Source organism: Pristis pectinata, chromosome 14 (genome assembly GCF_009764475.1).
Source record: "Pristis pectinata isolate sPriPec2 chromosome 14, sPriPec2.1.pri, whole genome shotgun sequence".
Taxonomy (NCBI): domain Eukaryota; kingdom Metazoa; phylum Chordata; class Chondrichthyes; order Rhinopristiformes; family Pristidae; genus Pristis; species Pristis pectinata.
In genome coordinates, this window is record NC_067418.1 from 3,926,802 (window position 1) to 3,998,890 (window position 72,089).

A 72,089-nucleotide genomic window follows, 5' to 3' on the forward strand; every position below is an offset into this window, starting at 1 on the left:
TGCATTTGGCCCACATCCCTCTTCCAGCTGTGCCAGTGTTTCCACTCTCAGCCTAACACCTCAGAGCCTATGTTGTGGAGATCCAACTCTTTTTATCCTTTTCTGCAGCTTCCTGCTCCACGGCCCTCTCTCTGCCTTTAACCTTTGTACGAAGAGCACTCACAGTTCCTCACCTCTCAGCAGAACCATAGTCCCTTAACCTGCAATACATTGCGAGGAGCCCTTTCCAAACTCATAAATGGTTTTATAAAAGAGCCAGTAAGTGAGCGTGTAACACCAAACCCTGCTGGTAGATCAAAAGAAATGTTTGCATTTCTGTAGCACCTTTCACATCATTATGTTACAGAGGAGGCCATTCAGCCCACTGCTGGCTCTCTGTGGAGCAACCCCAGTCCAGTCCTCCCATTCTATCCCCATAGCCCGACAGTTTGGTCACCCTGGTATAGGAAAGATGCCATTAAACCGGAAAGAATGCAGAAAAGATTTATGAGGATGTTGCTGGGTTTCTAGGGACTGAGTTATAAGATACAATATCTTTATTAGTCACACGTACATCGAAACACACAGTGAAATGCATCTTTTGCGTAGAGTGTTCTGGGGGCAGCCCGCAAGTATTGCCACGCTTCCGACGCCAACATAACATGCCCACAGCTTCCTAACCCGTACGTCTTTGGAATGTGGGAGGAAACCGGAGCACCTGGAGGAAACCCACGCAGACACGGGGAGAACGTTCAAACTCCTCACAGACAGTGGCCGGAATTGAACCCAGGTTGCTGGCGCTGTAATAGCATTACGGTAACCAGAGGTTGAGCAGGTTTGGACTTTATTCAATGGAGCCTAAGAGAATGAGGGGTGATCTTATAGAATCTTATATAAAATCATGAGGGGCATAGATAGGGTGAACGTGCGCTGTCTTTTTTCCAGGGTTGGGGAACCAAGAACTAGAGGGAATAGGTTAGGGTGAGAGGGGAGAGACTTAATAGGAACTGGAGGGGCAACTTTTTCACCCAGAGAGTGGTCTATTTATGGAATGAGCTGCCAGAGGAAGTCGTAGAGGCAGGTACATTAACAACATTTAAAAGATATTTGGACAGGTACATGGATAGGAAAGGTTTAGAGCGATATGGGCCAAATGCAGGAAAATGGGACGTCCTTATATGGGAATCTTGGTCAGTATGGACGAGTTGGGCTGAAGGGCCCATTTCCGTGCTGTATGACTCTATGATTATGAAATTTTACACTCTGGCATAGGACTTGAACCCTCGACTTCCTGAGGGGAAATATATTCAAGGCTGAGGTCAAAAGATCCCCGGACACTATGGGAAGTGGGGTTTGGTTGGAAAAGTGATGGAGAGGACTCAAGGCATTAAGTGGCCTCCTTCTGGCTCTCTTTCTTACATTCCTTTGCTCTCTGAGGAAGGTGTGTGGGAGTACGAAAGAGATTTAAGGTATTGGTAGAATGCAGAGCTGGGCTGAGAAGTGGCAGATGGAGTTCAACCCGGATAAGTATGAAGTGATACACTTTGGGAGATCGAATTTGAAGGCAGAATACAAGGTTAATGGCAGGACTCTTATCAATGTGGAGGTACAGAGGGATCTTGGGGTCCATGTCCATAGATTCCTCAAGGTTGCCACGCAGGTCGATAGGGTTGTTAAGAAGGCGTATGGAGTGTTGGCCTTCGTGAGTCGGGGTATTGAGTTCAAGAGCCGTGTGGTGATGTTGCAGCTCTATAGAACTTGATCAGACTACACTTAGAGTATTGTGTTCAGTTCTGGTCGCCTCATTATAGATAAGATGTGGAAGCTTTAGAGAGGGTTCAGAGGAGATTTACCAGGATGCTGCCTGGATTGGAGAGCATGTCTTATGAGGATAGGTTGAGTGAGTTCGGGCTTTTCTCTTTGGAGAGGAGGATGAGAGGTGACTTGATAGAGGTGCACAAGATGATAAGAGGCATAGATCGAGTGGACAGTCAGAGACTTTTTTCCCAGGGCAACAATGGCTAACATGAGGGGACATAATTTTAAGGTGATTGGAGGAAGGTATAAAGGGGATGTCAGGGGTAAGTTTTTTACACAGAGAGTGGTGGGTCCATGGAATGCACTGCTGGCAGAGGTTGTGGGGCAGATACATTCGGGACATTTAAGAGACTCTTAGATAGACACATGAATGATAGAAAAATAGGGGGCTATATAGATCTTAGAGCAGGATAAAATGTCGGCACCACATTGTGGGCTGAAGGGCCTGTACTGTGCTGTAGTGTTCTACGTTCTACGTTAAGCCAGCATCCTCCCACCCAGCGTGTCTCCATACATACGTTAGCCCACCTGTCTAGGCAGCACTTTGACCTGCTGGAGGTTGCTTTGCGTTTGATTGTCTGAGAGCTATTAGACCAGTTGTACAACTACATTGTGGTGGTCTGAGTTGTTGTCATATGAAAGCAGCTGAAATAAGTGAGAAAGAAGAAGGGTCCTGACCCGAAACGTCCCGAAGAAGGGTCCTGACCGGAAACGTCCCGAAGAAGGGTCCTGACCCGAAACGTTGACCGCCTGCTTTTCTCCACGGATGCTGCCTGGCCTGCTGAGTTCCTCCAGCATCATCGTGTCTTTCATCTAGATTCCAGCATTGTGGTCCTTTGTTTCTCTAGTGAGAAAACTTTCCCTTGCAAAAGGCAAAAATGTAAAGCCAAATGTTACCAATAGTTTTAATGCTCTTAATTATTTTATTGACAGTGATGAAAGAAAGGTAAGAGGGTTTGCGTTTGCTAAAGCATGTTTCATGTCCTCGGAACATCCCCGAGCAGCAAGGACGCGCGGATGCTGTTGCTTTGCAGGTGAATGTTGAGCCAACTTCCGCACAACAAGGTGCCACAAGGACCGTTGTGATGAGTGGCTGGTTAATTTTTGACTTGGACAGTGTTGGTGAAGCGATGAAGCTCAGTTGGATCACTGAGATGGCTTCCTGCCCTTTGATTAATGCCACAGGACTGTCAAGAGTCAATCAAAGGGTGGCACCTCCTCAGATGCCAAACCCCCTCGATATTGCATCAAAAAGCCAGCATCAGCTACTGATAGGTAGGGCATAAACCCAGAATTATTTAAAGGTGAAAATGATGTTGAAGGTGACAGACGATGCTGTTTCCCTTGAACCTCTCTGTAGAGTGTTGCCTGGGTTGGAACATTTTACTGATCAGGAGAGAGTGGAGAGGCTGGGGCTGTGCTCCCTGGAGCGGAGGAGGTTTAGAGGGAACATAACTGCAGTATGTAAAATTATGAGGGGTAAAGCTAGGGTATACTGCAGGAAACCTTCCCCCTTATCAGAGCTGAATAAAACAAGAGGACATAGATTTAGGGTGAGAGGTTAAAGATTTAGAAGGATTCGAGGAGAGGCTGGTAAGGACCTGGATTACACCTGCCTGATAGACTGATGGAAGCACGGTCGTCGACAGCATTTAAGAAGCGTCTAGATGAACATTTGAATCATCCAGGACCAAGTGCTGGAAAATGGGATTAATATGGATGGGTCCCCATTGGTCTGCATGGATCAAGTGGGCCGAATGGCCTGTTTGCATGCTGTTCATCCCTATGACTCTTATGAAGCATGGAACTTATGAAGACTATTGAACAATTCCCTTATACGATAACATGGACTCGTGACCTCACAATCTACCTTGTTATGACCTTGCACCTTATTGTCTACCTGCACTGCACTTCCCTGTACCTGTGACATTTTACTCTGTATTCTGTTACTGTTTTTACCCTGTACTACCTCAATGCACTGTGTAATGAATTGATCTGTACGATCGGTTTGCAAGACAAGTTTTTCACTGTATCTCAGTACAAGTGACAATAATAAACCAATACCAATACCAATAAAGGTTATGGGGAAAAGGTGGGAGACTGGGGTTGAGAAAAAAAAATCAACCATGATTGAATGGCGGAACAGACCCAATGGGCTGAATGGCCTAATTCTGCTCCTATATCTTATGGTCTTATGGTCTATCCATGTATCTGATCGAATCCCTTTTAAATATTGTTGTACTTGCCTCAAACACTTCGTCTGGCACCTCGTTCCATATACCCACTACCCTCTGTGTGAAGGAGTTGCCCCTCAGGTCCTTTTTTAAATCTTTGCCCTCTCACCTTAAACCTGTGCCCTCTAGTTTTTGATTCCCTTTCCCTGGGAGAAAGACTGGGTGCATTCACCCTATCTATGTCCCTCATAATTTTATACACCTCCATTAGGTCACCCCCTCAAGTCTCCTACACTACAAGGAATAAAGTCCTAACCTGTCCAACTTCTTGAGTCAGCCCTCGGGCCCTCAGTACCTCAGTCCCTCTCTCATATCTCCTCACATCCTCCCATGTTCCCAAGAGAACAACCCTGGCTTCTCCCGTCTATCCACTGAACTAAAGAGCTGTCTCTGCTAAATCTCTTCTTCATCCTGCCTAAAGTATTTATATCTTTCCTGAAGTGTGGTGTTCAGAACTGGATGCAATTGCCAGAGGGAGTGGTAGATGCAGGTACCGTAACAACATTTAAAAGACACCTGGACAGGTACAAAGATGGGAAAGGTTTGGAGGGATATGGGCCAAACGCTGGCCAATGGGACTAGCTCAGATGGGAATCTTGGTCAGCATGGACCAGTTGGGCTGAAGGGCCTGCTTCTGTGCTGTGACTTGATGACTCTAATACTCCAAGACGTCTCCAAATTCCATTCTCAGTGCAATCTTAACGCCATGAATATTAATCAGGAGCCGGCCAATCAGAGAGTGTAGTTCTCACACAGTCGGTCTTATTAGTTCTGCACTCTACTCATTCCATCACCACATCCCTGTGAGTCTAAGGTCTTGGGGGGGGGGGGGGGGGGGTCAGTGGCCATTCAGCCCATTGAGCCGGATCTGCTGTCCAAAATTGTGGCTGATGGGTACTTTGATCTGCCAACAGACCCTCTACAAACCCGTTAATCCCTTGGACAGTGAGAATCTGGCAATGGTTATAGAAACCCAATGGTTGATCGATGTCCCTCAGAGATGAGACTCCCCCACTCCTGCCCAGTGAGAATCACACGTTCCTCCAGACCCACAATCCTGGTCAACTTCCAGTGCCTCAAGGTCACCAGGTGAAGGACGTCTCACTGGTGTCACACAAGAAGACAAAAAGCTACAGCACTGACACTTGTGGGAGCTATTTAAGACTGTTGGAATGGCGAGGTACATGTATCGCTGTGGCCCAGTATTCTAAGTTTGATCCCGACATCGGATGCTGTCTGTACAGAGTTTATACACTCTCTCCTGGCCTGGGATTTGCCTGGGTGTTCTGTATTCCTCACACATCTCAAAGATATCCTGGAAGGATAATTGGCATGTGTAGGAAAATAGCATAAGGAATCAAAGGGAAGTTGGTGGAAATGAACGTGTGTATACAGGGAAATAAGGAGGGGGGGGGAAATCAGACTGATGGGATAGCTCCCCTGGTTGACATGGACTTGACAGGCTGAATGAACTCCCTCTGTGTAAGTATCATACCGGGACAGAGACTTTTAAAACCACTTTAAAGAGGAAAAACAGTGAAGTGAATAAAAATTCTAAAAAAATGCGGAAAATCTGAAATAAAAACAGAAAGTGCTGAAAACACTCAGTAGGTCAGGCAGCATCTGTGGAGAGAGACACGGAGTTAAGGATTCAGGTTCATCAGAACATAATGAAGTAGAATGGGAGGTGGATTACAGGGAAAATGGTAACACCCATCACACTATATATGCCACAAGGCATTTCTTGGAAAATGAAATTAATATTAACGCAACTTGTGTTATGCAACATTAACAAAACGAGCCAAGCCTTTCATAGGAAAATGTATCTGATGTAAAGTAAATGGGGATATTAGAGCAAAGAACCTCAAGCTCAGACAGAGAAGCTGGTTACCTGTACTACACTTTCTCTGTAGTTGTGACACTTCACTCTGCATTGTTTTACCTTGTACTACTTCAATGCACTGTGTAATGAATTGATCTGTACGATCGGTATGCAAGACAAGTTTTTCACTGTACCTCTGTACAGGTGACAATAATAAATCAATTCCAATTCCAATTCTTCAAGGATGGGAAGGGAGGTGCAGTGGTGATGATGTTCAGGATTGGAGTTCCAGAGCTGAGGGCCCAGGCAGCAGAAGGAATGGCTGCCCATGGTCGGGCAATGAAATTCAGAAGTGGTCAAAAGGATTGGATAACTGCTGAGGACTTTTGAGGTGGAGGTGATTGTGGAGGTGAGGAGGGATGGGTCCATGGCAAGAGGTATGTTGAAAGCGGATCAGATAGTTTGGAGAGGCTGCTGGGTGTGGGGTTAGAGGCAGGATTGGGAGGGTCAGTGGGAGAGGATGCAAGCTGGAGAGAGTGAGCAAGAGAATGGAAGCAAGTGCTCCGAGGAGCTGGTGGAAGAGAGGGATCAAGAGCAGGATACACATGGGAGGGGAATCAGAAGACTGGGAAACTGGAAACAATGCTCAACTCGTTTTTGTGCAGGGAGGATTTTAGAACAGAGAACATGGAACATAGAACACAGGGAAGAACAGAGGGATCTTGGGGTCCACATCCATAGATCCCTCAAGTTTGCCACGCAGGTCGATAGGGTTGTTAAGAAGGTGTATGGAGTGTTGGCCTTCATTAGTCAGGGTATTGAGTTCAAGAGCCGTGAGGTGATGTTGCAGCTCCGTAGAACTCTGGTCAGACCGCACTTGGAGTATTGTGTTCAGTTCTGGTCGCCTCATTATAGGAAGGATGTGGCAGCTTTAGAGAGGATGCAGAGGAGATTCACCAGGATGCTGCCTGGATTGGAGAGCATGTCCTATGAGGTTAGGTTGAGCGAGCTGGGGCTTTTCTCTTTGGAGAGAAGGAGGATGAGAGGTGACTTGATAGAGGTGTACAAGATGATAAGAGGCATAGATTGAGTGGACAGTCAGAGACGTTTTCCCAGGGTGACAATGGCTAACATGAGGGGACATAATTTTAAGGTGATTGGAGGAAGGTATAAGGGGGATGTCAGGGGTAAGTTTTTTACACAGAGAGTGGTGAGTGCATGGAACACACTGCCGGCAGAGGTTGTGGGGAAAGATACATTAGGGACATTTAAGAGACTCTTAGATAGACACATGAATGATAGAAAAATAGGGGGCTGTGTGGGAGGGAAGGGTTAGATAGATCTTAGATAGAGCAGGATAAAATGTCAGCACAACATTGTGGGGAAAAGGGCCTGTACGGTGCTGTAGTGTTCTATGTTCTATAGGGCTTTTGAAAGGAAGTCGTTGCCATCAGGCAGGAGGTACAGGAGCCTGAAGACCCACACCTCAAGGTTCAACCACAACTTCTTCCCCACTGCCGTCAGGTTCTTGAACCCACCTGAAAAACCCTAATTCTACTTCCGACTACATGTCCCTCAACATATACTAGTGTCGTTAATTTAAGATAACGTTAATATATGTTTGTCATATCTGTAATGCTCCATGCTACTGCTGCAAAAAGCTGATTTTCAGGGCTTTTATACCCTGGGTATGTGTGCCCATGACAGTAAACTTGATCTTGAACGTGGATGGGATCTGGAGGGAGGCTGACATGAAGGCCTCTGTGGAGAAAGTAGACAATGGAGCAACACACACAAAATGCTGGAGGAACTCAGCGGGTCAGGCAGCATCTGTGGAGGGAAATAATCAGTCGATGATTTGGGCGAGGGATGGTAAAAAGAAATGTTGTGAGAAGCTTGGAGGTGATCGTAGGAAGAGGCAAAGGTCTGAAGAACAAGGAATCTGATAGGAGAGGACAGTAGGCCATGGAATAAAGGGAAGGAAGTGGGCAGGTCATGAGGGCGCAGGAGGGGAGAGGTAAGGGGTGAGGGGCCACAGGAATGAAGGAAAAGTAGAGAATGGGCCTGCTCTTCGGGAGCTGGCAGAGACTCGATGGGCTGATCGGCCTCCTTCTGCATTGTAAAAAAATCCATGATTCTATGAAAATGGAAGGCCTGGATACAGTGGATGTGGAAAGGATGCTTCCAGTAGTGGGAGAGTCTAGGACCCTAGGGTACAGAATAAAGGGACATCCCTTTAGAGCTGAGATGTGGAGGAATTTCTTTAGCCAGAGGGTGGTGAATCTGTGGAATTCATTGCCACAGACGGCTATGGAGGCCAACAAGTCATTGGGTATATTTAAAGCGGAGGTTGATAGGTTCTTGATTAGTGAGGGCATCAAAGGTTACAGGGAGAAAGCGGGAGAATGGGATTGAAGAGGGAAAAATAAATCAGCCATGATCGATTGATGGTCCGAATGGCCTAATTCTGCTCCGATGTCTTATGGTCTTGTCTACGGAAGTGAAATGTAGGATGGATATGGAAAAGTCAGGTCAAAATTTGAAGGGATTGAGCCGTAGTTGGAATGGGAAGTGGGAGGAGGAACATCTGGTGGAGGACAAGAACAGAACAGACTCAAGTGGAGCAGAATTCCTCCTCGGTCCGGTGTTTCATCCAGTCACATCCTTCAAACTCAGGAACAAACAGACTCAGCCCTCTCTCTGGTCAGTTTGGCATTAACAGCCACAATGCCAGAGGAACAAAGACCCCTGCCTCCAAACCTCTGACATTGGATAGCACTCATCAAATCGCGTTTAAAAGACAGTTGGACAGGTACGTGGATAGGAAAGGTTTTAGAAGGATATGGACCAAGTGCAGGAAAATGGGACTTGCTCAGTTAGGCAACTTGGTCAGAATGAACGCGTGGGCTGAAGGGCCTGTTTCCGTGCTGTATAACTAAATCACCAGCCCATAAAGGCCAGCGGAGGGCCATTGAGGAGATGGATATCCCCCATTGCTTGTGGAGGGATGGGGCTGGATCAATCTCCTGTAGTAATGTGAGGCTGCAATGACTGGCCTTTCACAGGAGATCCATCAACATCTGGAAAGAGCACAGTGCACCTTCCCTCACCCGGATCATCCCACATGACACCACCTCCATTTTCTTTTTACAAATGTCAACAAAACTTAAGAGTGCCATGAGCGTTCAATATCTTTTCTTTGCCTTTATTGTTTAATCAGAACCAAAGAACAATGTTCCTGAAATGTGGTCCACATTTATTGTCCAAGCTCCTTGAGGAGCAAGGATGAACCACCTTCTTGGACCGCTGCAGTCTGTGTGGCGATTGTGTGGTGTGCTGTAGGGGAGGGTGTTCCACGATTCAGACCCAGTGACGTCGAAGATATGGCGTTACGTTTCCAGGTTCTCATTGGTGTGTAACTGGCAGGAGGTGTCTTTGCTCTTCTCAGTGGTGGAGGTCACGGATTTGTCAGGTGTCGCCTGGATGAGTAACCACGGTGCGTTTTGCAGACATCACACACCGCGAGTCAGTGGCGGAGGGAGTGAATATACAAGGTGGTGGAAGGGGCGCCGATCGAGCGGGCTGCTTCATCCTGGACGGCGTCGAGCTCCTCGAGAGCCGTTGGGTACTGCACCCGTCCAGTGGAGGGCATTACATCAGACTCCTAACTAGTGCATCATAAACAAGGGATGGGTTGTGAATGAATTAAAGGTATAAAGCTGCACAACTAATGAATAATTTTGCAAGGATTGCAGGTCTGAGGAGTTATACGAAAGTGATTGTCAGAAGCATGATGGCCATTGGTCAGTAATTTGGGCCACTTCACGTAAGCGCGTGTAACGGTAAGTTGGAAGTTACTTGAAAGCCGGAGAGCTTTCGAGCTTCTTTTTTGTGATGAGCTTGTAGATCGTCTGATAGCCATCGTCCCAAGCATAGAGCTGTTGCTCCCGAGGGTTGTAGTGGATCATGGAATGCCTGCCATAGCGCTTAGGGAAGTAGAGGACCGGGAGCTCAGCGCTTGTCACCACATCAGTCACGTCGTAGAGGCACTGGATGTGGGACCGGCCCCCGTGGTGGGTGTTGTAGACCACGTAGAGGGTGCCGCAGAGCATGAAGGCTGCCTCGGCCCCCTTGCTGGAGCACGAGGTGTCCCAGGAGTGCTCCACCGCCAGGCTGCCCTGGTCGATCTTGGTGACCACGATGGTCCCGTCACCGTTGTCCTCGGGCTCAGCGTGGATAGCCCAGAGGCCCTGCTCATCCACTGCCAGGTCGATGAAGGTGTAGGGCGAGAGCTGATAGGCCGGAACCCGACCGGCGCCCTGAAGGAGCATGCGGTCGCTGACCGTCTCGTTCCGGATGTTGTACTTGATGATCTGGTTGAGCGTGCCGTTGGAATGGAAGTAGAGGAAGCCATTGTACGCCACATGTCCCGTCCCCTGCCAAGCCACAGGCAGGGTCAACCTCTTGGGTGCCTGCCTCCTGGAGCTTTCAGTAAAGGCCTTGATCCCGGTGAACTCCATGAGTGAGCTGCCGCTGGTCCCGCTGAAGAAATAAATCTTCTGGAAATCCCGGGCTGGGTCCTTTATCCAGGAACCCTGAACGTCACCCGCTTTCTTCACAATCTTCAGAGACTTGATGCCCGTGAGCAGACTATCGCAATCTGCAGAACAGAGACAAAGTAAAAGAGGAATCAGAAATAACTTTTCTGAAAGGAGCAGGAGCAAATATCTGCAGGGTTGAGATTGATGCCAAGGAGTTCTCTGACACTAAGACAGAAGATCTAAACACTGTGGATGCTGGAAATCTGAAATTAAGACAGAAATGTCTACACTCAGCACATCACAGAAACCAGTCTCTGCTCCATGGAGTCAGTCTACACTTCTCGCTGCCTTGGGAAAGTGGCCAACATGATCCAAGACCCAACCCACCCCGGGCATTCTCTCTTCTCCGCCCTCCCATCGGGCAGAAGATGCAAAAGCTTGAAATACGCACCACCAGGCTCAAGAACAGTTCTATCCCGCTGTTATAAGACTCTTGTATGATGAAGGTGAACTCTTGACCTCACAATCTACTTCGTTATTGCCCTTGCACCTTATTGTCTGCCTGCACTGCACTTTCTCTGTAACTGTAACACTTCTAAACCTCAATCTCACCCATTCCAGCACAACGTGGCTGGCTGTGGGTCCCCCTCTCCCCAACAATCTTGGCAACAGTTATGTCGTCCTATTAGGGATAAAGTCAGGCACATTCAGATTAAACAAAGGGTTAACTTTAACCCATACATTTTACAGAGGAGATTGCAGAGATTACATGTTATAGGGATTACATAGATGACAGAAGGTTGCAGAGACATTACAGAGGAGATTACAGAAGAGTTTACAGAGGATATTATAAACAATACCCAACAATCTCGTGCACGATTATGTTGTCCCATTAGGGATAAAAGTAGGTACATTCAGACTAAACAAAGAGTTAAATTTAACCCACATTTTTACATCCTGGTCTGATATTTGAGAGAGTTCTGTGATCTGATTGGTTGGTCGACCCACCTGCGGATCCTCTGTAGAACATTTAGGAGAGAAACGGGGGAAATTGGCGCCAAGAGGGCCACAAGATATTTGTGATCCCTTCAGAAGGAGCACTGGGGTACAGATGCAGAGGGCCTTGTGGATTGCATTGAGAACTTTGCCAAAGATCCATTGACTGTGAACAACATCACTTGAAGCTGCAGACACCACTCAGAATTTCTTCCTCTGCTTTTTGTCACTGAGGATTTAACCTTTTCACTTGAAATGAGTTAACATCAGCAGGGAAACAGCAACACGTGGTCCAGTTGGCTTGAAACCAGCAGTCAGTCTTGGCTTTGTCCAATGTCACACCATCAGAATAAAAAAGCTGCTCCATTAGTTTACCTTCTGATCAGCTCACACCCTTCCCTTCCCGAGTCCTGTCCACCCCGAACTGTGTGTGCAGAGCACAGACTGACACGGGAACGGTGTGAGATCGTTGTTCACTCCAAGGTTGACTGTGAACTGCCAGGAAACAGCAGTAAATTCAGGTCCACAGGAACCACCAGAGGTCATTTTGTCATGTGGTACAAGGACTAATTTTCAGTGGGATGGGCAGGCACGGTAGTGTAGCGGTTAGTGCAACGCTATTACAGCGCCAGTGACCTGGGTTCAATTCCAGCCGCTGTCTGTAAGGAGTTTGTACGTTCCCCCCGTGTCTCCATGGGTTTCCTCCGGGTGCTCCGATAGAAAGCATCCTATCTGGATGTATTACGGCTTGGTACAGCAACTGGTCTGCCTGTGACTGCAAGAAACTGCAGGGAGTTGAGGACACAGCTCAGCACATCATGGAAACCAACCTCCCCTCCATGGACTCTGTCTATACCTCTCGCTGCCTTGATGAAGCAGCCAGCATAATCAAAGACCCCACCCAGAACATTCTCTCTTCTCCCCCCTTCCATTGGGCAGAAGACACAAAAGCCTGAAAGCACATACCACCAGGCGCAAGGACAGCTTCTATCCAGCTGTTATAAGACTATTGAACGGTTCCCTAGTACCATAAAATGGACTCTTGACCTCACAATCTACCTCGTTATGACCTTGCACTTTATTGTCTGCCTGCACTGCACTCTGTAACTGTAACACTTTATTCTGTATTCTGTTATTGTTTTCCCTTGTACTGCCTCAATGCACTGTTGTAACGAAATGGTCTGTATGGATGGCATGCAAAACAAAATTTTTCACTGTACCTCGGTACATGTGACAATAATAAACCAATTTACCTGATCCTTGAAGGTATTGGATCCTCCAAAATTTAAAAAAATTACTGAAGTACACCAAATGGTGGCAATGTTTTCAAAGCCGCATCAGAACTAGATCGATGTCCCAAGGATAAAGTCTTACAAAGTCTATTATTTGGCCTCACAGTATGTTGGATCTGTGAGTGAACCATTTCCAGGAACTGCAATTGGATCCAGCTGTTAACAATAGTTTGGACCACATTGTGAATGTTTGACAGCTGCTGGGAATCGGAGGCGGATTAATGGAAGGACTACCATTGGCTGCATCACTTTGGACTGTATGAGTTGAAACTGCTCCCAGCTGTACACATATCCAATGATTAGCCACTTGTTTGCAAAAGTAGAAACAGGAAATGGCCATTTAGCCCTTCAGCTGTCCTTCAATTACATCTGGTTCTTCTTGTTGGTGGAGGTGGTGGCTTTGGAAGGTGCAGTGAGAGTAACCGAGGGGATTAACTGTAGTATGTTTTAGAACATAGAAACATAGAAAACCTACAGCAAAATTCAGGCCCTTCGGCTCAACCTTAAATTACTAGGCTTACCCATAGCCCTCTATTTTTCTAAGCTCCATGTACCTATCTAACAGTCTCTTAAAAAACCCTATCGTATCCGCCTCCACCACAGTTGCCGGCAGCCCATTCCATGCACTCACCACTCTCTGAGTAAAAAACTTACCCCTGACATCTCCTCTGTATCTACTCCCCAGCACCTTAAACCTGTGTCCTCTTTTGGCAACCATTTCAGCCCTGGGAAAAAGCCTCTGACTATCTACATGATCAGTGCCTCTCATCATCTGATACACCTCTGTCAGGTCGCCTCTCATCCTTCATCGATCCAAGGAGAAAAGGCCGAGTTCACACAACCTGTTCTCATAAGGCGTGCTCCCCAATCCAGGTAACATCCTTGTAAATCTCCTCTGCACCCTTTCTATGGCTTCCACATCCTTCCTGTAGTGAGGCGACCAGAACTGAGCACAGTGCTCCAAGCGGGGTCTGACCAGGGTCCTATATATCTGCAACATTACCTTTTGGATCCTAAACTCAATTCCATGATTGATGAAGGAGAATACATCATATGCCTTCTTAACCACAGAGTCAATCTGTGCAGCCGCTTTGAGCGTCCTATGGACTCGGACCCCAAGATCCCTCTGATCCTCCACACTGCCAAGGGTCTTACCATTAATAATATATTCTGTCATCATTTTGTGAGAGGCATACACTTTATCTCAAATCCTGCCATCAGGCTAGGTTCCCTGGTCAATAGAACCTGCTCCCCAAGTGTCCAGTAAACTCAGTTTTGAAAATTGTTGCTGAAACCCAGTTGCGTCAGCAGACGTTTTGGCCAGAGTTTCTCGGAATGGCCTGGGTCAAACTTTAACATAATTCTCCCTTGTTTGGACTCTTACCTCCAACAGGGAGTAGTTTCCCACTAAGTCCAAGCTCGAAGACGTACACAACATTTAGACGTGGGAAACAAAAGTGCCAGGCCAGGATCATCTCCAACAAGAGACTGTCCAACTGTGCAGACTTGACTTTCAGTGACATTACCATCACTGACCCCCAATTGAGATCCAGAAGCTCAGTTGGATTGGCCACATAACTATCATGGCTACAAAAGCAGGTTCATAGAGTCATACAGCAGGGAAACAGGCCCTTTGGCCCAACTTGTCTATGCCGGCCAAGATGTCTATCTGTGCGAATCCCATTTGCCTGTGTTTGGCCCATATCCCCCTAAACCTTTCCTGTCCATGTACTTATCTAAATGTCTTTTAAGCATTGTAATTGTACCCGCCTCTACCACTTTCTCTGGCATACCCAACACCTTCTGTGTGAAAAACTTACCTCTGATGTTCCTTTTAAATCTTGCCCCCTAGTTTTAAACATCCCTACTGTGGGGAAAAAAGATTGTGATTATCCACCTTATCTGTGCCCCTCATGATTTTATAAACCTCTGTCAGGTCACCCCTCAGCCTCCTTCGCTCCAGGGAAAACAGTCCCAGCCTGTCCAGCCCCTCCTTATAACTCAAGTCCTCCAGTCCCGGCAACATCCTGGTGAATCTTTTCTGCACCTTCTCCAGCTTAATGAAATCCTTCCTGCAGCTGGGTGACCAGAGCTGTGCACAATGCTCCATGTGTGGTCTCCAGTGGTCAGTAACTCACCCTCTGACACAGCAAACTTCTTCCAGGCACAATGCTCTCAGTATCGGGCTTTAAGTATCAGAGTTGGGACGTTACGTTGCAGTTGTACAAGACGTTTGTGAGACCTCACCTGGAGCATTGTGCACAGTATAAAAGAAAGACATCATTAAACTGGAACGGGTGGAGAGAAGATTTACAAAGCAAGAGTGTGATGGAGAAACCCCACTGCTGAGTGGAGATCCAATAACTCACAAGAAGCTTGACTTCAACCAGGACAAAACAGCCCATCCACCACTACTAACGTTCATTGACTGCACCACCAGCCATCGTTCTGGTAGAGGGTGCTTTCTATAAAATGCACTGCTGATATTCACTGAGCCACTCTGACTGCAAGTCCCAAATCCACCAACGAGATGGACAATATCTTCAGGTACATGGCAACACTTCAAGTCACACATCATCCTGACTACACAGCCCAGCGCGTCACAGAAACCAGCCTCCCCTCCTTGGATTCTGTCTTTACCTCTTGCTACCTTGGTGAAGCAGCCAGCATCATCAAAGACCCCACCCACCCGGGACATTCTCTCTTCTCTCCTCTTCCATCAGGTAGAAGCTACAGGAGCCTGAGGGCACGAACCACCAGGCTCAAGGACAGCTTCTATCCCACGGTGATAAGACTGTTGAATGGTTCCCTTATACGATGAGATGGACTCTGACCTCACGATCTACCTTGTTGTGACCTTGCACCTTATTGCACTGCACTTTCTCTGTAGCTGTGACACTTTACTCTGTACTGTTATTGTTTCTACTGGTACTACCTCAATGTAACTGCACTGTGTAATGAATTGACCTGTACGATCGGTGTGCAAGACAAGTTTTTCACTGTACCTCAGTACGAGTGACAATAATAAACCAATACCAAGTCTATGCTGGACTAATTAAGCTAATGATACCTAATCCCTTCTGCCTACACAATGTCCACATCCCTCCATTCTCTGCATATTCATGTGCCTGTCTAAGAACCTCTTTGCACCATTGTATCGGCCTCCACCACCAACCCTGGCAGCACATTCCAGGCACCCACCACTCTGTGTAAAAAAAAATCTGCCCCCACATCTCCTTTGAATTTACCCCCTCTCACCTGAACGCATGCCCTTTAGTAACAGACATTTCGACCCTGGGTAAAAGATACCGCTGTCTATCTATGCCTCTCATAATCTTATAAAGTTCTATCAGGTCTCCCTTCAGCCTCCAATGTTCCAGAGAAAACAACCCGAGTTTGTCCAGCCTCTCCTCATAGCACATACTGTCTAATCCTGGCAGTGTCCTGGTAAACCTCTTCTACACCCTCTCCAAAGTGGCTCATTACCTCCTTCTCAAGAGAGATTAGGCACAGGCAGTGAATGCTTGTCTTGCCAGTGTAGCCCAGGTCATGAACAATGAATGAACAAAAAAAATCTTTTAATCACCTGAAACAGCTTAATTTGATTTTTTGTTAAACATTCGAGGAAATGTTAATGGAGTCTTGATCACAATCTAGCTCATCATGTGACAATAATAAACCAATTTACCAATTTACATTGTTTTTGCAATTTGTCCTGATAGTTTTGGGCAATGTGTGCTGCACCATGTGGTAGCCCAGCCTCTCCTTCCTGAGGGGCTGTGCCCTGAAGTGAGCACGGTTACTTGAGGTAGGCTCAGGTAGGGAAGTGCTGGAGGACGGATGTCAATCCTGTGAAAGTTTGCAGCTGGATGTACCTTGGTCCAATCAGGAAGGGTCATTAATGGCCCAAGCTGTTGCCCTACTGTGACAGAACAGAAACCTGACTGGACTAATTAAAGCAAGGGGCTCCAGGCAAAATGGTCACAAATTTCGGAAGATCCAATACCTTCAAGGACCAGGTAAATTGGTTTATTATTGTCACATTTACTGAGGTACAGTGAAAAACTTTGTTTTGCATACCATCCATACAGATCATTTCAACACATCAGTGCATTGAGGTAGGTCAAGGGAAAACAATAACAGAATGCAGAATAAAGTGTCACAGCTACGGAGAAAGAGCAGTTCAGGCAGACAATAAGGTGCAAGGTCACAATAAGGTAGATTGTGAGAACAAGAGTCTATCTCATCATACTAGGGAACTATTCAATAGTCTTATAACAGTGGGGTAGAAGCTGTCCTTGAGCCTGTGGTACGTGCTTTCAGGCTTTTGTATATTCCGCCCAAGAGGAGGGGGGAGAAGAGAGAATGTCCACGGTGTGTGGGGTCTTTGATTATGTTGGCTGCTTTAGTGAAAACATTAATGCAAGTTCAGAGTTGCTCTTTGATTTCTCATAATTATTAGCTTGTCTTGCAAAGAGAAACTGCAGAGAGTTGTGGACACAGCTCAGCACATCACAGAAACCAGCCTCCCCTCCATGGACTCTTGTCTACATTTCTCACTGCCTCACAATCTTCCTCATTATGACCTTGCACCTTATTGTCTGTCTGGACTGCACTTTCTCTGTAACACCTTATTCTGCATTCTGTTACTGTTTTCCCTTGTACTACCTCAATGCTCTGTTGTAATGAAATGATCTGTATGGATGGCATGCAGAACAAGTTTTTTTACTGTACCTCGATACATGTGATAAGAATAAACCAATTTACCAGTTTAATGCCTTGAAATTTGCCCCAAGTCAGTAACACAAAATGAACCATGCACTTCACTTCTGAAATTCAGTTCCGTGGAGGCGATCTCAGGAAGCAGAGTAGATTTCATAGCAACTAACATTCAGCACATCACTAACTGGGGAGGAAATTTTTCCTTGCCTTACAACGATCAAATGTAACTTTAGTTTCCAACTGCTCTTGCTGAAAATTGTCCAATGTGAATCCCAAGTAGTGGATTATTGTCCAGGGCAACCTGAAATCTGGTAGCTTTTTGGGAAAGCACATTAAATATTCCCAAATGGTCACAGCTGTTGATAGTTAATCCATTTACTGATTACTGAGGTCTCTCCCTGCTCCTGAAAGAGCAATCACTGCAGAATTCAGAACATCTCTTTTCTGTGTCAATAGAACATAGAACAGTACAGTACAGGAACAGACCCTTCGGTCTACCAGGTCTCTTCTGAACACGATGCCAAATTAATCTAATTCCTTCTGCCTGAACAAGATCCATATCCCCACATTTCTGCAGATTCATCTGCCTGTCTAAATGCTTCCTAATCTCCATGATCGTATCTGCTTTCACCACCACCCTGGCTGCCCATTCCAGGCACCCATCGCTCTGTGTAAAAAAAAACTTGCCCCGCCCACCTCCTTCAAACTTTCCCCCTCTCACCTTAAATGCTTGCCCTCTATTAATAATCATTTCCACCCTGGGAAAAAAGATCTGACTGTCTACCTTATCTATGCCTCTCATAATTTTGTAAACTTCTATCAGGTCTCCCCTCAGCCTCTGATGTTCCAGAGAAAACAACCCAAGTTTGTCTAACCTCTCCTTTTAGCTCATACTCTCTGATCCAGGCAGCATCCTGGTGAACCTCTTCAAAGACTCCACATCCTTCCTGTAATGGGGTGACCAGAACTGCACACAATACTCCAAATGCGGCCTAACCGAGGTTTTATACAGCTGTAACACAACTTCCTGTATCTTATGCTCAATGCTCTAATCAATGAAGGTAAATTGGTTTATTATTGTCACGTGTACCAAGGTACAGTGAAAAACTTTGTTTTCCATGCCATCCATACAGATCATTTCATCACATCAGTGCATTGAGGTAGTACAAGGGAAAACAATAACAGAATGCAGAATAAAATGTTACAGTTACAGAGAAAGTGCAGTGCAGGCAGAGAATAAGGCAAGGATGCCATACACCTTCTTTACCAACCTATCTACATGTGTTGCCACTTTCAGGGAGCTATGGAATTAAAAAGAACATAAGAAATAGGAGCAGGAGGAGGTCATCTGGCCCGTCGAGCCTGCTCCGCCATTCAATAAGATCATGGCTGATCTGGCCGTGGACTCAGATCCACCTACCTGCCTTTACCCCATAACCCTTAATTCCCCTACTGTGCAAATATCTATCTAACTGTGTCTTAAATATATTTAATGAGGTAGCCTCTATTGCTTCCCTGGGCAGACAATTCCACAGATTCATTAATCTCTGGGAAAAGCAGTTTCCTCTCATCTCCATCCTAAATCTATTCCCCTGAATATTGAGACTATGTCCCCCAGTTCTAGTCTCACCTACCAGTGGACCAACTTTCCTGCCTCTATCTTTTCTATCCCTTTCATAATTTTATATGTTTTCATAAGATCCCATCTCATTCTTCTGGATTCCGGTGAGTATAGTCCCAGGCGACTCAATCTCTCCTCACAGGCTAACCCCCTCATCTCTGGAATCAACCTGGTGAACCTCCTCTGCACCACCTCCAAAGCCAGTATATCTTTCCTCAAGTAAGGAGAACAGAACTGCACGCAGTACTCCAGGTGCGGCCTCACCAGTATCCTGTACAGTTGCAGCATAACCTTCCTGCTCTTAAATTCAATCCCTCCAGCAATGAAGGCCAACATTCCGTTTGCCTTCTTGATAACCTGTTGCACCTGCAAACCAACCGTTTGCGATTCATGCACGAGAACTCCCAAGTCCCTCTGCACAACAACATGCTGCAATCTTTCACCATTTAAATAATAATCTGATCTTCTATTTTTCCTTGCAAAGTGGATAACCTTGCATTTACCAACATTGTACTCCATCTGCCAGACCCTTGCCCACTCACTGAACCTATCTATATCTCTCTGCAGACTCTCCGCATCCTCTGCACAATTTGCTTTTCCGCTCAATTTAGGTCATCAGCAAACTTAGATACACTGCACTTGATCCCCTCTTCCAAATTGTTCATGTATATCATGAACAGTTGTGGGCCCAGCACCGACCCCTGCGGCACCCCGCTCACCACTGATTGCCAACCAGAGAAACACCCATTTATCCCAACTCTCTGTCTTCTATTGGCTAACCAATCCTCTATCCATGTTAATACATTACCCCCAACTCTATGCATCCTTATCTTATGGATAAGTCTTTTATGCAGCACTTCATTGAATGTCTTCTGGAAATCTAAGTATACAACATCTACCTCTTCCCCTCCTCTCCCACACCTGCCTATCACTATCTCTTACCTGCATTTACCTATCACCACCTTGTGCCCACCCCACCTCCCCTCTTTTGTCCACCTATCACTGCTCTGCTTTTCCCTCCTATATATTGGGTTTCCCCTTTTCCTATCTTCAGTCCTGAAGAAGGGTCTTGACCCGAAACATTGACCGCCTGCTTTTCTCCACGGATGCTGCCTGGCCTGCTGAGTTCCTCCAGCATCGTAGTGATTTTCATCTAGATTCCAGCATCTGCAGTCCTTTGTTTCTCTGCTATTAGAACTCCAATAAGTTTGTCAAATAGGACCTGCCCTTCCTGAATCCATGTTGTGTCTGCCTGATGGAACCATTTCTATCCAGATGTTTCACTATTTCTTCCTTAATGATAGCTTCAATCATTTTCCCGACTACAGACATTAAGCTAACTGGCCTTTAACACTTCTCACGATAGCACTTCTCACAATGTCCTGGCTTTGCACCCAACTGCAGCTATTGTTATGACATAGACGGCCAAGTCTGTGCACAGTAAGTACCCAGAAACACAATGGGATAATCTGCTTTAGTGATATAGTTTGAGGGATAAATAGCTCCAAGGAGAACTTCCCTGCCCCTTTTTTAAAAAGAGTGATGGGATCTATTGGAGCCACTGACTCAGCAGATGAGGCATGGGTTTAATGACTCATCATTAAATGCTTCAGCTGTCTCCCACTACTCCACTTTGTGAACCTGGGATCTGGGCTCAGATCTCTGGAGTTGGCTGCTGAGGCAAGAGTGCTCCCCACTGAACCCACAATAAATTCTTACCTCAAGCACCGTTTTACTGTGTACAGAGTGACAGTCCATAGAAGGATTCATAGAACATAGAACACAGGACATAGAACAGTACAGCACAGGAATAGGCCCTTCAGCCCACAATGTCTGTGCTGAACACAATGCCAAACTAAAATATCCCTTCTGCCTGCACATGGTCCATATCCCTCCGTTGCCTGCCTGTTCATGTGCCTATGGAAAAGCCTCCTAAATGCTTAAATTGTTGTGCGAAAAAGATAAGATTTCTTTATTAGTCACATGTACATCTAAACACACAGTGAAATGCATCTTTTGCGTAGAGTGTTCTGGGGGCAGCCCACAAGTGTCGCCCCGCTTCCGGCGCCAACATAGCATGCCCACAACTTCCTAACCCGTACGTCTTTGGAATGTGGGAGGAAACCGGAGCACCCGGAGGAAACCCACGCAGATACGGGGAGAACGTACAAACTCCTTACAGACGGTGGCTGGAATTGAACCAGGGTCGCTGGCGCTGTAAAGCATTATGCTAACCATTACACTACCGTGCCTGCCAACAAACTGCTGGAGGAACTCAACGGGTCAAGCAGCATCTGTGGAGGGAAATGGACAGTCAACGTTCTGGGTTGAGACCACCTGGACTGAAAGAGAGAGAGCCAGTATAAAGAGGTGAGGGGAGGGGGTTGGGGCAAGAGCTGGTAGGTGAGGGGTGGATCCAGGTGAGGAAGGGTGATAGGCAGATGGAGGAGGGAGGGGTTGGGTAAGAGGCAAAGGCTGGGAGGTGATAGGTGGAGGCAACGAAGGGCTGCAGATGGTGGGATCTGATAGGAGAGGAAGCTGGAGCCTGGAACCAAGTTAGGGAGGTGGGGACAGTGGGAGGGAGGGGACCCAGTGGGAGGGGTGTGTGGGTGACGGGCAGATAGAGTGGGTGGAGGAGGGTGATGGGGGGGCTGGGGTCAGTGTTAAAGGGACAGAGGGGGAGCAGGTTACCTGAAACTGGAGAACTCACTGATCATGCCGTTGGGTTGTAGACCCCCCAGGCGGAATATGAGGTGGTGTTCCTCGAGTTTGTGTTTGGCCTCATCCTGGCAGTGGAGGAGGCCGAGGATAGACAGGATAGTGTGGGAATGGGGACGGGAATTAAAATGGCAAATCATTGTGTTGTTTAACAGGAGGTTACACATCTATAGAAGGCAAGCGTGTCTTAGATTTTTGTCTTCACTTGCTGCTTTGCCAGGTTTGAATTTGTCGAAGACTTACTGTGGGAAAAGATTGCGATGCGTGCCGAGGAGGTGTTGCTGGAATTAACATTGGAAATCGAGTTGTGGGGTCCTGCCTAACACTGCCAGTGCATCTCATTAACTACGCCACAGTTGGCAATCTGGCCTCGTTCTCACTGCATGGGTACCCCGTCCTCTGGTGACACAAGGCTCAGAAGGGAGGGTGCGAGCTGGTGATTGATTACATCATAATCTCGCTGCTTAAACAGGCTGTGCCAAATTCTTCAACCTCAGAAGAAGACAGATCAAGAAGAAAGAATATTCAGCAGCACCATTCACAGCCCCAGGACACTCCAAAGGGTTCTGCAGAGTCACTGGTTTCATAATGTAGCAAACAAGTCGCTAATCTGTACACAGAGAGATCCCATTCACAATAATGTAATGATTCCTGGGTATGTTTGAGGTGTTGGTTGTGAGGGATACATAAGTCTTATCCCAGGCACATGTGCATAATCTAGGCTGGCATTTAACATGGAACAGCATAGCGCAGGAACAGGCCCTTCAGCCCACAATATCTGTGCCAACCATGATGCTAAATTCAACCAATCCCACCTGCCTGCACATGATCTGTATACCTCCATTCCCTCCATCGTTCAGGGCATTGACTATTCGGGACACATGAACGTCTATCTAAATGCCTCTTAAACCCCACTATCGTATTTGCTTCCACCAACACCCCTGGCAGCCAGTTCCAGGCACCCACCACTCTCTGTGTAGAAATCTTGCCCCACACATCTCCTTTAAACTTTCCCCTTCTCACCTTGGACTCTGTCTTTACCTCTCGCTGCCTTGGTGAAGCAGCCAGCATAATCGAAGACCCCACCCACCCGGGACATTCTCTCTTCTCTCCTCTTCCATCAGGCAGAAGATACAGGAGCCTGAGGGCACGTACCACCAGACTTAAGGACAGCTTCTACCCCACTGTGATAAGACTATTGAACGGTTCCCTCATACGATGAGATGGACTATGACCTCACGATCTACCTTGTTGTGACCTTGCACCTTATTGCACTGCACTTTCTCTGTAGCTGTGACACTTTACTCTGTACTGTTATTGTTTTTACCTGTACTACATCAATGTACTCTGTACTAACTCAATGTAACTGCACTGTGTAATGAATTGATCTGTACGATCGGCATGCAAGACAAGTTTTTCACTGTACCTCGGTACAAGTGACAATAATAAACCAATACCAATACCAAGACCGCACATGCAGGGATGGTGTTTCACTTTGGTCAGTGAGTGTAGAACCAGAGGTCACAGTGTTAGAATTGAGGGTTAATCATTCAGGGCAGAGAGGAGAAGAAATTTCTTCACTCGAGTGATGAAACTTTGGAACTTTCTCTGGCAGAGCTGCTGAGTATTTTTACCACAGAGATCGATAGATTTTTGGATGTAAGAGATTCGAGGGATAGTGCAGGAAGTGGCAGTGTGGTAGATCAGCCACGACTTTATTGACTGCTGGAGCAGACAGCTTGGGCTGAATGGTCTCCTCCTGTGTCTGTTTCTTGTTCCTGGTCTAATAACCCACACCCTAGTTCTTAGCCCATCCCTCTGAAAATTGGTCCTTGTACCACATGAGGAAATGACCTCTGATGGTTCCTGTGGACCTGAATTTACTGCCGTCCCACGCAGTTCAAAGTCGGCCTTGGAATGAACAACGATCTCACACGTTTCCTGTGTCGGACTGTGCTCTGCGCACATGGTTTGGAGTGGACGGGACTCAGGAAGGGAAGGGTGTGAGCTGAGCAGAAGGTAAACTAACGGAGCAGGTTTTTTATTCTGTTGGTGTGACATTGGACAGGATACAAAGCCAAGAATGACTGTTGGGTTCAAGCCAACTGGACCACATGTTGCTGTTTCCCTGCTGATGTCAACACATTTCAAGTGAAAAGGTTAAATCCTCAGTGACAAAAAGCAGAGGAAGAAATTCTGAGTGGTGTCTGCAGCTTCAAGTGATGTTGTTCACAGTCAATGGATCTTTGGCAAAGTTCTCAATGCAATCCACAAGGCCCTCTGCATCTGTACCCCAGCACTCCTTCTGAAGGGGTGGCACACTGATACAGCTACCAGAGGCACTGCCTCACAGCTCCAGTGACCCAGGTTCGATCCTGACCTCAGGCGCTGCCTGTGTGGATTTTGCACGTTCTCCATAGAACCATAGAACAGTACAGCACAATACAGGCCCTTCGGTCCACCATGTTCTGCCGACCTTTAAACCTCGCCTAATACTATCGAGCCCCTTCCTCCCACATATCCCTCTAATTTAGATTCCTCTATATGCTTATCTGACAATCTCTTGAACTTGACCAACGTACCTGCCTCCACCACCACCCTAGGCAGTGCATTCCATGCCCCAACCACTCTCTGGGTAAAAAACTTCCCTCTGATATCTCCCTTGAACTTCCCACCCATTACTTTAAAGCCATGCCCTCTTGTATTGAACACTGGTGCCCTGGGAAAGAGGTGCTGGCTGTCCACTCTATCGATTCCTCTTAATATTTTGTGAACCTCTATCATGTCTCCCCTCATCCTCCTTCTCTCCAAAGAGTAAAGCCCGAGCTCCCTTAGTCTCTCCTCATAATGTATACTCTCCAAACCAGGCAGCATCCTGTTAAATCTCCTCTGCACCCCTTCCATATCCTTCCGATAATGAGGCGACCAGAACTGGACACAGTACTCTTAAGTGTGGTCTAACCAGAGTTTTGTAGAGCTGCATTATTACCTCGCGGCTCTTAAACTCGATCCCACGACTTATGAAAGCTAACATCCCATAAGCTTTCTGAACTACCCTGTCCACCTGTGAGGCAGGTCCCTGTGAACTTGTTGGTTTCCCCCAGATGATCCGGTTTCGTCCCACATCCCAAGGACGTGTGGGTTCGGTGGGTCAATTGCCAACAGTGAATTACCCCCAGTGTGTAGGTGAGTAGCAAAAGAATCAAAGGGTAACTGATGGCGATGTGTCAGAGAGAATAAGTTGCAGGGGTACAGGGAAATGAGGAGATGGGAACAGGATTTCTCCTCTGAGACCTGCCCGGGATTCATTATCACTTACCGTACATTGTGACTGACTAGAAGGAGGACATTCAGCCCATCGAGTTCATTTCTGCTCCCAGAGGAGCAATCCCATCAGTCCCATTTCCCTGCTCTTTATCTCCCTGTAACCTTTCTTGCTTATGTGACCAACTACTCCCCTTGGATGCTTTTTGTCCCTTACTGACAGTAAGGGGTAATTTATAGCATTCAGTTAACATGCTAGCACATCGTTGGGATGTGGGAGGAAACTGGAGCACCAAAGGAAGCTCATCTGGTCACAGGGACAACATGCAAACTCCACACAGACAGCGCCGGAGGTCAGGATTGAACCCGGGTCTCTGGAGCTGTGAGGCAAAAACTCTACTAGCTGCGCCACAGTGCAGATGTGCACTTGGTTTCTACCCCAGGCAACACTTGCTTTGTTACAAGGAACTTAAAATAGAAAGCTCTCTGCTGGAGCAACAAACGATCTGCTGGAGGAACTCAGTGGGTCGAGCAGCACCGAGCAAGTCCTGATGCAGGGTTCCAACCTGAAATGTTGATAATTCCTTTCCCCCCCACAGATGCTGCTCGACCTTCTGAGTTCCTCCAGCAGATTGGGTGTTGCTCCAGATTCCAGCATCTGAAGTCTCTTGTGTCTCAGTTCTCTGTTGGATCAGTGCTGGTGAAGACCAAATCAGACTGGGTTAAGTCTCTCCCTGAGGGAGGTCATCGCCTTGTGATGAGTTGGATGAGAATGAGCTTTACCACATTAAACACCTGAATAAACATTTGTTCATTACAGAACCATAGAGTTGTACTGCCTTCAGTACTATAATTCCAAGCAAATTCATCACCAAACTCCGAGACCTGGGACTCAACACCTCCCTCTGCAACTGGATCCTTGACTTTCTGACCAACAGACCATAATCATTGAGGATAGGTAGCAACACCTCCAGCACGATTATTCTCAACATTGGTACCCCACAAGGCTGTGTCCTCAGCCCTCTACTCTACTCCCTATACACTCATGACTGTCTGGTCAGATTCTGCTCTAACTCCATCTACAAGTTTGCAAATGGTACCACCATAGTAGGCCGTATCTCAAACAGCGATGAGTCGGAGTACAGGAAGGAGATAGAGAGCTTAGTGGAATGGTGTCATGACAACAACCTTTTCCTCAATGTCAGCAAAACAAAAGAGCTGGTCATTGACTTCAGGAAAGGGGGCGGTGTACATGCGCCTGTCTACATCAATGGTGCTGAGGTCGAGAGAGTTGAGAGCTTCAAGTTCCAAGGAGTGAACATCACTAATAGCCTGTCCTGGTCCAACCATGTAGATGCTATGGCCAAGAAAGCTCACCAGTGTCTCTACTTCCTCAGGAGGCTAAAGAAATTTGGCACATCCCCTTTAACACTCACCAACTTTTATTGATGCACCATAGAAAGCACCTTGTCTGGATGCGTCATGGCTTGTTACTGCAACTGCTCTGCCCCTGACTGCAAGAAACTGCAGAGCATTGTGGACACAGCCCAGTGCATCACGGAAACCATCCTCTCCTCCATGGACTCTGTCTTTGCCTCTTGCTGTCTTGGTGAAGCAGCCAGCATAATCAAAGATCCCACCCACCCGGGTCATACTCTCTTCTCTCATCAGGCAGAAGATACAGGTGCCTGAGGGCACACACCACCAGGCTCAAGGACAGCTTCTATCCCACTGTGGTAAAACTATTGAACAGCATCAACCTTATACTATAAAATGGACTCTTGACCTCATAATCTACCTTGTTGTGACCTTGCACCTTATTGTCTACCTGCACTGCACTTCCCTGTACCTGTGACACTTAACTCTGTATTTTGTTATTGTTTTTACCGTGTACTACCTCAACGCACTGTGTAATGAATTGATCTGTATAAACGGTATGTAAGACAAGTTTTTCACCATACCTCGGTACAAGTGACAATAATAAACCAATACCAATACCAACACCAGAAATGGGCACTTTGACCCACCACGTACACACCGACCTGTTACATATCTACATGAACACTGTTTGCCTGCATTAAGACTGTATCTTGAATCATCTGAATTGTCTGCTGACCCCATCCATAGCTGGATGTTTAAGTGAGGTTTTCATTAAATTATAATGGTGCCGTTCCTAATTTACACTTCAACTAAGTGCCTAAATGTCTGTGAAGTGCTTTGGGGCATCCTGTGGGCATGAAAGGCATTGAACAAAAGCAAGCCTTCCCTTAGGGAGGTACAAGAAATTCTACAGATGCTGGAATCTGGAGCAATACACAAAAAGTACTGGAGGAACTCAGCAGGTCAGGCAGCATCCATGGAGGGAAATAAACAGTCGACGTTTCGGGCCGAGACCCTTCATCAGGACTGGAAAGGAAGAGGGCAGAAGCCGGAATAAGAAGGTGGGGGGAGGGGGAGGAGCACACGCAGGCAGAGGACGGGTGAGTTCAGGTAATAGGTGAGTCCAGGTGAGACGGGGAAGGTAGGTGGGTGGGGGAGGGGGGAGATATACTGGGTAGAAGAGGCAAAGGGCTGAAGAAGAAGGAATCCAGTAGGAGAGGGCAGTGGACCATGGAATAAAGGATGGGGGAGGAGAGGAGATGGGCAGGTCATCAAGGCAGGGGAAGGGAGTCACAGGAATAAGGGATGGGGGGGGGGTGGAGAAAAAGAAGGAGTGGGGTTACCGGAAGTTAGAGAAATCGATGTTGAGGCTGTCAGGTTGGAGACTCGCAAGGTGGAATATGAGGTGTTGCTCCTCCAACCTGCACGTGGCCTCAACGTGGCAGTAGAGGAGGCCGTGGACAGACACGTCAGCGTGGGAGTGGGATGTGGAATTGAAGTGGGCGGCCACCGGGAGATCCTGGCTGTTGCGGCAGATGGAGCAAAGGCGCTCGACAAAGCGGTCACCCAATCTGCGTGGGGTCTCACCGACGTAGAGGAGGCTGCGCCGGGAGCCAGCTCTCCCGTAGCAGATGCTGGAATATCCAGATTGAAAACACGACGATGCTGGAGGAACTCGGCAGGCCAGGCAGCATCCGCGGAGAATAGCAGGTGGTCAACGTTTCGGGTCAGGACCCTTCTTCAGGACTGAAGATAGGAAAAGGGGAAGCCCAATATATAGGAGGGAAAAGCAGAGCAGTGATAGGTGGACAAAAGAGGGGAGGTGGGGTGGGCACAGTGTGGTGATTGGTAGATACAGGTAAGAGACAGTGATGGGCAGGTGCTGGGGAGGAGGGGAGAGCAGACCCACCGGGGGATGGGTCAAAGGTAAGGAGGAAAGAAGGAGGGGGTTGAAAAAATAGAGGCTAGGAAAGGGAGGCATGGTTGGGAGGGGGGTGTAGGGTGGGGGTTGAGGGGATTACTTAAGGTGGGAGAATTCAATGTTCGTGCCGTTAAGCTGCAAGGTTCCAAGATGGAAAATGAGGTGCTGTTCCTCCAGTTTGTACTTGGAATTCTCCTGGCAGTGGAGGCATCCTCTGACAGCAGGCACTTAAACCAGAGGTCTCCAAACTCTGCTGCCTGTGCCCTAATTCACACCAGGTCCCATCAGCCCTCTGTGACACTGGCTTCCGATAAAGAACCACCCAGTCTTAGAGCAACACACAATCTGCTGGAGGAACTTAGTGGGTCGAGAAGCATCTGTGGGGGTTGGGGGGGAAGGAATTGTCGACATTTCACATCAAAACCCTGCATCAGGGACTGTAGGTTTTCAACCCAAAACATCGACAATTCCTCTCCCTCCACAGATACTGCCCAACCTGCTGAGTTCCTCCAGCTGATTGGGGACACAGGAGATGCTGGAATCTGGAGCAACACACGAGGTGCTGGAGGAACTCAACGGGTCAGGCAGCATCTGTGGAGGGAACCGGACAGTCGATGTTTCAGGTCGAGACCCTTCATCTGGACAGCATTCCCACAACACACACAATGCGGTTAGGGAGAGAGTTCCAGGATTTTGACCCAGTGACAGCAAAGGGACGATGATATATTTCCAAGTTGGGATAGTGTGTGGTGGGGCACTACAACCATGTTAAATGGGATAGACCAAGAGCAGATCGGGGACCTCAAAACTGAAGGCGCAGTGGACCATCAGAAGCAGAAATATCCACCACAACACACTGTAATCTCATGAGCCTGGCGTGTCCTTCAGTTGAGTTACTGTCAAGCCAGGGGATTGACCCCGCCTCTATGAGGAGTGCAGAAAGACATGCTGGGAGCAGCACCAGGCGTGTCTACAAGTGATGAGGTGTCAGCCTAATGAAGCAGCAATGATGGACTGCAAGTGTGTTCATCAACAATAGCAGCATGCAGAAGACAGCACTCAGCAATCTCACAACCAAGAAAGAGCTACTTCCCTTCAGCCATTCGGCTCTTGAACTAGAAGATACAAAAGCCTGATATTGCATACCACCAGGCTTGAGGACAGCTTCTACTTCACTGTTATAAAACTGCTGAATGACTCCTTGTATGATAAAATGGACTCTTAATGTTACAATCTACCTCATTATGTCCTTGCACCTTATTGTCTACCTGCACTGCACTTTCTCTGTAACTGTAACACTTTATTCTGCATTCTGTTATTGTTTTCCCTTGTACTACCTCAATGCACTGATGTGATGCAATGATCTGTATGGATGGCATGCAAAACAAAGTTTTTCACTGTACCTCGGTACATGTGACAATAATAAACCAACTTACCAACTTACCAACCTGCACAACCCTAATTACTACCTCAGTACAACAACAAGATGACCATTTTGGACAACAATGGACTTTTTTTTTGTTCAAATTGCGTTCTTTCTTGTATAATTTTGTATAATTTATGCTTAATTTATGTTTTTCTTGTGAATGCTGCTTATCTGATGCTATGTGCCTGTGATGCTGCTGCAAGTAAGTTTTTCATTGCACCTGCGCACACATGGACTTGTGCACGTGACAATAAACTTGACTTGACTTTGAGATTAAAACGACACAGTCCTACACGTTCAATCATGAATGGTGCTGAACAATGAAACATCTAATGGGAGGAGGAGATTCCAAGAACATCCCCATCCTCAACGATGGGTGGGGTGTCCATGGTGAGAATTCTCATCAGGCTGAAGCATTCACAACCATGTTCAGCCAGAGATGCTGAGTGGATGATCCATCTCAGTTTCCTCCTGAGATCCCCACCATCATAGGGGTCAATTCGATTCACTCCACGTGATGTCAAGAAATGACTGAGAGCATTGGATATATCAAAGGTTGTTGGACCAGACAACATCCCAGCCATAGTACTGAAGACCTGTCTCCAGCTAAACTGGAATTAGAATTGGAATTGGTTTATTATTGCCACATATACTGAGGTATAGTGAAACACTTTGCATGCCATCCATACAGATCATTTCATCACATCAGAGCATTGAGGTAGTACAAGGGAAAACAATAACAGAATATAGAATAAAGTGTTACAGTTACAGAGAAAGTGCAGTGCAGTCAGACAATAAGGTGCAAGGTCATAGCGAGGTAGATTGTGAGATCAAGAATCCATCGTATCGTACTACGAAATCATTCAATAGTCTTATAACAGCGGGATAGAAGCTGTCCTTGAGCCCGGTGGTACGTGCTTTCAGGCTTTTGTATCTTCTGCCCAATGGGAGGAGGGAATACTGAAGTCAATGGGCATCAAAGAGAAAATACTCCAATTTTTGGAGTGGGAACCTTATAAGAACCAGCGGAAAGACACTAAAACGTTAATAAGGAGGGAGAAAATTGATAATGAGAAAAACTAGCAAGGAATAACAAAGCAAACAGCAAGAGCTTCTACAGATCTATAGGAAGGAAGAAGGGAGACAGAAGAGATTCTCCAGATGCTGGAATCTGGAGCAACACACACAAAAGAAGCGGGTAGCTGGGTAAGTGTGGGGTCTCTGGAGAGCAATACCGGGCAATTAATAACAGGAAACAAGGAAATGACATCTAAGTTAAACCAATACTTCATGGTGGAGACATTGCAAACATCCCAAAGACAGCTGATGGGCAAGTTTCAAGCAGAATGGAAGAACGTGTGGTAATCACTCTCATGAGGGGCAAGGTATGGGGAAAACTAATGAGACGAAAGACAGACGAGTGTCCAGAACTTGACAAAGCACACTGAGGATCTTAAAGGAAGCAGAGATGATATTGGAGCTATTGACTGAAGGTTTTTCAAAACTCTCTGGGTTTGGGGATGGTACCAATGGATTGGAAAAAATGCAAATGTGACTACCTTTTTTCAAAGAAGGGAGAGAGACATAAAGCAGGAAGTTATAGGCCAGTTAAATGATCATCTGTTGTTGGTGAAATGCTGGACTCTAGAATCAAGGATGAAATAGTCATTTAAAGCAATTTAATGTCATCAAACCAAGTCAACGTGGTTTTGAAAAAGGTAAATCATGTCTGAAAAATTTGCTAGAGTTCCTGAAGGATGGAACAAGTAGAGGTGATATTGGGGAACCTGCAGATGCAGTGCACTTGGATGTTAACCAGGTACTGCAGAAAAGGCTGGTCCATAATACGAAAGCTCATAGCATTAGGGGAAGGGTGTTAGCATGGATTGACGATGTTTTTCTCATAGAAGACAGAGACTCAGAATAAATGGGCGTTTTTCAAGCAGGTTTGAAGATTTACAAGGCAAATTTTTGGCACAGTTAATGGTAGGTGCCTTGAATGTGTTCCCAGGGAAAGTGGTGGAAGCAGATACAATAGAAATATTTGTCTGCACATAGACCTGTGAAATGGCTCAGGATGTTCTGCTATTGTTGAGGAGCTATATAAAACTGTTGTTGGTGCCATATGGGATGTTATGGGATGTTAGCTTTCATAAACCGTGGGATCGAGGTTAAGAGCAGCGAAGTGATGATGCAGCTTTACAAAACTCTGGTTAGGCCACACTTAGAGTACTGTGTCCAGTTCTGGTCACCTCATTATAGGAAGGATGTGGAGGCGTTCGAAAGGGTGCAGAGGAGATTTACCAGGATGCTGCCTGGATTAGAGAGTATGGATTATGAGGAGAGACTAAAGGAGCGAGGGCTTTACTCATTGGAGAGAAGGAGGATGAGGGGAGACATGATAGAGGTGTACAAAATATTAAGAGGAATAGATAGAGTGGACAGCCAGCGCCTCTTTCCCAGGGCACCAATGCTCAATACAAGAGGACATGGCTTTAAGGTAATGGGTGGGAAGTTCAAGGGAGTTGTCAGAGGGAGGTTTTTCACTCAGAGAGTGGTTGGTGCATGGAATACGTTGCCTGGGGTGGTGGTGGAGGCTGATACGTTGGACAAGTTCAAGAGATTGTTAGATAAGCATATGGAGGAACTTAAGATAGAGGGATATGTGGGAGGAAGGGGTTAGATAGTCATAGGTGTGGTTTGAAGGGCAGCACAGCATGGTGGACTGAAGGGCCTGTATTGTGCTGTATTGTTCTATGGTTCTATTGTTCTATATCAAGTGGTTATAACAGTGAGTTCAGGTGATCCTGGGGCTGGTTGTGAACTTCTGTTCAATCAACCCAAGATTTGAAAACTGAAAGTTATCAATTTCCTCCAAGGAAGCGATGGAACTTACAACACAGAATGAGGGCATGCAGACCATTGGATCCATGCCAGCTCCCAGTAGAACAATCCTATCAGTTCTCTGTCCCCCTTCTTTTCCCTGTAGTAACTTACTCTCTCTCACTCGGAACCTTTAGCCACTTACTTGGCATAATTTACAGTCACCTATGAACCTACTTTCACACCTTCAGGATGAAATTGGAAAGCAAGGTAGAAGTCCACACCATCGCATGGAGAACATGCAAACTCCACTCAGACAGTGCCTGAGGTCAGGATCGAACCCATGTCCCTGGAGGTGTGAGGCAGTGCCTCTACCTGCTGCACTATTATGCCACTCTTACTGCACCACTTAACCTCCACCTTTGTCAATTGATTCTGCACTGCTTGAATGAGCCTTAAATTTCCCCCCAAGCATGCCTGTTAATTTAACTTCACAAAATACCACCTCAAGGTAGACAGTATTAAGATTGCAATAAAGCAGGAAGAAACCCCAACAGCAGCATTGAAAGTATCCTGACTGGTTGCATCGTGGTCTGGGATGGCAAATCCAATATGCAGGAACATAAGAAGCTGCAGAGAGTCGTGGACTCTGCCCAACACATCACGGGCACATCCCTCCCCACCATCGGGAGTATCTACAGGAGGTGCTGCCTCAAGAAGGCAACATCTATCATTAAAGATCCTCACCATCCAGGCCATGCCATCTTCTCGCAGCTCCCATCGGGCAGGAGGTACAGAAGCCTGAAGTCCCACACCACCAGGTTCAGAAACGGCTACTTCCCTTCAACCATTCGGTTCTTGAACCGACCGGCACAAACCTAATCATTACCTCGGTATAGCAACACCACGGCTTGTGTTTTCTTGTAAAATTGTGCATGATTTATATTTAAATTATGTTTTTCTAGTGAATTTTGTGCATCTGATGTCATGCACCTGTGATGCTGATGCAAGCAGGTTTTTCATTGCACCTGTGCACACATGGGCTTGTGCATCTGACAATAAACTTGACTTGACTTTGAGATTAAAACTACATAGTTCTACACGTTCAGTCATGAATGGTGCTGAACAATGAAACATCTAATAGGAGGAGGAGATTCCAAGAACATCCCCATTCTCAACAACGGGGGCGGGGGGTCCAGGGTGAGAGTGCGAAACATCAGGCTGAAGCATTCACAACCACGTTCAGCCCGACTTTGATCTTCTATGGACGACCAAGGAATAGCAGCAGATGATTTGGCATTCTCCCAAATCAAGGCAATGTTGACAGATAATGGACAGTTCCTTCAAGGGAAAATAATCGCATAAAATTATGTGACCGACTCTCACCTGAAGACATGCGGAACTTGGCTTTTTTCTTCTGCTCTTGCTGGACCTCCTCTTCAGCCAGCTTTTCGTCAATCTCCAGGCATGGTTGTGTAGGTTGTTGGGCCTCCAGATAATCAATGTCTTTTTCAATCCTTTCAATTCTGGATCCCAGAACCTCCACCTCATTCTTGAACTCGGATTTGTAAATATTCAGTCCGTCCAAACGGAACATGATTTCTTTCCGGAACTCTCGGAACTCCCTGACATACTTGTTCATGTCTTGGTTGCATTTCTCTAGCCTGTCCTGTGGATTAAAGAGAATTTTGCTCAACCTCTTATTTAAAACATCAGATGACCCAAGGTGAAGTTCGGGGTAAAGGGAGACACGAGAGACTGCAGATGCTGGAATATGGAGCAACACACAAGATGCTGGAGGAACTCAGTGGGTCAGGCAGCATCTGTGGAGGGAAACGGACTGTCGACGTTTCCACAGAACCATAGAACAATACAGCACAATACAGGCCCTTCGGCCCGCCATGTTGTGCTGACCTTTAAACCTCGCCTAAGACTATCTAACCCCTTCCTCCCACATATCCCTCTGTTTTAAATTCCTCTGTATGCTTATCTAACAATCTCTTGAACTTGACCAATGTACCTGCCTCCACCACTACCCCAGACAGCACATTCCACACCCCAACCACTCTCTGGGTAAAAAACCTTCCTCTGATATCTCCCTTGAACTTCCCACCCATTACTTTAAAGTCTCCCACCCATTACTTTTCAGGTCAGGACCCTTCACCTGGACTGAAAGAGCGGAGATGGCCAGTATAAAGAGGTGAGGGAGAAGGGGTTGGGCAAGAGCTGGCAGGTGATAGGTGGATCCAGGTGAGGAGAGGCAATAGGCAGATGGAGGAGGGTGGAGTGGGAATGGTGTCAGAAGCTGGGAGGTGAGAGGTGGAGAGGAACGAGACAGGGTGATGGGGTTCAGGTGGATCAGGAAGGGAGAGCAAAGCGAAAAAGTGGCAGAGCGAAGGTGCTCGGTGAAGCGTCCAGTTTCACCGATGTAGAGGAGGCCATAGAGGGAGCACCGCGTGGAATAAATGACACCGATGGATTTGCGTGTGAAGGACTGCCTCACCTGGAAGGGTTGTCGGGGGCCCCCGGCGTAAGCAACGTGTGTGGTCATTGGAAAAAAGCGTGGTGCCAATTCACCCAAAGATAAGAAAAGTAGGATGTGGTTCAGTCATGTTTGTGTGGCAGGAACATTGGTAACCACAGACGTACAGGGCTTCGTAGAAGAAATGGATGAAGAGATTTCTTTTAAGCAATTAGTTCTGGGATGCACTGCCTGAAAGGGCAATCCAAGCCAATTCAATCAGAACCTCAATCAGAACTCACTTAAATAATTTGATAATTGCCTAAATGAGGGACAATTGCAAGGTTCTGGGGCAGAGCGAGATTGCGACTGATTGGAGAGTCTTGCAACCATCTAGCATGGGCCCACTGACACAAATGGCCTCCTTCTCTGTTCTCAGATTTTATACAGACCATGGAACAGTACAGCACAGGAACAGGCTCTTCAGCCCATGATCTGTGGGGGGAAATGGACAGTCAACGTTTCAGGTCGAGACCCTCAGTCCAGTTGAAGGAGCACGTGAAAGATGCAGTTCCACCCGCTGAGTCCCTCCAGCATCTTGTGTGTTGCTCCAGATTGGAGCATCTGCAGTGTCTTGTGTCTCCTTCAGCTTCATGTTGTCTGAGCGGACCAGAATATCAATTCAAACTAGTCCCATCTGCCTGCGCATTCCCTGTCTGTTCATGTGTCTGTCTAAACCCCTCTTAAACATTGCCATTGTATCAGTCTTCATGTTTTTAGGTTCTATCCATCATAGGATATGATGGCATGGGAGAATGCAGAGGAGGTTCATCAGGACCTTTCAGCTATGAGGAGAGTCTGGATAGGCTGGGCTTGTTTCCCTTGCAGAGGAGGAAGCTGAAGGGGTTGCTGGTTGAGGTATACAACATTAGAAGGGCACAGATAAGGTGGTTAGTGGGAATTGACCTCACAATCTACCTTGTTATGACCTTGCACCTTATTGCCTGCCTGCACTGCACTTTCTCTGTGACTGTAACACTTTATTCTGCATTCTGTTATTGTTTTCCCTTGTACTACCTCAATGCACTGATGTGATGAAATGATCTGGATGGACGGCATGCAAAACAAAGTTTTTCACTGTACCTCGGTACATGTGACAATAATAAACCAATTTACTAATTTACCAAATTTCTTCCGGTAACAGAGGTAACTAGTTGCAGAGAACCTTGGTTTAAGGTAAGGGGTAAAGAGTTTAGAGGGGATCTGAGGAAGAATCTTTTCATGCATAGGATGATTGGAATCTGGAGCGCACTGCCTGAGGGGGGTGGTGGAGGCAGAGACTCCCACAGCATTTAATCTGGATGAGCACTTGAATCACCAAGTGCTGGTAAATGGGATTAGTACAGTTACTTGATGGGCTTCTTCTTGCGTTGTATGACTCTCTGTTTTTATTTTGGCCAGGCATTGTTGATGCATGCATGCTTTGCTGACAGCTATAGTATTAGAAACATTATAGTATCATGGCTATTATATTCCTAGAGCAACACACAAAAAGCTGGAGGAACTCAGCGGGTCAGGCAGCATCTATGGAGGGAAATGGACTTGACATTTTGGGTCGGGACCCTTCATCGGGACTGGAAAGAAAGAGGGGAGATAGCCGGTATAAAGAGGTGGGGGGAAGGGGTGGAGGAGGAGTTGGCAGGTGATGGGCAGATCCAGGTGAGGGCGGTTGATAGCCAGGTGAGGGAGGGGGGAGAGTGGGAATGATGTAGGAAGCCTGGAGGTGAGAGGTGGAGATGACATTCCTATCTGTGTTCTAACTGTGCCAACATCTGGTACATCCATGGGAACACAGTGACACGATCTGGTCATTCAAGCCCTCAAGACTATTGCAATATTCAGGGAGATCCTGCCTGACTTCTACCACAGCACTATCTCCCTGTCTGGGTCTCAATACCCTCGTCTGTCAACAATCTACCAACCTCATTGTTGAACAGCACACAAAACACTGGAGGAACTCAGCGGGTCAGGCAGCATCTGTGGAGGGAAATAGACAGTTACGTTTCGGGTTGAGACCCCTCATCAGGACTGCAGACTACATTAAATTCCAGCCCAGATGAAGGGTCTCGACCTGAAACGTCGACTGTTCATTTCCCTCCACAGATGCTGCCTGACCCGCTGAGTTCCTCTAACGTTTTGTGTGCTGATCTACATTCCAGCATCCGTAGTCTCCTGTGTCTCTAACCTCATTGTTGAAAGTTTGTGGTGACCTCAGCATCAACAGTTTCATTCAGGAAAGAGTTGGATTTCGTCTGTGTGTGGAATCATTCCTGGGCGACCCTGAGCTGTTTGGTTTTAATCGTACTAAATCTTTCCAACTGGAGGAAACAGTTTATATTTCTACCACATCAGTTTCCAGAATTATCTTTAACTTCTTGATCCTCTGTCGTTGTGGCAATACACATTTAGTGTAAGGAACTGCTTTGCACAGTGGTATGTTACTATAGTGGTCAAATTACTGGAAGATTTAGCTGACACTCTGTTTTTTTTGTAGACGTGAGTTCAGATCATACCATAGCAGCTTGGGAATTCAACATTGAGCATTTAAATGAATCTGGAATTTGAATAATAACATTCCAGGCTCAGTAATGGTGAGTATAAAACTGCTGGATTGTGGTAAAACCCCATCTGGTTCACTAATGTCCTTCAGGGATGGGAGTTAGGGAGAGACAGTAAATATTGCCATTTCCAATCAGCTCACATGCTGGGAATGAGAGGACATGAGGAAAAGTAGCCCTTTCTCCGTTAATGCCTGCAGAAGACGACTGCTAAATATTAAGAAATGAATCACTGAGTCATGTTGAGGCTTGTTCTGTTTCCTCTGTGAAAGGGTAATTGGTTTATTACTGTCAGATGTAACGAGATACACTGCAAAGCTTTTGTTTGCGTGCCATCCAGACAGATCATTCAGTACATAAGCACATTGAGGAAGTAAAAAGAAAACAGAATGCAGAATATAGTTGAAAAACAACAAGATGCTGGAGGAACTCGGCAGGCCAGGCAGCATCCGTGGAGAAAAGCAGGCGGTCAACGTTACGGGTCAGGGCTGAAGATCGGAAAAGGGGAAGCCCACTATATAGGAGGGAAAAGCAGAGCAGTGATAGGTGGACAAAAGAGGGGAGGTGGGGTGGGCACAGGGAGGTGACAGGTAGATGCAGGTAAGAGACAGTGATGGGCAGGTGTGGGGGAGGAGGGGAGAGCAGACCCACCGGGGGAGGGGTCAGGTAAGGAGAGAGAGGGGAAAAAAGGGCTAGGAAAGGGAAGAAGAGAAGAAGCGTGGTGGGGGGGTTGTTGTGGGGAAGGGGGTGGGGATTACCTAAAGTGGGAGAATTCAATGTTCACGCCATTGGGCTGCAAGGTTCCAAGACGGAAAATGAGGTGCTGCTCCTCTTCTTCCTTTCCTAGCCTCTTTTCTTTCCCTCTCTCTCCTTACCTTTGAATTCTTACAAGGCTTGACAGGAGAGATGTGGGCTTGATTTTGTTCCCTAGCTGCAGTGTCGAGAGGCAGGGATTAGAGTCTTTATGGCCGCACAAGACTCTGCGAATGCTGGAACCTGGAGCAGAAAATCGACTGCTGGAGGAACTCAATGGGTCGGGCAGCATCTGGGGAGGGAAATGGACAGTCGATGTTTCTGGTCGAGACTCTGGCCGGATTACAGTCTCTAAGTGGGAGATTGGCCATTCAGCCCTTTCCACCTATCACCTCTCGGCTTCTCACATCGCTCCCTTTCATCCCCACTCCCTCACCCATCTACCTACCCCCTCTCACCTGGACTCACCCATCCCCTGCCAGCCTGTGCTCCTTCCCCCTCTTTATTCTCCTTCCCCCTCCTTCCCCCTCCTTCCTCCTTATTCCATCTTCTGCCCTCTTCCTTTCCAGTCCTGACGAAGGGTCTCGGCCTGAAACGTCGACTGTTTATTTCCCTCCATAGATGCTGCCTGACCTGCTGAGTTCCTCCCACATTTTGTGCGCATTGCTCCAGATTCCAGCATCTGCAGAATCTCTTGTGTCTCCGAGATGAGAAGAATTTTTTTCACCGAGAGGATGGTGCAACTTTGGAGTTCTCTGACCTGAAGCTCAGTCACTTGAGTACATTCGGGCAGAGCTCAATAGATTTTTGGATATTAAAGAGATATGGGGATCGTGGAGGGAAGTGGCACTTAGAAAGATTAGCCCAGGACCCTACTGAAGATGCAGCAGGCAATGAGGGCTGTATGGCCAACTCCTGCTTCTAGTTCTTATGTTCTTATGTTGTCAGGTGATTGTTAAAGCTGCCATAGAGTCATAGAGTCACACAACACAGAAACATGCCCTTCGGCCCAACAGCGGGACCAAGGAGTACTAGTACATGGTTTCCTGAAAGTGGCATCACAGGCAGACAAGGTGGTGAAGAAAGCTTTTGGTATGCTGGCCTTTATCAGTCAGGGCATTGAGTATAGAAGTTGGGATGCCTTATTGCAGTTGTTCGAGATGTTGGTAAGGCCGCATTTGGAATGTTGTGTTCATGTTTGGTTACCCTGTTATAAGAAAAATACCATTAATATGGAAAGAGTGCAGAGGAGATTTATGAGGATGTTGCCAGCACTTGAGGGACTGAGTTATGGAGAGAGGTTGAGCAGGTTGGGACTTTTTTCACTGGAGTGTTGGAGAATGAGGGGTGATCTTATAGAGGTGTATAAAATAATGAGGGCAGACATGTGAATGCACACACTTTTTCCCAGAGCTGGGGAATCAATAGCCAGAGGACATAGGTTTACGGCGAGAGGGGAGAGATTTAATAGGAACTTGAGGGGCAACTTTTTTACACAAAGGGTGGTATGTTTGTGGAACGAGCTGCCAGAGGAAGTGGTTGACGCAGGTACATTAACAATATTTAAAAGACATTTGGACAGGTACATGGATAGAGGTTTACAAAGTTATGGGCCAAATTCAGGCAAATGGGACTAGCTTGGACGGGCATCTTGGTCGGCATGGACTGGTTGGGCCGAAGGGCCTGTTTCTGCGCTGTATGAATCTATGACGCTACGACTGGTCCATGCTGACCATGATTCAAATCTCTCCCTCTGCTCATTCCAAACACTGATCACTCTGGGTGACAAAGTTGTCCCTCAGGTCCCTATTAAGTCTCTCCCCTCTCACCGTAAACCTGTGCCCTCTAGTTCTTGATTCCCCAACCCTGGGAAAAAGACTGGGCACATTCACCCTATCTATGCCCCTCATGATTTTATACACCTCAATAAGATCACCCCTCATTCTCCTATGCTTCAATGTAAAAAGTCCCAACCTGCTCAACCTCTCTCCATAACACAGTCCCTCGAGTCCCGGCAACATCCTCACAAATAGCTGCACTCTTTCCAGCTTAAAAATTATTTACAAAATTATTTACTGGCACAAAATTATTTTGAAGAAGATTTGGGGTAATTACCCTGACATCTCAGTCACCGCGTATTCCTCAATAAATGTTATTCCTGGTCATTGTCACATTACGCTTCTTGGGAGCTTTCTGTACCAAGATTGGCTGTGGCATTCCCTTCATTACAATGACTACACTTGAAAACCATTTCACTGACTGGAGAGTGCCCTGGGACACTGCTAAAGGGGCATGAAAAGAGGTCTGGAAATAAAATGTTTTCTTTCAATGTGGCTTGTTAAATGGTATTTGATAAAAGATTGGCATTTGTTGTCCCTTGCTTGAGGTCAACTGTGATTGGCTGCTTCATGAACCACAGTACAACTTCCTATTGGTGGAGAACTTTGGGAGACACGACTGATGGTCACCTGATCCTTCCAAGCATGGTCCGCAGCCCATTTACCCATGCTGTCTGTTCTACGAATTCCACACACTTGGTCTTTCCCCACAACAGAACAAGTATTTTCCTTCAAGGAACTAACAAACTCTCCACGAAAAATTGTTATTGAATCTGCTTCCACTAACCAATCAGGCAATACGTTCCAAATTACAATAGCTCCATGTAAAACAACAGTTCTTCATCTCCCTTTGGTTTATCAGCCAATCCTTATAATCCTGTTTCCTCTTGCTTAGTAAAACCTTTACTTTCTTGATGAAAACCCCTTTAATAAAAACTTTATTTTCTCTGCTTTGCCAAGAATGAAGAACGTTCTCACTGCTGTGAAATGTTGCAATTAACCAGAAGGGCGTCACAAAAACTATTTAAGGGACCGACGTACAATATCGGCAACCCGGGGCTTTAAAGGAATGAATTTCTTTTCTCGGCCTCTGTTCCAAGACACAGGAGAGAAGAGGAATCTGATCATATCACTTACCTCGAGAATCATGATGCGCCTCTCAATGTATTGCATCAGCAAAGCATCTTGAGTCATTCGTTGGGCTTGTCCAAATACTTGAGTTAGAAGCAGAAATGTCAACAGCCTTGGAGACACCATGCTTAGGACTCTTCTTCCAGAGACATAAGAGAACATAATGAAACACCAACCCCCGCTGTTTGGATTGAAGAATCTTAGTTTTCCGCTTGACTTGAAGCAGGCAACAAGTTACAGTCCTTTGAAATTTATGCAGAGAATTTTAAAAAGTAGATGGATTTACAGCGTTCAATTCCCAGATGCTGGAAAGGCAGGACCTGATGACTTAAACAGACGGACCTCCCCGTATCTGTGTGAAGGGTGCATTTGTTCATAGAAACAGGACTTTCTTTCTTCAAGTTATAATTATTTCCATGTGCATGGGAATGACTCATGCAGACTCCAAACTCGCCAAATAAAACAGCAAAAACCACAAGAAAGAAATAAGAGGCATTTTAATTACACCCCAGGACCCAGACAAATCCAACACTGGCTGTACAACGAGGAAAGTAGTTAATGTGGCCCAAACTAAACAATAGAATCTGTTAAGTAATCGGTGGCTGGTAATTCCTTTGAAACCCTTTCCTGTTTAACTTTGTGTCAAGTTTTCTGCAAAGATAACAGGGGAATATTTATTGATGGCCTACTCTTCAAGGCTGTATTCCCTTGTGCGCACGCATGTGTGTGCTCATGTGTGTGTGTGTATTAAGAGGTGAGCTAATCAAGATGTTTAAGGTATTTAAAGGAGGTGGAGGAGAGGTTTGAAGAAGCAGGGAGAGTCTGCAACATGGGAGTATAAACCTTAAGGCTTGAGCCAGACCATTCGTGAAAACACCTCCTCAGTGGGAATCTGGGGATCTCTCCCTGAAGCCAGCTCCATTGCGGACACAATTCTCCCCCGTATCGAGGACAGTGCCTCAAGGAGGCGGTATCCAACATTAAGGACCTTCACCACCCAGGACATACCCACTTCTCATTACTACCATCGGGGAGAAGGTACAGGAGCCTGAAGACCCACACTCAACAATTCAGAAACGGTTTCTTCCCCTCTGCCGTCAGAGTTCTGAATGGTCCATGAACGCATGAACACTACCTCATTATTCCTTTGTTTGTGCACTATTTATTTATTTTTGTAATTTATAGATTTTATGTCTTGCACTGTACTGCTGCCGCAAAACAACAAGTTTCACATCATATGTCAGTGATAATAGACCTGATTCTGAGAGAGCTGTCAGGCTGTGGGCCAATTGGAAAATTTCAGAACTGCGATTGGTAGATTCTGACCGGGTAAGGATGTTAAATCATAGAGTCATAGAGTTGTACAGCACAGGAGCAGGACCTTCAGCCCATCTTGTCCATGCTGACCCTTTTGCCCATCTGGACTAATCACATTTGCCTGCATTACAACTGCATCCTTCTATGCCTTGCCTATTTTAGTCTCCATCTAAGTGCCTCTTTTAAACAAAGTGATTGTATCTGATTCTGGTTAACCTCCAGGTTGGGTCGGGGGTAAAGAAAGTGAATGCATTCATTCTATTAATGTCAAGAGGAATGGCATATAAAAGTAAGGAGGTGTTAATGAGGCTCTATGGGGCACTGGTGAGACCTCATTTGGAGTACTGTGTGCAGTTTTGGGCCCCTTATCTTAGAAAGGATGTATTGATGTTGGAGAGGGTTCAGAGAAGATTTACGAAGATGATTCCTGGAATGAAAGGGTTGACATATGAGGACCGTTTGTCGGCTCTTGGACTGGAGTACAGAAGAATGAGAGGGGACCTTATAGAAACATTTCAAATGTTGAAAGGACCGGACAGAGCAGATGTGGCTAAATTGTTTCCCATGGTGGGTGAGTCCAGGACTAGAGGGCACAGTCTTAGAATTAGAGGGTACCCACTTAGAACAGATGTGGAGAAATTTCTTCAGCTAGAGGGTTGTGGATTTATGGAATTTGTTGCCACGTACAGCTGTGGAGACCCGATCATTGGGGGTGTTTAAGGCAGAGATTGATAGGTATCTAATTAGTCAAGATATCAAAGGATATGGGGAAAAGGCCGGGAACTGGGGCTAGATGGGAGAATAGTTTAGCTCATGGTGAAGTGGCGGAGCAGACTCGATGGGCCGAATGGCCTACTTCTGCTCCTTTGTCTTGTGATCTTGTCTTATGATCTTGTGCCTCCACCACTTCCTCTGGCAGCGAGTTCCAGACATCAACCACTCTCTGTGTAAAAAACTTACCCCTCAGATCCCCCTTAAAATTCCTTCCTCTCACCTTAAACCTCTGCCCCCTTGTTTTTAATAGCCCTACCATGGGAAAAAGGATTTTGGCCATCTACCCTGTCTACAGCTCTCATAATCTTACACACTTCTGTTACGTTAGCCCTCAGCCTCCTTCGCTCCAGGGAAAACAAGCACAGCCAGTCCAATCCCTCCCCATAACTAAAGTCCTCCAATCCGGGCACCAACCTGGTGCATCTCCTCTGCTCCTATAATGTGGTGACCAGAAATGCACACAGTACTCCAAGTGCAGCCTAACTGTAAAGTTAATGATTGCAGAACCAAAATTGATAGTTTGAAAGTTAAGGTAATTGGTAATTGGTTTATTACTGTCACATATACCGAGCTACAGTGAAAAGCTTTTGTTTGCGTGCCATCCAGACAGATCATTCCATACATGAGTACATCGAGGTAGTACAAAAGGAAAAATAATAACAGATGTAGCGTTACAGTTACAGAGAAAGTGCAGTGCAGGCAGACAATATGGTGCAAGGCCATAACGAGGAAGATTGAGAGACCAGGAGTTCATCTTTGTCATATGAGAGGTCTGTTCAATAGTCCGATAACAGCGGGATAGAAGCTGTCCTTGAACCTGGTGGTACTTTCAGGCTTTTGCATCTTCTGCCCAATGGGAGAGGGGGGAGAAGAGAGAATTACGGGGTGGGAGGGATCTTTGATTATGCTGGCTGCTTTACCGAGGCAGTGGGAGGTGTAGATGGAGTCAATGGAGGGGAGGCTGGTTTCCATGATGGACTGGGCTGTGTCTACAACTCTCTGTGGTTTCTTGTGGCCTTGGGCAGAATGTCTATGATCTGATTGAATGTTGGAACACCTGCAAGGGGTTGACAGGTCCTCTGCTCTTGCATTGACTTTTTGATTGTTACGTTTGCAGGCTGCAGAATTGGCAATGGGGTTTCCAGGCACCTCTCTCCAGCTCTTCTCTCCCCATTGGGTAACGTCCAAACCAATTGTGTCACTAAATTACCGATGCGCTTGACTTGCTGTGGCCTGGCGCATTGATAATTCACTCTGCTCTATCTCTACACATTTATTCTGTATAGAGGGAGGTTTGACATTGTCGAGCTGTCTCCTTATGAAAGGAGGATTAGTCATGTCACAATGACATAACACCAACATCAAAATGCTATAGAATTAAGGTCCATGTGAGGAATAAACAGTTAACCCTTTGATTTTTGTAGGGTTTAGGTACAGAAAGGCAGGGATACAGCACTAAACATTAAGTAGCGCTGATACTTTGAAAGAGCAGTCATGTTTAAACCTACACCAACAACAACTTTAATTGGTAATTGGTTTATTATTGTCACATGTACCGAGGCATGCAGGCAGACAATAAGGTGCAAGGCCACAACGAGGTAGATTGTGAAATCAAGAGTTCATCCTTACCGTACAAGAGATCCGTTCAAGAGTCTGATAACAGTGGGATAGAAACTGTCATTGAGCCTGGTGGTACGTGATCTCAATCTTTTGTATCTTCTGCCCAATGGAAGGGGGTGGTGGGGTTGAGAGTAAGAGGGGAAAGCCATAACTGTGCCATTAGTGTAAGAAAAAACATCTCTAATTTTGTTTCTGCGAGCATTACCAAGCAATCAGAATCAGGTTTATTATCACTGATATATGTTGTGAAATGTGTTGTTTTGTGGCAGCAGTACAGTGCAAGGCAGAAAGACATAAAAATTACCATAAGTTACCATAAAAATAAACACTGCAAAAAAAGGAATAACGAGGTAGTGTTCATGGGTTCATGGACCGTTCAGAAACCTGATGGCTGAGGGGAAGAAACTGTTCCTGAATCATTGAGTGTGGGTCTTCAGGCTCCTGTACCTCCTCCCCGATGGTAGTAACGAGAAGAGGGCACGTCCCAGGTGGTGAGGGTCCTTAGAGATGGATGCTGCCTTCTTGAGGCACCGTCTCTTGAAGATATCCTCGATGGTGGGGAGGTTTGTGCCCGTGATGGAGCTGGCAGAGTCTACAACCCTCTGCAGCCTCTTTCGATCCTGCACATTGGAGCCTCCATACCAGGCGGTGATGCAACCAGTCAGAACATTTAGAGAGATATTACATCCTCTAAACAAAAACTTAATCAAAACAGAGTGGAGTGGAGAGGTTTAAGGAGGGAATTCCTTGGTTGAGGTCTGGAAGCTGTAGCCATGGCTACCAGAGGTAGGGGAATTAAATTAGGATATGACTAAGAGGCCAGAATTCAAAGAATGCAGAGTTGTCTGACACCCGCATTCTCAAGACCCTTCCCAACTCCTGTTCAAAGTTATTTGTTTGAACAACTTCCAGCAGTATTTGGAGGAGAATGTTTCAGATTCCAGCCACTAGAAGTAAAGTGGCACAGCTAGTAGGGTCACTGCATCACAGCGCCAGAGACACAGGTTCAATCCCGACCTCGGGCACTGCCTGTGTGGAATTTGCACGCTCTCCCTGTGACTGTGTGGGTTTCCTCCAGGTGTTCTGGTTTCCTCTCACATCCCAAAGGTGTGTGGGTTGGTGGGTTGCCCCAGTGTGTAGGTGGGGGGTAGAATCTGGGGGGAGTTGATGGGAATATGGGGGTAATGAAATAAAGGATTAATTTAGGATTAGTGTAAATGGATGGTTGATGATCAGTGTGACTTTATGACTCTATCTTGCAAATGGGGGCAGCTCCTTAGATCAGAAATAAAAACGGAGACTGCTGAAAACACTCAGCAGGTCAGGCAGCATCTGTGGAGAGAGAAACAGAGTTAATGGTTCATGTAGAGGACCGTTAACAGAGTGGTCACTATTGGAAACCCAAGTGTCTGCACCTTGCCCCTGTTCTGGTTATGTTTCCCACCCTGCCTGTCTCTCCCTTCCCGGCATTTCCCACACTTCCCAGCATTTCCTCATTATTCCTATGACCCCAAACTCTCTATTGCTTCCCCTCCTCCTAGCTGACAATCACCACAGGCGCACCTCAAGATGCGGGCTTAGCCCACTGCTCTAATCTCTATACACTGTAGCTAGGCACAGCTCAAACGCCATCTATAAATTCGCTGATGACACCACTGCTGTTGGCAGAATCTCAGATGGCGATGAGGAGGTGTACAGGAGTGAGATAGATCGGCTGGTTGAGTGGTGTCGCAACAACAACCTCGCACTCAGTGCCAGCAAGACCAAGGAACTGATTGCGGACTTCAGGAAGGGGAAGTCGGGAGAACACACACCAGTCCTCATTGAGGGGTCAGCGGTGGAAAGGATGAGCAGCTTCAAGTTCCTGGGCGTCAACATCTCAGAGGATCTATCCTGGGCCCAACACATTGATGCAATCATGAAGAAGGCATGCCAGTGGTTCTACTTTGTTAGGAGTCTGAGGAGATTTGGTATGTCACCAATGACTCTTGCAAATCTCTAGAGATGTACGGTGGACAGCATTATCTTATCTTCTCTTATCCTGACTGGTTGCATCACTGCCTGGTATGGAGGCTCCAATGCGCAGGATTGAAAGAGGCTGCAGAGGGTTGTAGACTCAGCCAGCTCCATCACGGGCATGACCATCCCCGCCGTCGAGGACATCTTCAAGAGGCGGTGCCTCAAGAAGGCGGCATCCATCACTAAGGACCCTCACCACCCGGGACATGCCCTCTTCAAGTTACTACCATCGGGGAGGAGGTACAGGTGCCTGAAGACCCACACTCAATGCTTCAGAAACAGCTTCTTCCCCTCCGCCATCAGATTTCTGAACGGTCCGTGAACCAATGAACACTACCTCATTAGTCCTCTTTTGCACTATTTATTTATTTTTGTCACATAGTAATTTTTATGTCTTTATGTCTTGCACTGTACTGGTGCCGCAAAACATTTCACAATATATGTCAGGGATAATAAACCTCATTCTGATCCCTTCCCCTTTCTATTGGCACCCACTGCCCTTCTTGTTGGATCCCAATCATCTATCCGCAGTCTTCCCTGCACTGCCTCAGTGCCCCTCCACACTCCAGCCCCCCCCCTCCCTCTGATTCCTGCCCTCTCCCCGCACCCCCCCCCCAACCATCTTCTCCCACGATGGACAGTGTTAGGTGGTTCAGTGGACACCAAATTTTGGGGAGCAGGTGGAAAGGGGGTTGGATATCCTGAGGAGTGAGAAGGAACGTGCAATGCAAAATGGGGCCGACCTTCTGCAGAGGCAAGGAGCAGAGATGGATCAGCCCCAGCCAACCCCCTCCGCAAACCCACCCTGAAAATCCGATAACGGGTCAAGGTCATACCCCAGTGAGTTACTGCAACTCGACACTCTATGCTCAGGACTACCTCTTGGGTGACAATTGATGCACAGGAAGAAAAAATGTTGCAGCAATACATTTAGTCTCTGGGGTAAAGAGCAGGAAGAATTTGGCTAATTAGAAAGTTCTATCAAAGAGCTAGCACAGACACTATGGGCAGAACAGCCTCACTCTGTGTGAGGAAAAGCTGTGATTCCGTCTTTAATTGCAGAGCTAAACTTCTTCCTGTCAATCAGTGAATCAACTTAAATAACTTGCAGTCATACAGGACTGGATGAATTATGAAATAGGCCAGTCGGCCCCTTTACTCCATACTGGCCCACATCGGCCACCTTCCTCTCACCCCATCATTTTCTTTTAGCTTTACCTCAGATTTCAGATTGCAGATCAGTTTGTTGTCACTTACACCAGGGCGCAAAGAAATTCCTTGCTCGCGTGAAGCTCTCAGAGTAAACAGTGTACACGGTAATAATGAATACAACAATAAACACAGCAACGAGCACAAAACAACAGAATGGTGCAGAGTACAGTGGTGCAAACTGAGGTAGTGCAAAAAGAAAAGTGAAGGTAACAATAACAGAAGAAGTAGAATTAAGGGTTGGAGAACGTGGCAGCACCACCAGGAAGGAATGTGAGAGAGGTGACTGGTTCAGGAGTCTGACAGCAGTGGGGAAGGAGCTGTTCTTGAGTCTGGTTATCAGGGCTTTCAACCTCCTGCATCTTCACCCAGAAGGTAGAAGAGAGAAAAGGGAACGGCCGGGGTGGCAGGCATCCTTGACGAACCGTCAGCCTTCCTGATGCAACGCACGGTGAAGATGGACTGGATGGAGGGAAGTGACGAGCCTGTGACGGACTGGGCAGTGTGTCCTGCTCTCTGCAGGTTCTGTCGGTCCAGAGCAGAGCAGTTGCCATACCAGCCTACGATGCAACCTGTAGGGATACTTTCTATAGTGCTTCTGTAGAAGTTTGAGACAATCCTTGTGGACAAGCCGAATCTTCTCAGGTAACTAAGAAAGTACAGACGCTGATGTGCTTTCTTGATCACCACATCTGTATGGAGGGACCGGGGGAGGTTGTTGGTGATATAGATGCCTGGTGTCCTCTCTCTCAAGTGTCTATCCAGCTTCCACTTAAATCCATCTCCGCTACTTGCTTCATTCCCCTCCCTGTGTGAGCGAGTTCCCAATACAACAAAAATGAATAAACTACGCTGCTATATTGCAGCACAAGGACGACAATGGCTAACACGAGGGGACATAATTTTAAGGTGATTGGAGGAAGGTATAAGGGGGATGTCAAGGGTAAGTTTTTTACACAAGGAATGGTGGGTGCGTGAAACGCACTGCCGGCAGAGGTTGTGGGGGCAGATACATTAGGGACATTTAAGAGACTCTTAGATAGACACATGAATGATAGAAAAATAGGGGGCTATGTGGGAGGGAAGGGTTAGATAGATCTTAGAGCAGGATAAAATGTCGTCACAACATTGTGGGCCGAAGGGCCAGTACTGTGCTGTAGTGTTCTATGTTCTATGGGTTTTTTTAAGATAAGATATCTTTATTAGTCACATGTACTTCGAAACACGCAGTGAAATGCATCTTTTGTGTAGAGTGTTCTGGGGGCAGCCCGTAAGTGTCACCATGTTTCCGGCACCAACATAGCATGCCCACAACTTCTTACGTTTTTTTTGGAATGTGGGAGGAAACCGGAGCACCTGGAGGAAACCCACGCAGACACGGGGAGAACGTACAAACTCCTTACAGACAGTGGCCGGAATTGAACCCAGGTCGCTGGCGCTGTAAAGTGTTATGCTAACCTATTCATCACGCATTCGTGATACAGCCCAGCACAATCTCCACAGCTAATTCTCCTAATTCCCCTTTGCTCTGCTTCCAGTAATCTGTTGAACATCTTAGAGTGTTAATTTGACATACAGGCTGAAACAAAACAAGCTCCTGTTGGTTTGTGCTCAACATGTGTGTTTTTATTTCAAACATTCTTAGTGGCCGTAATGTGAAACAGAAGTCGATGTTGTTTAATTTGGATGATGTAATAGTTTATATTGACTAATGATCCACGGGTCTGAACTTTACTGGTGTGGGTGATGCACAATTATCCCAAGGCAAGTGTCGACTGAGGGCTGAAATCCAGCAGTCTGTTCTCCTGTTTAATTATGTCTGAGCAACAGTGTGGAAACAAGGTGGCGTTCTGTTTTTATTCATACACTGGACCTTGATGTCACTGACAAGGCCCAGTATTTATTACCATCCCTCATTGCCTTTGAGAAGGTATTGGTATTGATATTGGTTTATTATTGTCACTTGTACCGAGGTACAGTGAAAAACTTGTCTTGCAAACCAATCGTACAGGTCAATTCATTACACAGTGCAGTTACATTGAATTAGTACAGAGTGCATTGATGCAGTACAGGTAAAAACAATAACAGTACAGAGTAAAGTGTCACAGCTACAGAGAAAGTGCAGTGCAATAAGGTGCAAGGTCACAACAAAGTAGATTGTGAGGTCAGAGTCCATCTCATCGTCTAAGGGAACCGTTCAAGAGTCTTATCACAGTGGGGTAGAAGCTGTCCTTGAGCCTGGTGGTACGTGCCCTCAGGCTCCTGTATCTTCTACCTGATGGGAGAGGAGAGAAGAGAGAATGACCCGGATGGGAGGGGTCCTTGATTATGCTGGCTGCTACACCAAGGCAGCGAGAGGTAAAGACAGAAAAAACCGAAGTAATGTCTGCTCCAAAGTCACCAGAAAGGATTCCACAACTTGGGCAGACCTCCAGCAGAGAGTTGCTCTTGGGTTTTCAAATGAGATGTCTAACCCAAACCTCACGTAGTTTGCTGTGATGTTGTGGTTAAAATGTTGTTCTGGTTCCCCAGAGTACAAATCTCTCTTCATGATTCAAATTCAGTTTAAAAATAATCTGGCATCAGAACTGCAATGATAAATTAAAGATTGGATCCAACCAAAAGTTTTTAAAATATTTTAATTTCCTATTGGAATAACATCATTGGACCTTCATCACGTTGGTGCTGTTCAAGGTGTGTTAGAATTAGGACCAGGGATAAGATATATGTCTTGAATAAGATCATAGCTACATTATTCTACTTCTGCTCATGTCCCAAGTTACCAATATATATCTGCCTCCCAGCTCGGTAAAGAACTCAATAATCAAAGCTTAGGGGTAGCGGTCTATTCTCGCCTGTCTGTTGACTGTTATCTTGTAAACTTGACACTTCCCCAATGGAGTCATCCGTCTTCACTTCCACAACCACATCAGAAAACTCAAACAGAAATGGGAAGTGCCGGAAATACTCAGCAGGTCAAGCAGCATCTGTGGAGAGAGAAGCACAGTTCAAGTTTCAGCTCGATGACCCCTCATCAGAACTGGAAAAGAGAAAACAGTTTATAGAGGGGATTGGAGAGGAGTGGACAGGACAAAGGGAATATCTCTGATAGGGTGAGGTCAGGGTTGCCATGGGGATAAGTTGTAGATGGAGCCATCTGGTTGATGGGTTAATGATGGCAGTTAGAGAAGGAGAGCACAAGCAAAGCAACATAGAAAGTGTGAAGTGACAGAGAGAGAACACAAGCAAAGGAACGTAAAGGCTGTTAAATGCAGAGCCGTAGGAAATGTCCAGTAGGTCAGCTGTGTCAGTGGGAAGAGAGAAATGGAGCTAAAGTTACAGAACATTAACATAGAGCAGAACTGGCCAGTTGGGTAACAAGCAGAGAGAGCAAGTTACCAGAAGTTGCCGCAGGCAAGTTGGAGTGTCCTGGATTCAGTACTGGATTCCACAGCATCAGGTAACTCACCTCCTCTGCCTGAATACCCTGCTTTTATTTCAAATTTCCAGCTCCAGCAGAATTTCAATGATACTTGGAGAAGTACATGGATAGGAAGAGTTCAGAGGGATACGGTCAAGTGCGAGGAAATGGGACTAGCTTGGTGGGCACCATGTTCGGCATGGATGAGTTGGGCCAAAGGGCCTGTTTCTGTGCTGTATAACTCTATGAGTAGTAATACTGTATTTGTATTACTCTGCTGCTGCAAAACGACAAATTTCACGACATATAAGTCAATGATAATAATCCTGATTCTGGTGACTCTATGACTCCAGAAACTTTAGGATTTTAAATCAAAAACTCAGCTGGATCAAAGGTTGTCCGCTTCCTGTGGTCTCCTGCCCAATTTCTTCCATCAGACACGAAGGTACAGGTCATGCTTTGAAGCCCAGGCCTTGCTTTCATATCCTGAAGGCTTCCAAGGTTATCAGGGATCACCTTTATGTCCTAACCGAGCACAACTTCTGCTGACGGGTTTCTTCATGCTCTTAAACATAGAACATGGAACAGTACAGCACAGGAACAGGCCCTTCAGTCCATCATGTCTGCACTGAGCTAACTAAACCCATCTGCCTCCACATGGTCTGTATCCCTCCATTCCCTGCCTATTCATGAGTCTTTCCAACAGCCTTTTAAATGCCACTATTGTATCTGGTTTTACCCCCTCTCCTGGCAGCCTGTTCCAGGCACCTACCACCCTGTGTAAAAAAAACTTGCCTTGTAAACTTCCTTTAAACTTCCCCCCCCCCTCACCTTAAAGCTATGCCCTCAAGTATTTGACATTACGACCCCAAGGAAAAGGATTCTGACTGTCTACCCTTTCTAAGCCTCTCATAATTTTATAAACTTCTATCAGGTCTCCTCTCAGCCTCTGAGGCTCCAGAGAAAACAATCCATATTTGTCCAGCCTCTCCTTATAGCGAATACTCTCCAATCTTGACCTCTCTCCAGTCTGGTTTTAACTTTGAATGTCAGGTTAAATTGGATGCTTGACTGGGACAATTAGAAGAGGGAACTTTGCTTCAGTGTCAATGCTTCTCATTTTAGCCTCATAAAAACTCAGGGGGAATAGGTTTAGGGTGAGAGGGGAAAGATTTAAAAGGGATCTGAGGGGCAACTTTTTCATGCAAGAGGGTGGTGACTGTATGGAACGAGCTGCCAGAGGAAGTGGTTGAGGCAGGTACAACAGTTAAGAAGCACTTGGATAGGTTCATGGAGGGGCGGGACTTGGAGGGATATGGGCCGAAGGCAAGAAATTGAGACTAGCTGGGTGAGCATAGATTGGTTGGGCTGAAGGGCCTGCATCCGTGCTGTATTGCTCTATGACTCCCAAGTTAATCCTATTGCCCTGATTTTCCCTGCAGCGTTAGTTTGAAGGAAAGCCGTAGAGTAATATACGACAGCAAAGAAACAGGCCCTTTGGCCCATCTAGTCCATGCCAACCTGATCTTCTGCCTTGTCCCATCTACCTGCACCCGGACCATATCCCTCCAAACCCCTTCCATCCATGTACCTAACCAAACCTCTCTTAAATGTTACAGTTGCGATTAACTCCATCTAGGTCACCAACTCCTTCACCTATTTCATGTGTGCAATGCCCTTTTCTCTTCTTCCCAACAGCCCTCCCCCCTGCTTGGTTGGGTAAGTTTGCCATGGTCTTGCTTTGCTTTGAAGCAAACTGATGCCCCTTGATACCTCAATGACGGCAGACGGTCTCTCTACATCTGTACTCCTTGTCCACATCTCACTGGCTGCTACAGCAATGACACTTCCGATCAGGTTGTTCTTCCCTCTTCCCGGGATGGTGCAGAGCTCAGCCACAGCTTGTTAACCCACTGATCCTTCGCTGGGTGATGTTGGAAGTCCTGCGCTTTGCTAGACCACTCTCTCCAATGCCCGGGCAATACTAAAAACCTGCTAGGAATTCAGTTTCTTCTCAGTGAGTATGCACGGCACAGATTTCACAAGGAGGCACAGGAGACTGTAGATGCTGGAATCTGTTGCAGCAAACAATCTGCTGGAGGAACTCAGTGGGTTGAACTGCATCTTTCACATGCTCTGCGATCCCACAACCCTCATTGTAACCTGTCCCATGCTTGCAAACTTCAGGAAAGCATCTAAAATGATGGGTGCATGAGCAAGTTTGCAGATTACACCAAGGTTGGTGGAGCTGTGGACAGTGTAATGGACTATCAAATAATATAGTGGGATACAGGTCAGTCACAGATATGGGCAGAGAAGTGGCAGATGCAGTTTAATCTGAGAAAGTGTGAGATGTTGCACTTTGGGAGGTCAAATGAAAGGAGAAAGTGTACAGTTAATGGTAGGTCCCTTAATAGCACTGAGGTACAGAGGGATCTTGGGGTCCAAGTCCATTGTTCACTGAAAGTGGCCACACAAGTGAATAAGGTGGTAAAGAAGGCATACGGCGTGCTTGCCTTCATCGGTCGGGGTGTTGAGTATAAGAGTCAGGAAGTCATGCTGCAGCTGTATAAAACATTAGTCTGACCACACCTGGGGTATTGTGTGCAGTCTGGTCACCCCATTATAGGAAGGATGGAGACTGTGGTAAGAGTGCAGAAGAGGTTCACCAGGATGCTGCCTGGATAAGAAAGTAGGAGCTGATAAGGCTGGACAAACTTGGGCTGTTCTCCCTAGAGCGTCGGAGGCTGAGTGGAGACCTGATAGAGATTTCTAAAATTATGTGAGGCACAGGTAGGGTAGACAGTCAGAGTCTGTTCCCCAGGTTAGAAATGTCAAACACCAGAGGATGTGCTTTTAAGGTTAGAGAGGGGAAGTTTAAAGGCAACATGAGGGGCAAGTTTTTTATGCAGAGAATGGTAGGTGCTTGGAATGGGTTACCAGAGGTGGCAGGGGAAGCAGGTAGTTTGGTGGATAAGAGGCTTTTCGATAGACACATGAACATGGAGGGAATGGAGGGATACGGATGATACACAGGAGGAGGACATTTATTATAAAATGGCATCAAGACCAGCACAACATTGTGGGCCGAATGGCCTGTCCAGTGCTGCACTGTTCCATGTATAAAATCTGCCACAAACACTGCAACAGTTTCAGCAGGTCGCTGATTCCAGCTGTTAAACTTGCAGCATTGGACAAGGAGACAGGGGCTGGGACAGTCAAGCTGTTCGGCTCGTTCACCTAACTTGGCAAATGTCTCGTCTCCCAATGCCGCTGAAACCAACAGACTTTGCTTGGAACACGAGGTGTTAGCTCCGAGAGCTGGGAGCAAAATATCTTCCTTCCTGCTGTTCCACATAATTCAATCTGTAAATTGACAAAACTTTAGAAAGTTTTTGCACGAATATCTTGTTTTCCAGTATTTTTCTTCATCATCTTGCATAATTTAAGTGCAATTTGTGTATAATATATGTTCTGTGTGTTCAGAATCAGAATCAGATTTATTATCACTACGTATATGACGTGAAATTTGTTGTACCGCGGCAGCAAAGACATAACATTACTGTAGATTACTAATATAAATAGTGCCAAAAAAAAGGAATAATGAGGCAGTGTTCATGGGTTCGTGATGGTGGAGGGGAAGGAGCTGTTCTTGAAATATTGAGTGTGGGTCTTCAGGCTCTTGTACCTCCTTCCCAAAGGTAGTAACGAGAAAAGGGTATGTCCCGGATGGTGAGGGTCCTTAGTGATGGATGCCACATTCTTGAGGTACCGCCTTTTGAAGATGTCCTCGATGGTGGGGAGGGTTGTGCCCGTGATGGAGCTGGCTGAGTCTACAGCCCTCTGCAGCCTCTTGCGATCCTGTCCATTGGAGCCTCCATAACAGGCGGTGATGCAACCAGTCAGAATGCTCTCCACTGTACATCTATAGAAATTTGTATGAGTCTTTGGTGTCATACCAAATCTCCTCAAACTCTTAATGAAGTAGAACCACTGGCGTGCCTTCTTTGTGATTGCATCAATGTGTTGGGCCCAGGATAGATCCTCTGAGATGTTGACACCCAGGAACTTGAAGCTGCTCACCCTTTCCACCGCTGATCCCTCAATGAGGACTGGTTGTCTGTTGCTAGGTGCCTGTGATGTTGCTGCAAGCAAGTTTTTCATTGTACCTGTACCTCACCATACACTTGTGCACATGACAATAAACTCGACTTGACTTGAAAGAATCAACAGAACCAATTGTAACCTTGATTTGTCCTCTGCCTCGACACAACTGACGCAACCACAAGAACTGACGCAGTAAAACCCAGCACAGTCTCAGGCAACCATGTTGCTCTACAGCTCCTGAGAATGAACCCAAAAATCAGAATCAGAACCAGGTATATTATCACTGACATATAGAACATAGAACAGTACAGCACAGAACAGGCCCTTCGGCCCAAAATGTTGTGCTGACATAGCTATTCCCTTCTACCTACAGAATGCCCAGATCCCTCTATTTTCCTCTCATTCATGGGCCCATCCAAGCCCCTCTTAAAAGCCCCCAGTGAATTTGCCTCCACCACCCTATCAGGCAACGCATTCCAGGCATCCACCACTCTCTGAGTAAAAAACATACCCCTCACGTCTGTTCTGAACCTACCTCCTCTCACCTTAAACGCATGCCCCCTGATATTGGATCGCTCAATAATGGGAAAAAGATATTGCTTGTCCACTCTATCTTTGCCCCTCATAATTTTATACACTTCCAACAGATCAGCCCTCAGCCTCTGCCGCTCCAGAGAGAAGAGCCCAAGCTTGTCCAGCCTCTCCTGATAGCACATGCCCTCTAATCCAGGCAACATGATGTGAAATTTGTTGTTTTGTGGAAGCAGTGCAGTGCATGACAATCAAAATCTATAAATTACAAAAAATAAACAAATACTGCAAAAAAAGTAAGAACGAGGCAGTGTTCATGGGTTCATGGACCGTTCAGAAATCTGATGGCGGAGGGGAAGAAGCTGTTCCTGAATCGTTGAGTGTGGGTCTTCAGGCTCCTGTACCTCCTCCCTGATCTCAGGAATGGCAAGGAATACCTACCATCTGGAAAAAGCTTCTTCACCAATTCCTGGTCACCAATTATCAGCAACGAAAGCGTAAATTGCATTTCAATACCTTTGGTTTAATACAACACAGTAACACATTTCGAAATATTATTTAATTCATTCAATGAGTGAAGAACCCTCTCAGCTCAGCAGCTTTTTCATCGTTGGCTTCTCTGTGCAGTGGCTCCATCAGCTGTGCCACTGTATTCTGAGGCTGTGACCTCGGATCTGAGACTCTCCCACTGATGGAAACATTAAGGCTGGCACAGTAGTTTAGCGGTTAGCGTAACGTTATTACAGCGCCAGCGACCCGGGTTCAATTCCTGCTGCTGTCTGTAAGGAATTTGTACGTTCTCCCCGTGTGTCTGGGTGGGTTTCCTCCCACATTCCAAAGACATACGGGTTAGGAAGTTGTGGGCGTGCTATGTTGGCGCCGGAAGCGTGGCGACGCTTGCGGGTTGCCCCAGAACACTCTACGCAAAAGATGCATTTCACTGTGTGCTTTGATGCATGTGACTAATAAAGGAATCTTATCTCTTATCCTATCCATGTCCACTCTATCCAGGCCTTTCAGCATTTGGTAGGTTTCTATGAGATTCCCCCTCATCCTTCTGAGCTCCATCGAGTTCAAGCCCAGAGCCATCAAACCTTCCTCATACATTCAGCCTTTCATTCCTAGGATCATTCTTATGAACCTATTGTCTGCAGCTCTGGCCATTCGTGGTGTTAGTGTCTGGTACTTATTGCTTGAAAAGGTGGTTGAGGCAGAATCTCTTGTCACAATTCAATAAGATAAGATAAGATAATTTGCGCAGAGTGTTCTGGGGGCAGCCCGCAAGTGTCGCCACGCTTCCGGCGCCTACGTAGCACGCCCACAACTTCCTAACCCGCACGTCTTTGGAATGTGGGAGGAAACCGGAGCACCCGGAGGAAACCCACGCAGACACGGGGAGAACGGACAAACTCCTTACAGACAGCGGCCGGAATTGAACCCAGGTCGCTGGCGCTGTAAAGCGTTACGCTAACCGTTACAGTACCATGCTTGTTGGTGCTTAGGTGATTAGGTTGAAGAACATGGTTAAGGAACTGTGACCTACAGGGTCCCAGATACGATCTCGTAGGTGGGATTAGGGTCGGGTTCTCTTTTTTGGCCAGCCCATACACAATGGGCTGAATGGCCTTCTTCTGCACCATTAATTTCCTGACTTTATGGCACTGAAACTGCAGCTCTGCAGCTACAGAAGATGACTGATGGTTTCTCAATGACCTGGAGTGCCAACCCCACTGGCTTCAGAGACACCCATTCTGAATTCCCCCACTGCACCCTCCCCTCCCACCCCTCAAACCCTCTCCCCACATTCACAGACTCCACCTTCCTTCCTGCTCCAGCTGAAGAAGTTCTTCTTGCCTGCATCAGGTCTGTTGGTCAGGGATAGAAGATCATTCAACGCAGCGAGACGCTCCCATGGCAGGCAGCACGGGACGATTGAAAACCAGAGAACTGCAGATGCTGGAAATCTGAAATAAAAGCCGAAAATACTGGAAACACCCAGCAGGTCAGGCAGCATCCGTGGAGAGAGAAGCAGAGTTAACATTCAGCAAAAATGGGAACTCTTTGAGCTGAAATGTTAACACAGAACGTAGATCAGTGCAGCACTGGACAGGCCATTCGGCCCATGATGTTGTGCTGATCTTGATGCCAGTTTATACTAAATGCCCTCCTCCCGTGTATCATCCATATCCCTCCATTCCCCTCATATTCATGTGTCTATCTAAAAGCCTCTTAAACACCAAACTGCCTGCTTTCACCACTACCCCTGGTAACCCATTCCAGGCACCCACCACGCACTGTGTATAAAATGTGCCCCTCACGTTGCCTTTAAACTTCCCCCCTCTTACCTTAAAAGCACGTCCTCTAGTATTTGACAGTTCTACCCTGGGGAAAAGATTCTGACTGTCCACCTGATCTATGCCTCTCGTAATTTTAGAAGTCTCTATCAGATCTCTTCTCAGCCTCCGACGCTCTAGGGAGAACAACCCAAGTCTGTCTAACCTCTCCTTATAGCTCATACCCTCTATCCAGGCAGCATCCTGGTGAACCTCCTTTGCACCCTCTCCACAGTCTCGACATCCTTCCTGTAATGGGGTGACCAGAACCGCACACAATACTCCAGGTGCTGTCTGACTAAAGTTTTATACAGCTGCAACTCTTATACTCAGCACCCCTACCAATGAAGGCAAGCGTGTCGTAAACCTTCTTTACCACCTTATCCACTCCAGTGAACTCCAAATCCATAGTTAACTTTTCTTTAATTTCAAAAATAAACTTTATTCATAAGAAAAATATACAAAAGAGTAAACACAGTGAAAAACTTTTTAAATTCTTTGTGTCATTTGATCAATACATTCAGTCGTGTTAACACTTGTTTTTTAAACCATTGAGCCAGTGCCATTCATCTGGCCCCCTGGGGTGATGCACCCTTTCATTGTTAGAGGGGCTTCCCCACCTGATTCAACCCCTCCATGTCCAATAGACTGTGGACCTTCCCCACAGAGCCTTAGCATTGGCTGCACCGAGCTTCAGTGCGTCCCTCAGCACGTACTCCCACAGCCTGGAATTTGCCAGTCGGCAGCATTCCCTTACGGACACCTTGCTGTCCTGGAAGGTCAACAAGTTCCTGGCAGACCAAAGGGCGTCTTTTACCGAGCTGATGACCTTCCAGCAGCACCTGACGCCTGTCTCGGTGTGTGCCCCCAGGAACAGCCCATAGCTCAGAGGATCCTCTATCACGCAGCTGCTGGGATGAACCAAGACAAAAAAATATGGAACGCTTCACAAATTTGCATGTCATCTTGCGCAGAGGCCATGCTAGTCTTTTCTGTATTGTTCCAGTTTTAGAATGTGTGCTGCTGAAGTGAGTGCGTTAACTCTGTTTCTCTCTCCACAGATGCTGCCTGACCTGTTGGGTATTTCCTACACTTTCTATGATCATCCGACTGCCATTAACAGAAAGCCACATCTTGAGAGTGCTGACTGAAACCAATGATCAATAAAGGAGGTTTTTGGAGTGTCTTAACTGAGATGAAGAGGGTTTGGAAGGAAATTCCAGTGTTGAATAATTTATTAATAAAACATCTCGAGTTACAATGTGCTTTAGACACAGATAATCGATTGTACAGAACTGCATGATATCTCATTTACTAAAGCCCTCAACTTCTCTTATAACGGGCAGAATAGAAGCCACGATTACAAGAAGCCTTTCACACATCCTCAGAAACAATGTATAGATTGCCTGTTTACTTCAGAAAGGAAAAAATGTTAAATTATCTCTCTCTAAAGGCTGTTTGTAGATAATGCATCAAATATACCATGAAAGTAGCTGATATTTGGTACATTAATATTTACCATGACTGTTTGGTACAGTTTGTTTATTGGACATTGTAGTGCCGTTTAGAGACCCATGATTTGATCATTGTCCCTCACTCCATCTGGTGAGGGAGTTGCACCTTCCTCCAACAATTTAACGAAATTGCCATGTTCTTTTTAAAAGATCGCCCCAAACAGAAACAAAACTTTTATCCCTTAAAGGTTGAGTGAATGCATTTCAATTTCTCAGAATTCTCCCAATCGTTGACAGTGCCTCGATTGTTCTACAAACACTTTCACAGGAGTCTCACCGCATGTTGTCGAAGAAGCATTTCGAGTCATGCAGAACACAAGGACGCCATTCGTGATATTGTGCTGGTGCTGGCTTGTTGAAAGCTCTCCACGGTTAGCTCAGCACATCACGGAAACCAGCCTCCCCTCCATAGACTCCGTCTACACTTTTCGCTGCCTTGGTAACGCAGACGACATAATCAAAGACCCCTCCCACCCCGAACATTCTCTCTTCTTCCCCATCCCAAGCGCAGAAAATACAAAGGCCTGAAAGCACATACCCCCAGGCTCAAGGACAGCTTCTATCCCGTTGCTACAAGACTATTGAACGGTCCCCTAGTACAATAAAATGGATTCTTGACCTCACAATATACCTCATTATAGCCTTGCAGCTTATTGTCTGCCTGCACTGCACTTTCCCTGTAACTGTAACACTTTATTCTGCATTCTGTTATTGCTTGTGACAATATAAACTAATTTAAGATAAGACAAGATATCTTTATTAGTCACATCTACATCAAAACACACAGTGAAATGCATCTTTTGCGCAGACTGTTCTGGGGGCAGCCCGCAAGTGTCGCCACGCTTCCGGCGCCAACATAGCATGCCCACAACTTCCTAACCTGTAAGTCTTTGGAATAAGGGAGGAAACCGGAGCACCCGGAGGAAACCCACGTAGACACGGGGAGAATGTACAAACTCCTTCCCGACAGTGGCTGGAATTGAACCCGGGTCACTGGTGCTGTAATAGGGTTACGCTAACCGTTACACTACTGTGCCTTACCAATTACCTTCTGCTCCTTCACCAAATCTCTGCAAATGTCTGAGTACTTCTCCAACTTCGTTTTAGAGTCACAGAGTCATACAGCATGGAAACAGGCCCTTTGGCTCAACTCACCCATGCCATCTGTGTTGCCCAGTGAGTTAGTCCCATCTGCCACGTTTGACCCATAGCCCTTCTACACCTCTCCTATCCATGGACTTACCTAGGTGGCTTTTAAACGTTGCTAATGTGCCCGCCTCAACCACTATTTCTGGCCGCTCGTTCCAAATACGCACCACCCTTTGTGTAAAGAAGCTGCCCCTGATGTCCCTTTTAAATTTCTCGCCTCTGATCTTAAACTTACGACCTCTTGGTTTTACCACCCCCTCCCTAGGAAAATTCTATATGCTTTTATCCCTTCTATGGGAATAAGGTCCTCATCTACACAACACCATCTTCTAGAGGCGGTGCCCCAAGAAGGCAGCATCCATCATTAAGGACCCTCATCACTCGGGACGTGCCCTCTTCTCCTTACTACCATCGGGGAGGAGGTACAGGAGCCTGAAGACCCTCACTCAATGATTCAGGAACAGCTTCTCCCCCTCCGCCATCAGATTTCTGAACGGTCCATGAATCCATGAACACCACCTCGTTATTCCTTTTTATTGGCACTATTTATTTATTTCTGTAATCTATTGTAATTTTATATTTTTGCACTGTCCTGCTGCCACAAAACAACAAATTTCATGTCATGTGTCAGTGATAATAAACCTGGTTTTGATTCTGATTCTGAACTTCTGAAAGTTATTGTTCCACATGTCCCAGTTTCGGGCCGAGACCCCTCCTCAGGACTGGAAAGGGAAGAGGACAGAAGCCAGAATAAGAAGGTAGGGGGAGGGGGAGGAGCGCAGGTTGGTTGGGGATAGGTGAGTCCAGGTGTGTCCAGGTGAGTCCAGGTGAGGGGGGAAGGCATGTGGATGGGGAAGGGGAGAAGATGTAATAAGCTGAGAGGTGATCGGTAGAAGAGGCAAAGGGCTGAAGAAGAAGGAATCCGGTAGGAGAGGGCAGTGGACCATGGAATAACGGGAAGGAGGTGGGGAATAGATGGGCAGGTCATGAGGATGGGGAAAGGGGAAAGAGAAGGAGGCCACTGGAATGAGGGAACTTGCCCTTCCGACCTTCTTATTCTGGCTTCTGCCCTCTTCCTTTCCAGTCCTGATGAAGGGTCTCGACCCGAAACGTCGACTGTTTATTTCCCTCCACAGATGCTGCCTGACCTGCTGAGTTCCTCCAGCATTTTGTGTGTGTTGCTCCATTTCAAGCAACGCATTCCAGATCACAACCGATGCATTGGGTAAAATAGGGTTTCCTCACCTCTCCATTGATCCTTCTCCTCAAATCCCTCACTCCTGCTACCTGCCCTGCTATCTCCACAAGGCTGAGTTTAGAATTTGGACTTGAAGGCTTTGAAGATTGGTGATGGTGCATCAGTCCATAAATTTCTGGGGAGGGTCAGTGGGTAAAAGGGAAGTTCAGCTTCTCTCACGCAAAGGGAAATTGCAGAGTGTGTCACAGAGCCACTGAGCCATACATCACGGAAGCAGACCTTTCAGCCCATCGGCTTTGGGTTGACCTTGAAGCACCCATTTATATCAATCCCATTTTGTTCTCCCCACATTCCAATCAACTGCCCCCCCAAATTCTACCACTCACCGACACACAGGGGGACAATTTACAGCGGCCAATTAACCTCCCAACCCGCATGTCTTTGGGATGTGGGAGGGAGGCGGAGCAGTGGGGGAAACCCACATGGTCACAGGGAGAACGTGTAAACTCCCCACAGACAGCACCCAGCAGGTCAGAATTGAACCCAGGTCTCTGGAGCTGTGAGACCAAGAAATTATTTCTTAAAAATTAGTTTTCGCTGTAGTATAAGAATCTGCATAGCAAGATCCCATGCAGAGCAAGGAAACATCTGCCTTTTGTGGATGTTACTTGATGTGATAAATATTGGCCAGTATAACTGAGAGATCTTCCTTGCTTCTCTTCAACTTAGAGCTGTGTTATTTTCCTTACATCTTGCACAGAGTTCAGCTAAATGATTGAGAAGGGATAAAGTTGATAGCCCTCTGACTGTTCCACAAAGCAGTAAGTTTTATATTACATCTGGAAGGAGTGAGAGAGGGAATTACTGAGTTTAGGGCACAGGCAACTAACAGGAGACACAGGTTGATAGGATAGTAAAGAAGACGTATGGCATGTTTGCCTTTTTTATTTGAGACATTGAATTCAAGAGTTGGGACGTTGTGTTGCAAATTTACAAAACCCTGGTTAGGCCACATCTAGAGTATTTTATTCAGTTTTGATGACCCCATTACAGGAAGGATGTGGAGGCTTCAGAGAGGGTGCAGAAGAGGTTCACCAGGATGCTGCCTGGATTTGAGAGCATGAGCTATAAGGAGAGATTGGACGACCTTGGATTGTTTTCTCTGGAACATCAGAGCCTGAGGGGAGACCTGATAGAAGTTTATAAAATTATGAGAGGCATAGATAGAGAGTCAGTATCTTTTTCCCAGGGTCAAAATGTCTAATATTAGAGGACATGTATTTAAGGTGAGAGAGGGAAAGTTCAAAGGAGATGTGCGGGGCAAGTTTTTTACGCAGGGAGTGGTGGGTGCCTGGAATGCGCTGCCAAGGGTGGAGGCAGATATGACAGAGGTGTATAAGAGGATCTTAGACAGGAACATGAAGGTGGGATATGGACATTGTGTAGGCAGAAGGGATTGGTGTAATTCGCTTAATTAGTTTGGCACAACATCGTGGGTCAAAGGGCTTGTTTCTGTGCTGAACTGTTCTATGTTCTATGTTGGACAATTGCCTGTGTTGCTCTGTACTCACTCAAGAGGCCTGATTTGAAAGCTTGCAGATTACAGAAAGACAACATGTCCAATATTCCAACATCCTCTCAGTGCTGTACTGGAGAATCAGCCTGGATTCTCTGTGGAGGAGAAACATGAACCCGGGACCTTCCAAACCAGAGAGGAGAGTGCCGCACACAACTCCTCCTCCTTCCTAGGCTCCCCCTCAGGACTGAGGATAACTTGGTTCCACTCAGGTGACTGACGAGGCCAATGTGGGAATTTCAGACTCTCCCACGATGGTGCAGGAGGTGCCTGACAGGCTAGGTAACTTGTGACGTGGACCACTCCTTCTGCCTCTCACACGGGGCTTCTGTGTGCACCCAACACATGGCCTTGAGTTCTTAATAACACCCAGAGACTCCTTCGTCACACTGAGTAGGCAGATTCCCAGGAGTTAGTGGGAATGTTGCATTTCTTCAAGGAGGCTTTGAGCACCTCCGTGAATCCTTTCCTCTGCACCATAAGACAATAAGATGTACGAGCGGAATTAGGCCATTCTGCCCATCTGGTCTGCTCCGTCATTCGATCAACCATTCAATCTTTTCTCAACCCCATTCTCCTGCCTTCTCCCCATAACTCTCAACCTCCTTACCAATCAAGAACCTACCTTTTGCTTAAATGGAAGGATCCAAAACCCTCTACTATTTTTCAATGGTTCTCTCAAACTATATCATGTTTAAACTTGGAAAAAATTAGGAGCGGTACTGTTGATCCTTCACTTAAATTTGAAGATATTTGGAGTCCATTTACTCAATATTTTCACATGATGTAGATCCCCTTGTAATAACCTTTCAGCTTAGAGGAATGGAGTTGACAACATAATATTGCTCTGTTTCTACTGAGAAATTTTTAGTCTAGTTTCTTTTTTTAAAATTTTTTTTCTTTAGCTTAGTTTGGTTTGATATATAGTTTATAATTTTTCTTATTGATTTGGGGATTTTTTTTTTCTTTCTTTTATATAATAAATCTTTTTCTTTCCTTTCTTTTATATTATATTCATTTACTAAGAGATCGTCGGATCTACAGATTTTTAAAATATTTTATTGTTCTTTATGATTATCCATGTCATGATTGTTCTCCTGATCTCTTTGTATTACATGTACAAACATTGATGTTATATATTAATCTGTATTAATTTGAAAACTAGTAAAAAGATTGAAAAAGAAAGAAAGAACCTACCAATCTCTGCCTTAAATACACCCAATGACTTGGCCTCCACAGCCCTCTGTGGCAACAAATTCCACAGATTCACCGCCCTCTGGCTGAAGAAATTCCACCTCATCTCTGTTCTAACAGGATGTCCCTTTATTCTGAGGCTGTGCCCTCGGATCCTTGAGTCTCCTACTGTAAGTCTTGTAATCTACTCACACAATTGAATTCGGGACACGGAGTGTTTCAGGAGACGCAGGAGACTGCAGATGCTGGAATCTGGAGCAACACACAAGATGCCGGAGGAACTCAGCGGGTCAGGAAGCATCTGTGGAGGGAAATGGGCAATCGACGTTTCGGGTCGAGACCCTTCACCTGGACTGGAAAGAAAGAAGGAAGATAGTCAGAATATAAAGGTTAAGGGGGGGAAGGGGCAGAGCAAGAGCCGGCAGGTGATAGGTGGATCCAGGTGAAGGGAGTGACAGGCAGGTGGGGGGGGGGGGGGAGTGCGCGAATGGTGTCAGAAGCTGGGAGGTGTTAGGTGGAGGTGACTGAGGGCTGAACATGATGGAATCTGATAGGAGAGGAGAGCATGGTTTCAGGCACACAACTGACACTGCACACCAAGGCAGCCTGCTCCACAAGGCTGAGCTGTTCGACTCTTTCTATACCTCATTCAAACATTTCACAGTGCCATTTATAGAACATACCACTGGGACCTTCTTGACTACCTGGCATTTTGCTCCTCAGTGGATCCATCCGTCACAGTGCAGTCTCCTGACTGTGAGTGCTGTCTGCTTAAACAGACCAGGCAGCATCCACTTCAGGCCCAAGCTCCTGCAGGCTTTCTCAGCCTGTAAATGTTAGGTCTCAGAGGCAAACCAAGGAAAATGTTTTGTTTCAAGTTAATGAAAAAAGAAAATGCTTGGCCATGTGATCCAGCACTTATCAATTGCAGTTAGACGCGTCAGCTTAGAGGAACAATATTCTTTAGTATGGATCATTTGTGCAAAGCTATTAATGTAATATTTCAATTTTATTGAACAGTATTTTGACAATATTGGAACTTCTGCAGCTTTGGAAATAACTTCTGCTCCACCATCACAGCAGTGGAACTACACCATAGAACAGTACAGCAGAGGAACAGGCCCCTTTGACACTCACCAACTTTTATTGATGCACCATAGAAAGCATCCTATCTGGATGTATCACGGCTTGGTACGGCAACTGCTCTGCCCAGGACCGCAAGAAGCTGCAGAGAGTTGTGGACATAGCCCAGCGCATCACGGACACCAGCCTTCCCTCCATGGACTCTGTCTTTACCTCTCGCTGTCTTGGCGAAACAGCCAGCATAATCAAAGACCCCACCCACCCGGGTCATTTTCGCTTCTCTTCCCTTCCATCAGGTAGGAGCCTGAGGCCACATATCACCAGACTTAGGGACAGCTTCTACCCCACTGTGATAAGACTATTGAACAGTTCCCTTATACGATGAGCTGGACTATGACCTCACGATCTACCTTGTTGTGACCTTACACCTTATTGCACTGCACTTTCTCTGTAGCTGTGACACTTTACTCTGTACTATTATTGTTTTTACCTGTACTACATCAATGTAACTGCACTGTATAATGAATTGACTTGTACGATCGGTATGCAAGACAAGTTTTTCACTGTACTTCGGTACAAGTGACAATAATAAACCAATACCAATACCCTGTCTATGCCAGATTAATTAAACTAATGACACCTAATCCCTTCTGCCTACACAATGTCCATATCACTCCATTCTCTGCGTATTCATGTGCCTGTCTAAGAGCCTCTTTGCACCATTGTATCTGCCTCCACCACCACCCCTGGCAGCACATTCCAAGCACCCACCACTCTCTGTGTAAAAAAAACTTGCCCTGCACATCTCCTTTGAAATTGCCACCTCTCACCTGAATGCATGCCCTTTAGTATTAGACATTTCGACCCTGAGTAAAAGATACCACTATATGCCACTCATAATCTTATAAAGTTCTATCAGGTCTCCCTTCAGCCTCCAATGTTCCAGAGAAAACAACCCAAGTTTGTCCAACCTCTCCTCATTGCTCATACCCTCTAATCCTAGCAGCATTCTGGTGAACCTCTTCTGCACCCTCTCCAAAGCCTCCACATTCTTCCTACAATGTGGTGACCAGAACTGAATGCAATACTCCAGATGTGGTCTAAACAGAGCTTTATAAAGCTGCAACATAACTTCCTGACTCTTGACTCAATGCCTCAACTAATAAAGGCAAACTTGCCACATCTAAAAGGTGAATGCACTCACGGCAGTGTAGCGGTTAGCATAACGCTATTACAGTGCCAGTGACCCGGGTTCAATTCCAGCCACTGTCTGTAAAGAGTTTGTATGTTCTCCCTGTGTCTGCGTGGGTTTCCTCCAGGTGCTCTGGTTTCCTCCCACATTCCAAAGACGTACGGGTTAGGAGGTTGTGGGCATGCTATGTTTGTGCTGGAAATGTGGCGACACTTGTGGGCTGCCCCCAGAACACTCTACGCAAAGATGCATTTCACTGTGTGTTTCGATGTACCTGTGACTAATAAAGATATCTTAGAACATAGAACAGTACAGCACAGAACAGGCCCTTCGGCCCACAATGTTGTGCTGACATAGCTAATCCCTCCTACCTACAGAATGCCCAGATCCCTCCATTTTCCTCTCATTCATGTGCACATCCAAGCCCCTCTTAAAAGCCCCCAGTGAATTTGCCTCCACCACCCTATCAGGCAACATATTCCAGGCATCCACCACTCTCTCAGTAAAATACATACCCCTCACGTCTGTTCTGAATCTACTCCCTCTCACCTTAAATGTATGGCCTCTGATATTGGATCGCTCAATAATGGGAAAAAGATATTGCTTGTCCACCCTGTCTCTGCCCCTCATAATTTTATACACTTCCAACAGATCACCCCTCAGCCTCCACCGCTCCAGAGAAAAGAGCCCAAGTTTGTCCTGATAACAAATGCCCTCTAATCCAGGCAGCATCCTAGTAAACCTCCTCTGCACTCTCCCTAAATGCTTGACATCCTTCCTATAGAGGTGACCAGAATTGCACGCAATACTCTAAATGAAACGCTTTTATCTTATCTTAAGATGAGTGCATGCTAGTTGTGAGGCAGCACAGTGGCAATTCTGTTTTAACTAAGGGTTAATAAAGGAGGGATATTGAGGGGAAGAGTGGGGTTAGACTGGGAGGGATGTTGAAGAGTGTGGGGATTAAGGGAGATGGGCATTAGACTGGTTGGGTATTAAAGGGTGTGGGGAGCGAGAGGAGAGTGAGATTGGACTGGGTGGTATATTCAAGGGTGTGAAGAGTTGGGGGAGAGTGGGATGAGACTGGGTGGGGTATTATAGAATTTTTTCCCGTTATTAGCCGAGATACTCTTCAGTTTTCTGATATCAAGTACTTAAGTATTTGATAGTTTCAGGAATGTGTATGGAGAATGGGTTAATGATAGTTAATGGCTCCTCCAAAATGGCAGACAGAGAAACGAGAGCCAATAATGAGCTGCAATATTGTCGCCACTTCATTCTCTTATAATGGCTGTTGAATGCTCAATTATGCCTTTACTTCTCATGGTAACATATGTTAAATTACCCCAGTGTGGTGCTGGGGTGAAACACAGTGGGGGAAGAAACAGAGGCACCAATTGTTTGTTAACAAGTACCTTTCCTATCTCTACTGAAGCAATAAGCTGAGGCACACTTCAGGTGATGATGTATTGGGTTGTTTTCTCTGGAGCGGCGGAGGCTGAGGGGAGGCCTGATAGAAGTTTATAAGATTATGAGAGGCATAGATAGGGTAGACAGCCAGTATCTTTTTTCCCCAGGGTCAAAATGTCTCATACTGGAGGGCATGTATTTGAGATGAGAGGGGGTAAATTCAAAGGAGATGTGGGGGCAAGTTTTTTTACTGAGAGAGTGGTGGGTGCCTGGAATGTGCTGCCAGGGGTGGGGGTGGAGGCAGACACGATAGAGGCGTTTAAGAGGCTCTTAGATAGGCACATGAATGTGCAGAGAATGGAGGGATTTGGACATTGTGTATGCAGAAGGGATTAGGTTAGTTAGGCATTTAATGACTAGTTTAATTATTTCAGCACAACATCGTGGGCAGTAGGGCCCGTTCCTGTGCTGTACTGATCTGTGTTCTATGTTCTGTGTAATATCAGCTGCAGGCTGCATCCAATGTTTACAGGCAATACATATATCCCAGCGATGTCGAGAGCATTAACTGAGTTTATATCTTTCCAGCCTGTGAAACACTCACAGTGGGAATGGACATATTCGATTGTAGTTCTGACTTTTAATATTGCTGAGCTACAATCTGCCAGTTCAGGAGTTCACAGGAGACACAGGAGACTGCAGATGCTGGAATCTGGAGCAACACACAAAGTGCTGGAGGAACTCAACGGGTCAGGCAGCATCTGTAGAGGGAAAGGGACGGTCTACGTTTCGGGTCGAGACCCTTCACCTGGACTGGCAAAGCATCTCGATCTGAAGGATCCGAAGGGTGGTGCCGGAGGATTGGAGGGTTGCGAATGTGGTCCCCTTGTTCAAAAAAGGTAATAGGGATAGGCCAGGGAATTATAGACCGCTGAGTCTCACGTCTGTGGTGGGTAAGTTGTTAGAAAGGATTCTAAGGGATAGGATTTATGAACACCTAGAGGATCATGGACTGATTAGGGACAGCCAGCATGGCTTTGTGAGGGGAAGATCTTGCCTCACAAGCTTGATAGAGTTCTTTGAGGAGGTGACCAGGAAGATTGATGAGGGCAGTGCGGTGGATATGGTTTACATGGATTTTAGTAAGGCATTTGATAAGGTTCCTCATGGTAGGCTTCTTCAGAAGGTCAGAGGCCAAGGGATCCAAGGAAGCTTGGCTGTGTGGATTAGGAATTGGCTTGCATGTAGAAAGCAGAGGGTTGTGGTGGAAGGAGTGCCCTCGGATTGGAAGGCAGTGACTAGTGGTGTCCCGCAGGGATCGGTTCTGGGACCTCTACTTTTTGTGATATTTATAGATGACTTAGATGAGGGGGTGGAGGGCTGGGTTAGTAAGTTTGCGGACGACACTAAGATCGGCGGTGTTGTGGATAGTGTGGAGGGCTGTCGGAGCTTACAGAGGGATATTGATAGGATGCAGAGCTGGGCTGACAAGTGGCAGATGGAGTTCAATCCAGAGAGGTGTGAGGTGGTACACTTTGGAAGGACAAACTCCAGGGCAGAGTACAGGGTAAATGGCAAGGTACTTGGCAGTGTGGAGGAGCAGAAGGATCTGAGGGTTGATATTCACAGTTCATTGAAAGTTGCCTCACAGGTGGAAAGAGCAGTTAAGAAGGCCAATGGGATGTTGGCTTTCATAAGTCGCGGGATTGAGTTTAAGAGCCGCAAGGTGATGATGCAGCTTTACAAAACTCTAGTTAGGCCACATTTAGAGTACTGTGTTCAGTTCTGGTCGCCTCATTATAGGAAGGATGTGGAGGCATTGGAGAGGGTGCAGAGGAGATTTACCAGGATGCTGCCTGGATTGGAGGGTATTGAATATGAGGAGAGGCTTAAGGTGCTAGGGCTTTATTCACTGGAGAGGAGGAGGATGAGAGGAGACATGATAGAGGTATATAAAATATTGAGAGGAATAGATAGAGTAGACAGTCAGCGCCTCCTTCCCAGGGCACCAATGCTCAAGACGAGAGGTCATGGCTTTAAGGTTATGGGTGGGAGGTTTAGGGGAGATGTCAGAGGGAGGTTTTTCACCCAAAGAGTGGTTGGTGCATGGAATGCACTGCCTGGGGTGGTGGTGGAGGCAGATACATTGAACAGGTTCAAGAGCTTGTTGGATAGGCATATGGAAGAACGTGACATAGAGGGATATGCGGGAGGAAGGGGTTAGGTAGTGTGAGGGCGGTCTGATGGACGGCACGACACGGTGGGCCGAAGGGCTTGTTTTGTGCTGTATGGTTCTATGGTTCTATGGTTCTATGGAAGCGTCAAGACCCTTCAGGAAGGGTCAGGTTCACCCCCACCTTCTCAAGGGCAACTGAGAATGGGCAATTAAATGTTGGTTCAGCCCACATTCCTCGAATGAATAATAAAAAATATTATTATTTTTAATATAATATTGTTAAGACCCTCAATTCTCAAGCACCTTAAAGCTATGCACAGTATGTAAAACATGCATAGATTCATTTCAATCCTCCAGATGTGGTCAGACACAATCCTTGCATAAACCCCAATGGCGATGCAACATTCCTTCGACTCTGCTGGTGAGTTGGCCAAGGTTTTAGTTCTGTGTCTCTGGAGGAGGACGTGGCCTCAACCCAGTACATCAGCTCTCTGTAAAGGACTATAGGTTGACCTGCGGTCAGGGTCCACACACTGGAATTGCAAGTTCCAACTCTTTTTTGTCCTTTTCTTGTGGAGAATTAAAGCTGATTTAATGGTAATAACATGAACACTGCATTTTTCTGTATGGATTCATGAAGCATTAGCAGGCAAATTTAAAAATAAATCACTAGTCACACCAATAAATATGTGGTGTAACTAATTAAATTAAGCACAGACTGACTCAGCAACAGTTCTTATTCACTGAGCATGTGTCTTACTGAGGTTCTATTTGCCTTTGTAACAGAAATGCTCAGTGACACGTCTCCCTCATACTGCTCTGCAGCAGGATTTGATTTACATTGGTTTTCAATGACTGTGATTATTCCTGGAGGAATTGTATGAGATGAAACAGTTCCAAGACCTTTT

General features: G+C 46.3%; 1 protein-coding gene and 1 non-coding gene across 2 annotated transcripts; both read right to left on the reverse strand.

Moving 5' to 3' along the window:
* Positions 1–9,097: 9,097 nt before the first annotated feature.
* olfml1 (olfactomedin-like 1) lies at positions 9,098–41,699 on the reverse strand. The gene is made up of 3 exons (XM_052029432.1): positions 41,365–41,699; positions 33,944–34,226; positions 9,098–10,513 (listed from the first exon to the last, which is right to left on the reverse strand). The coding sequence occupies exons 1-3, from the start codon at positions 41,518–41,520 to the stop codon at positions 9,708–9,710; spliced, it is 1,245 nt and encodes a 414-aa protein (XP_051885392.1). The 5' UTR covers positions 41,521–41,699; the 3' UTR covers positions 9,098–9,707.
* Positions 41,700–59,619: 17,920 nt separating this feature from the next.
* Positions 59,620–59,725, reverse strand: LOC127578024 (U6 spliceosomal RNA). The gene has a single exon (XR_007957470.1). It is a non-coding gene; the product is annotated as a U6 spliceosomal RNA (small nuclear RNA).
* Positions 59,726–72,089: the final 12,364 nt, after the last annotated feature.

What these genes read in the sequence shown, in the direction of transcription:
- olfml1 (XM_052029432.1), bottom strand. Translation starts at nt 41,520, where the DNA reads ATGTTCTCTTATGTCTCTGGAAGAAGAGTCCTAAGCATGGTGTCTCCA. An exon ending in GGCGCATCATGATTCTCGAG is followed by an intron (nt 34,227 to 41,364) that starts GTAAGTGATATG and finishes TTTAATCCACAG; the next exon opens with GACAGGCTAGAGAAATGCAA. An exon ending in CAAGTTCCGCATGTCTTCAG is followed by an intron (nt 10,514 to 33,943) that starts GTGAGAGTCGGT and finishes TCTGTTCTGCAG; the next exon opens with ATTGCGATAGTCTGCTCACG.